Raw genomic sequence first — 72,089 nt, 5'->3', positions numbered from 1 at the left:
GGGAGCAAAATGCCAAACACACTCATGGGTCTGCATCATAATGCACGAGCTTGAGAGAAAAAGAGGTTAATGACCACTGCCCAAGTTTTCCCAAGAGCTGTCTATGAAAGTCACTCGACGAGGAAGTATCTTTATACTGTGTAAGACACCTATAGACTACACAAATCATAGAAGCCTGCAATACAAATATTTATACTATTATAAATGATAATGAGTTGGCTGGATATTGAGTCATGGACATAGAAAAGGAAATATTTGAAGACGAGGTAATATAGGACGAAGGTATGTTCATTTCTCTATGAACTATGGACACTTTCGTAAGCTTTTGAAAGTTAATATGCAGCTGAGAGTATATACAACAAAGGCAGCAATAATAACATAAGAAATAAAATAACTCTGCTACGTGACATCAATCACACTGTGTCATTAGCTATCTGTCTCATTACTTGGGGATCATGAGCAGTAACTTTTTTTGAAGTAGACTATGTATAACACAAGCAGCATAGGGTCTTATCCACTCAGGTAATTGTCTAAATTTTCCATCACAGAGATCTCACCTCTCCCAAACACAGTGAAATATTGGCAAATGTTTAGTACATGTTTATCCAGGAAATATCCCTGATTTCTTTAGTTTTAAAAGTGCCAGCATGATAAACTTCAATTTACCAGCCTAACATTGCTGACCACTGCGTTGCAACGAGATGCACACAATCAGCACTTGGAAGCCAAGGCAGATCTATTGAACAACTGCCTGCATAGCACCATTACTTCAATAGAGCGGCTAAAATAGCAGCAGCTTTACATTGGATGCTTTGTGTCTCTGTTGGAATCCATATATAATGAAAATATAGCTGCTTCTCCTGCCATAGAGCTTCAGCAAGTACTACACTCTTAAGATGAATAGGAAGAACACTTGTTCTGATGTGGATCTTCCCAAATAGCATATAGAATATGTTACGCTCTCCAAAACAGAAAGGTGTCTTTGGTAGCATGATCATGAGCTGACTACCATACCACACAGAAGCTGCTATATAGAGGGTCAATTAAGGACACTTTTTTGGGGGGAGAGGCAGTACGATTTCATTCACTTTCTAGCCCTGATATAATCTGAAACTGGCTGTGTAGACCAAAATACTTTTGAACTCACAGGTATCCACCAGCGTCTGCATTCTGTGTGCTAAAATTAAGGCTGTATACAAACCATAACAGGTCATATGTACATTCATGATGGTATCAGCTTAGAAAGGATGAGGTGTACACCATCTGGCTCAGAACATTGTCCAGATAAATAATAGTTGTGTTTTCTTAATAAGCTGAATATATGGCACTAAAATTTTTGATGAAAAAAAAAATAATGCTTTCAAGTAATTGACATTCCTTTTTGGGGAATTTAGGGCTGCTGATTCTTGCAATTTTAGACTCTGCGTTTAGATGATTTTATTTTCATATAAAGTGAACATTTTTAAAGGGGATACTCAGCAGTAACAACTGAAATGCTAGATCTCATTTCCTATTTACAAAAACTATAGCCCACGGAGAAGTTATGGCCAGATTAACCTATGAAGATGGATGTCTTCTCCCTATGAGTTTCCTGCAGGAAATATCTTGAGCACCTTACTTCAATACATCTAAGACCCATCCTACTTCTGGAGACCCACTCATGTTGGACAACCCACTTGAGTCAGACGAGGCCTTTGGCAATGGTGTCCCAGTTTAGGTAATCCCTTTCTCTAAACATGGACCCTCATAAATCTTCAACCCCAGAGCTCTTCTTCCTAAACTTGCTTATGAATGTCCATTTTGGAATCAACATCTGAGTAAACACAGAGATGGCGAGCCAACCATCTCAAATTCATCTTCAGAAACTTGCTTCAAAGAAATCTTTGACCCTGCATTTGTTTTCTTGCTTCAAACCAAAGTTTAAGATTTTATTTTCTGTCCTTACTTGCTCTTACATTTATTAATGCTGGAAGCGATGTTCATGCAATCTGATTTCAATTTTTAGAACGCACTTGTTATATGTGCAGAAAAATGACCAATTCACAAAGGGCAAATATCCTACTCTGAATTAAATTACCCCATTCCCTTGCCATCTTGTTATCTACAAACTTCAGTCTGCCTTTTCCATAAACCTGTTACAAAAAGTGAAGTTTTTAGAAGCAAAATAACCATGAAACTACCATTCAATTTTAAACAAAAGTCATGTTTCCTAGCTAAGTTTTTGATGCCTTTTCTTGGTAGTTAATTGCATCACTAAAATAAAGTAGTTTGCTTTTTTCTCTACAGCTACCTTCAAGACTGATGCATAGGTTTTCTTATAATCTTAGCGATGGAGAGGTGGTGAGAATTTCTTCCCTTCCCAGCTTCAGAGACCCCCTGGTGATTACTTGGATTCCTAGCAGAAAGACATCTAGATGTGGCCAACATTCTGTTAAATCTTTACATACTTTTGGAACTTTCTGAAAAACTCTACTGAGTTTTTTTAATCCATTCAGGGTAAGTGGTGCTAAGATAAATAGGGTGTTAAGATAAGAGTTCTAACTAAAACATTGCATAGGTGAGATAAACATTTCTGCCAGGAGAAGTCTGTCTTTTAAATGGTATCCTTTATTTTTCAAGCCTCTTGCTTTTCGTTATTAGAGGTGTCTAGTAATGTGGATTTTCACAGATCACAGTTGCCAGGTTAGATTTCCCTTCCATTTTCTTACTACTTAAAAAATGCTTCCATGAAGGAAAGGAAATAGAACCTAGTAGCACAGACACTGAGAGAAACAATTAATAAATGGGACCTCCTGAAACTAAGAAGCTTCTGTAAAACACAGGACACAGTCAACAAGACAAAATGGCAGCCTACAGAATTTGAAAAGATCTTCACCAACCCCACATTGGACAGAGGGCTAATCTCCAAAATATACAAAGAACTCAAGAAACTGGTTATCAAAAGAACAAATAATCCAATAAAAAATGGGGCACAGACCTAAACAGAGAACTCTCAACAGACAACTCTAAAATGGCTGAAAGACACTTAAGGAAATGCTCAGCATCCTTAACCATCAGAGAAATGCAATTCAAAACAACTCTGAGATTCCATCTTACACCTGTCAGAATGACCAAAATCAAAAACACTGATGACAGCTTATGCTGGTGAGGATGTGAGGTAAAGAAACCACTCCTCCATTTCTGGTGGAAGTGTAAACTGAAATAGGCACTTAGAAATCAGTATGGGGATTTCTCAGAAAATTAGGAAAACAACCTACCTCAAGACCCAGCAATACCACTTTTGGGTATATACTCAAAGGATGCTCAATTGTACCACAAGGCATGTGCTCAACTAAGTTCATAGCATCATTATTTGTCATAGCCAGAACCTGAAAACAACATAAGTGCCCCTCAGTCAATGAATGGATAAAGAAAATGTGGTCCATTTACACAATGGAGCACACACAGTGAAAAAAAAATAATGATATCTTGAAATCTGCAGGCAAATGGATGGATCTAGAAAAAAATCAGACTCAGAAAGGAAATATAATATATCCTCACTCATATGTGATTTTTTTTAAACACAAATCAAAGAAAAATATCCTACAATTCACAATCCCAGAGAATCTAGACAGCAAAGAGGATCCTAAGAGAGACATACATGGATCTAAAGTACATGAGAAGTATAAAAATACAAGATCTCCTGAGTAAATTGGAAACATGGCAATTATTGAAGAGGGTAGAAGGGGAGGGGGAGGAAAGGAGATGAATGGAGAAAAATACATAGCTCAATAAAACAATAAAAAAATTCTTCCAGAGGAATAGAGTAATGTATGACTTCAAAATAGTGTGTTGTAATTTGGAAAGCTGTGAGTGATTAATAAGTCTGTTACTATATATGTTGGATTCTGAAAAATAAAAGGATATTTTCTTTGGCAAACTAACCTGTAATGCATGAACAAAGAGTACAAAATAACAGTATCAATTTCATTCCAAATGGTGCATTTCAATATCAATGTCTTAAATCAGCATCTATCCATGTTTAACCTTATCATTTTAAGGGCTTATTTGTTGTTTTAAATTTTGTGATTTTTGTGTCCATCTGCGTGTGGGTATGTGCACATGAGTATATATGCCCATTGGGTCCAAAAAAGAGTATTGGATCCATTGGAACTGGATACAGTTAGTTGTGACACACACAACATAGGTGGTAGGAATCCACTTGGTCCCTCTGGAATGGTGGTGGTCAGTATTTAACTACTAACCCACCTCTCCAGCCTCTCAGCTTATTTTTAAGTACTTCAACACTAAGACTAAACAAACTCCTACATCAAAAGAATCACAGAATTCATCTTCTATTACTTCTCCCAACAGTTTAAATAGTAGTCCTACCACCTTTGTGATTGGTACGTCACTTTAAAAATATAAAAATTACTTTAGCATATAGTGCCTAAATCATATTCTCATTTCTCATGGTATAAAATAAATATTCAAAACATAATTAAATATAGGGAATGCTTATTTTAAATTATTGAGAGAACCTGGGAACCTGGGCCCGAAGAGATGGCCCGGTGCTTAAGAGCATGTGTGTGTTATTCTTGCAAAGGGCCTGAGCAGGGTTCCTAGAACCTATGTCCGAAGGCATACAGCTACCTGCAGCTTCAGATCTGAGTGATCTGGCATCCTCTTCTGGTGTTTACATGCAATACATTAATATACACAATCTCCAGACATATTAGAAATAAAATATAAAATACAAAAAAGTTAAAGAACCTATAGTAGATTAGAATTTACAATTCATGATTCAAAATTAATCAGTTAGGTATGCTTATTAAAATTAACTGAGTAATATGTAGCTTGCTTGACTGTTTTTACGGTCTTTGTTCCTCTCTCTCTGCAGATTTGGTATTTCCTTTAGGATAGTAAAATATAGCACTTCAAAATTCTTGTAGAAGTCTTTCAACAAGAAATCAATGATTGATTGAATTTAAAATGGGTTATAGAAATATGTCTGCATCAGCATACAAAGGCCTATTTCACAAACAAAATCAAATAAGTCCATCTACTGTCTTGTGTGACTGTCGCACAAATGGACTATTTCAGGGCTCACAGACTAAAACATGCTCTACATCTAAATTTTCAAGAATTCTTTAGAAACTAAAGCATATACATCACCAACATAAGATGAGTTTGGGGAGAATTTTTGTCATTTTGTTCTTGTGATTAGAACCTTATAAAATAATAGTCCCATTCAAGTTAGATAAATAATGTGTATTTCTTATATAACAAAGAATCAATCTGGCACTCCCAAATATATAGTTCAAAATATACAGGCCTTGACTTTGAAACGGGCAATCTCAGGAAACTCAGAGTATCTATCGTACAGAAATCACTGCGGCACAGTCCCTGAATCCCAGTGTGGATTGAGTAGAACTGGTAAAGTGGCAGGAAAACAACTCCAGCATTGAAAAGCAAAAGCTTCAAGTCACACCACGCTGAGCTCTGTAATAGTTTTCTCACGGTGCATGACCACGGGGGAGGGTCCTGGGCTCAAGATCCAGGATGGTTGCTGTTGACAAGGCATTTAAAGGTTGGGTGTTGTGTTACAAGACCAAGGAATTCACTGTTATATTCTGTTCACTAAGTAAGAAAACCATATTTATGCTGAACTTGAGTCATATTATTTATAATCTAGTGATAGCTTCAACCTGCTGATCATAAGAGGGATACATTTTTTAAAAGTTGGAGACTATCTATAGTAGCTATAAGATGCTGTCATTCTTTACAATGTCAAGGATACTAGTAGTCCTTGCAACAACCTTGCAGCATTTTCTATAACCAGGGCTGCTGTTATAATAGTTTCTTTTCTGCCTTTTTAAAAATTTCATACTTAACATAAATTCTGAGAGTTAAGTAATAAATTAGTTTATTTTCGAGGACTCACAGATGTTAATGGTGAAAAAACTCATGAATGGTGTCTAAACCTCTCTTCCTCTTTGAACTGTACTCATACTAACCTCAAGTTCAGGACCAAAAATAGTATGCCTTTTGCATATAAACTATTGAATCAAAAGATTATCTAAGAAATCTGGTACACCATCTGCATTTGTCCTTAGTAAATTAACCCACATATTTATCTTAGCCAGTAACAATCTTAAACATCCTCAATTACCTACCATTCAGACGTCATTTTCTACACATTTCTCAAACACAGAGTTATGTAAATTCTGGCTTAGAGATAACTCCTGTCACAGCTACTTCTGGTTTCTCTGATCCATCCTCTTTGTGAGCAATTAAATCATCTACCAAAGCACAAGTGCAAACATGTTTAATTTGTGTGTTATTAGAAAGATTTCCTCAGCTTTTGGAGTGAAATTCAATCATTAAGATGAAATGCACGTAGACCTGTGGACCAGTGCTGACAGACGCCATCTCCAGATACTACATCTGCCTAAGATGCTTTTACAAGCTGTCCATTCCCTAAATCTATCAGACTAGACTACTGGATTGTCTTCACAGTTTAATTGTTTTTTCTTTTGAGTTTCTGCTGTGAAAACTCCCCACCTCCTTGTGGCCCTTCTCATTTTCCCATACAGTGCTTATTTGTCTATTTGTCTATTCCTGATCAATTTCTCATAGGAATATGAATACACTAAATAGCCCTTGAGAAGCTATACTTTTGCTTCCTGCCTCTCAGCACTAGCAAATTTCAACTACTAACGGTCCCGTTCATTGTTTAATGTTTGCTGTTCCAAGGGTTTTGGGTATATTATGCACAGTTAATTCCCATAGAGCCTCAAGTTTTCCCTTTGTTTTGGATTATATTTGGGACAGGATCTCATTACATGGCCCAGGCTTGCTTTGAACTCAGAATCCCACCTCAGTTTCTCAGGCGCTAAAAATACAGATGGCTGAAAAGGCTTGTTATGTTTAAATTCACAAATATGATCTACTAATATTCAACGTTATAAGCAAAATCATATGTTTAAAGAACAATACTACATGATCTCACTTATATGTGCACTCAAAAAGAAGAATTAAATACATAGATTTTAACTGGTGGTGGGAAAGGGGAGCAAATACAGAAATGTAGGTTCAAGAGCACACTTGCCATTATATAGGGTGAGTAAGTTTACAGCTTGAATGTATAGTAGAACAGCAATAGTTAATACTATAGTGCATTATTAGAATTTGCTAAGAAGGTAAAATTTTGAAGCCCTTACCACAAATAAGAGAAAAAAAGTAAGTCTATGAAACAATGTATGTGTTACTCTTCTTAACATAAGATATTTGTTCCACTGAATGAGAGCATCATATTTAAGTCCTTAGGTATCTGCAATAAAAAATAGGTTGTCTTCAAAAGCTTAGTAGAATCACCAAAGGCCAAATACAAGTTAAGAGACCACCTATTTTTCTAGCACCTAAAATCCTGATTCTCAATTCTACAGTCTACTTCTGAATGAGGTATAACTCTTTCCACTCTTAATACTTAAGTGGTCCCTTATTAGTGGCAAAGCTGAGACTTTAGGTTTCCATTCTGGGAGAGTTTCCAGGTTTTTAACAATGGGAAATGATCAGTAATTTAATGTATGAGTCTAAAAAGTTCACATTATATTGTGTGCAGAAGAGAAAGTACTAAGAGTTTGCTCCATCTGTGGGAGCTGCTGGATTATTTCACATCAAGAGAAGAGGTAAGTAGCGATAATATTTGCTATATCTTCACCAACAGAATATAATGTATTTACAACTACCCTTAAATTTATTGTAAACATGTGTTTTAATTTTGATTCTTTCTATTGGGTATATCTAGGGCTTACACCAAAGAATTCTTTATAATGTACTTGACATTTGCCCAATCATGCAGGTCCTCTGGCAGTAAACATGAAATGCAATAACCAATTTTACCTCATATTGCTCTGATAAGTATTTAGCAAAGGCAAATATATGATTGATTCATAAATGTCAAATATCACTAGCAAATTAGGATAGAATTCTCCTTGAACTCAAAAATACATCATCTGGGTTTTCCTCAAACAATTCATCTACCTCTTTTCAAGTTCATTCAAAGATACTGCTATTTTTAAGAACAACTTTAATAATATTTATTTATTTATTTATTTATTTGGGATTTTGACTAGGTAATTTTAGAGTTTATCATTGTTTAGCAAATATTTTTGCTCTTTCCTTCGCTCATTAGTTTAGGGGTTGTGACTTGCTGTAACCATAGCAATGTAAGCAGAAGTTGTGTCCCTCCTAGACAGAAGGTGACAGGGACAATTCATGTGTCACCATCTTCTCATTACCATAATGGCTCTGTCTCATATTAAAGTTCCTTTCGAATGCTGTGCTGAGACAAGTGTAAAGCCAATAAAAACAAGGCAAGCAAATCTTCATTATTGTGGAATGGTGATGTTGGAGAGGCTATCAAATTTCTATCCTGAATGATCTTATATTTTTATTCTATTTTGGTCTCTGTAATCTTGCTTTATGACTGCTACCCATGTACTCACTTTTATTTTATTTTTAATATTTATTTATTTATTTATTTATTTTACATACCAATTGCAATTTCCCCTCCCTCCTGTCTTTCCAGTCCTCCCACCTCCCCTCTGCCCACTCCCAAGCACTCCTCCTCCAACTCTGTTCAGAAAATGGCAGGCCCCCAGGGACATCCAGACAACACTTAAAAGACTAAGTGTATCCCCTTGTATTAAGGATGGGCAACACAATCCAGTATTAGAAATCAGGTTCAAAAAGCCAGCAAGAGTCAGAGACAGCCCCTGCTCTCTCTGGTAGGAGTCTCACAACAAGACCAGGCAACACAATTGTCGGATATATGCAGAGATCCTAAGTCAGTCTCATACCAGCTCCTTCGTTGTTGATTCAGTCTCTGTGTACTCCTATGACCCAGGTTAGTTGATTCTGTTGATTTTCTTGTAATGTCCTTGACCCCTCTGGCTCCTACATTCCTTCCTCTCTCTCTCTCTCTCTCTCTCTCTCTCTCTCTCTCTCTCTCTCTCTCTCTCTCTCTCTCTCTCTCTCTCTCTCTCTCTTCTGCACGATTCCCCAAACTCGGCCTAATGTTTGACTGTGGGACTCTGCGTGTGTTTCCTTCAGTGGTTGGATGAAGCCTCTCTGGGGACAACTGGACGATGTGCAGGCAAATAGACAGAACCAGAAAAATAAACAAAACATCCTGAGTGAGATAACCCAGTCCCAGTAGACAAACATGATACATACTCACTTACAAGTGAATATTAGCTACAAAGGAAAGGATACCCATACTACAATCCATAGATACAGAGAGACTAGGTAATAAGGGGGGCTCAAGGAGGATACGTAGATCTCCCTGTGAAGGGGAAATACAAGAGATTTTTCGGGTGTACTGAGGGCAAACAGGGAGGGGAACATGATGGATTTGATGTGGGGAATGGGGAAGGCGATGGCTGAAAGAGATTACTGAAAACAGGCCGGCGAGGGAGCATTTCAGGGACAGGTAGAAACCTGGTGCAAGGTCATCTCCCAGGAATCTACAAGGATGTCCCCGGATAAGACTAATGACAAGAGGGGATGGGTAGCCTAAACTGGCCATTTCCTATGACCAGGCAAGACTTCCAGTAGAGGAGTGGGACACCAACCCAGTTACGTAATCCTCAACCTACAGTCGGTCCTGCCTTTGGGATGTGCTGGGGGTTAGAGTAGTGCAGATTGTGGAAGAGGCCAGCCAATGAGTGGTCCAGCTTCAGGCCCATGCCAGGAGAGTGAGCCCACCTCGACATTACCTGGAGCTCCAGGATCCAGAGGGTGGATGAACCAGAGACCCAGAATAGACCCAAAGGCAAATGAAGAAAAATTATATTAATGTAATATGCCTAAAGATATTCTGCTATATTCATAGATGGATGCCTATGTGTTATCCTTTAATCTCTTCTAGAACTGTTTGTTTTATTTTATGTGCATGAGTATTTTTCCACCATACATGTTGTGTCTGGGTCCTTTGAGGTCAGAGCAAGACATTGGATTCTCTAGAATTGAAGCTACAGTTTGTCGTGAGTCACCATGTAAGTGCTGAAATTGGAGCTGGGTATTATGCAAGAACAAACGTACTCATAGTCACTGAGACATCTCTTCAACCCCTTTTATAATATTTTAATGAACTGTAAAATTCGAGAAATATGTAGAGCTCGGTAAACATCAATAAAAGCCTTGTGTTGCTATGGTAAATGGCCCAGATCCCTACCCCTTACCCTGGGAACATATATTTGACAACAAGAGGTGACTCTTGGGACTTTTTCTCTGTTTCAAGGCTCTGGGAGAAGGGCTTGCAAGCTAGAATAAGAGCGAGGAGGAAGTAGAAGACTTCGAATTGAGAGGGCACAGCAAGGAAACTGATTCGGAAAAGCACATGGTCACAATAGGTGACCGAGTCTATTCACCCTCAGATACCCAAAGAACAAGTCCTTTTCACTTCTTGTAGCTTCCAATCTGAACCCGGAAGACAGTCTTGGCACTGGACAGCAAAGGCTCTTGTTATTTCCTGACATAAATCTACACATGCATAAACATAAATATTCATACATAATGACACACATGTGTTCCTACAATATGCCTAACACACACCCACACACAAAGAAAAAGAAAAAGAAAGATAGCTGGTTGAGGGAATGTCTTTCTTATTAAGCTAGATACCACATTGCTTCAAAACATCATGTTTATTTAATAAATGTTTATACCTGTCTGAACACCTAAGTAAACAAATTTGAAGAAAAAATACTTTTGTTTCATCATAAAAATGGTTACAAAGCAAAATTTTAGTTGCATCAAAAGGACAATTTGCATATTGGATGTAGGTATTAGATGGAATTTAGACAGGGAAGCCAATCTGCAGGCAGAAGGTAGAGCTTGGAGATGTACCTTAGAAATTCCTCTGACCAACGTGGCTCAAGCACGCTGAAGGCTGATGGAGACTATAAAGGACAGAAGGATTTTCTCTGCACGAGAGTCCGAAGAATTAGAGATAGTGTTTAAGGTTGCTGCAGAGAAACTATTAATAAAAGCAGTTGTACTAAAAGAGACAGTCATCCGGGACACTGAAGTGTCAGAAAGAAATGAAATAACATGCATGCCAGTCCCTTTTCTAGGGAATGACATGGAGAAATATTGGAGAAAAGTCTGAGTTTGGTTATGAGGAGTTTGAAATGAAAGATGGAGTGAGAAGTGGAAAATTCCTAGAGATGATAAAATATTGGTATGAAATGGACAGAAAACCACAGCTGACCTTTTACAAATCGCATATATTGATTTCTGAAGCAAACCGACCAACCAAAAGCTATAAAATTGTTCCCAGGGGCACAAGGCAGAGAACTGCACACCAAATCTTCCAACCTGATTTCAAAATAGCATTTTAATATGATTTTAGCAAATATCCTTGACAAAAACATCAGACCAAATAAAATTAATTTCATGTCTTTGAAAAGAGTGAATGTCATATAGCAGCACCCCTCGATAATGAGCTGGATAACGTATAAGCCATGCAAATGTGTAAGTCCTGCAAAGGAGTCACGGTGAATCCTTGAGGGGAAGAAACAGGGATGGAGAGACAAGGTAACGAGGAGCAGGGAGATACAGGGAGGGGAGAAAGAATAGAACATGAAAGAGCCTTTTAAAACTGGAAGGTAAAGGATATTCTTTTCTTGTTCTGACCACCCATTCCTTTGAAATTAATTTTCCTTTTGCTATATTTTCTTAACGATATTGGGAAAATATCTTTACCTTTTATGACTATTTTAATATTAATTATAGGTGGATTACAATGCAAATGGGAATCTCAGCAAAAGTCCTTTTTTATATATATACAGTGAATCTGTATAAAGACACAAGCAGGAAAAAAAAAGCTGCAATAAATTGCTTTGATGGGATGTTGCTTCAACGAGCTCAGCATCATTTCTAATTAAACTACCTCTTCTAACAACAAGTTTTAAAGGTAGCTTAATTGGAAATGATGCTGAGTTCTAAATCTGGAATCCGTAAGGTAGAAGGAGAGAAGCCATTCCCGCAAGTTGTTCTCTGACCTTCATGTGCACGGCATGGAGATTTCCTTTGCCCATGAAAAGTGCAGCGCTGTTAGAGACGGTGGGAGTGATCACACATTCATTACAGGTATTTCAGGTTGGTGGAACATAACATCTTTAAAATACTTCATTTTATTGAATGTTCCTAAGCCATTTTGACTTCATTCTATGAGGAACATAATAAAAATAAATGTAAATGGCCACACAGGCTATTCATTTTCCTGAAATGGTATCTATTTGTAATACTAAAGCCATTGATAGATCTATGTACAAAGGATTTCCACAATAAGGCACAGGGCATTCTGAGAACATTTTGTTTGCCTTTTTAACTCACCCATTTAAATAAGAAAAGCACCGTGTGTCACTGACATAAGGAGAACAACACTAAACATAAAAACTTACTGTGCGTCCTCAACACTTCAAGCATTGCCAAAAGATAGTGCCTCGGATGCTTCAACTTCAAGCATTTGCAGGCTTGCTTTTACCTTTGTGGTAAAAACACATCACTTGAATTTATCCTAGGTATTCGGATTAGAAATGGACCCATTTGGGACTTGTAGAAATTATCCATGCAATTAACAGCTGACAGCCAGGGGCAACACTTGTGCATAGCTCTCAGGTGGGCTGTATGAGTCGCATCAATGGCCTAGATCTTGAATGGGGAGTAACAGGCACATGAAGAAAATACACCCTTATAATAGAAGCTAACCAGTTATGGAGAATTAACCTGAACAGAAACTTCTGTGCATCATCTTCTCTTGCTTTGGCTTGAATTTTCTTTGTATCTCTAGTTATACCTCCAGAACTATGAACTTTTATCCCTTTTTAAAAAAAAATGCTAATTAGCATGGACAGAAAAAAATGGACCATTTCAAAAGCACCATGTTGACAATTAGCTCAAACCAAGGAGAACATATCAAAATCAGAAAACGGTTTTTGGAGACTTAATTAACTGGGAGAAATATATACTTGAGGAAGAGTTATCTTCTAGTATAAGGAAATAAACAGAATGGGTCGGACAGTCACCCCAGGTGCACAACAAGCTGACAAAATAGTGCGGGAACCGAGTTCTGAAACTTCAGCTTCACTTTATATTTTCATGCTCAATTAAGAGGTAATCATGATACATGGCAGAGGCACCCTGAAAGGCAAATATTCTGTAACCTATAGTGATGTTTCTTAGCCACTTATAGTTGGGGATGAGGAAACACCTGAGTCTGGACAGCAGATGACAGAAAAACACAACATTATGACCTGGGAGATTAGAAAACAGAACCTGAGCAATTCATTAAAAATAGGAAAAACATATATGCAATTAACATTACATAGACTGAGCAGATTGTATTTATATATTTATGAATACACACACACACACACACACACACACACATATGTGATAACAATTAAAGAAAAAAAGACCATGAAGTTGCAAAAGAGCAAACAGGGATATATGGGAGGGTTTGGAGTGTAGGGAAGAGAAAGTGACATAATATAATTATAATCTCAAAAGATGGAAGAAATATTTTAAATGGGTAAAAATGATTTTCTTCACAGATGACTATCAAGTCAAAATCGATGCTTAAATTATTTAAGCAAGTATAATATTTCAATATATTTTGCATTGTTAAATGTAAATGTTTGTACGTGCATGCATTTGTGATGTGTTGTGCACATATTGCGTTCATGCGTGTGAGAGCTGGCATGAGCATCCACAGCTGGCATGTAGAATCCAGAGACCAACCTTGGCTGCTGATCCACATGTTCTCCTAGTTTAAGATAGTATCTCCTCTTGTTCACTCATGCACAGGCCACAGGATCTGACCAGCCAGGTTCCAAGGATTATTCTGTCTGCGTCTCCAATCTCCTACTAAGAGTGCAGAGGTTGAACAGGCATGCGGCTGTGCCAACCTTCTACCTGTGCTCTTGGGAGCCAAACTCAGTTTGTCAAGCCTGAACAGCAAGTGCTTAACTCACTGACCCATGTCTACAGCTCATAAGTAATATTGGTTATAATGCTTTAAATTCATATGGCCTCTTAATTTTGACCTTCTTAGAGGGATTCTCTGTTTAAATAATATTTCTTTCCAATGAGACTACACTAATCTTTTGGTTTGTTTTCTTCATTATTGTTTCTTTGTTGAATTGGGTTGTGTGCCTTCAGTGATGGAAACTTAATGCAGACAGACACCACCTGCTCACCTTATCCACCCAAACAACACAGCCCATAAAAGAAGATCTGACACATAGGTGATACCCGAGTCTTTGTGTAGTAACAAAAGGCTACTTTTGAGTAAGTTTAACAAAGTTCAGACAAAAGTGTCAAATGTATATTTTCATTTTCATTGAAAAAACTATTTTAACTTTTCTCAAAATATGTCATAATAATAATCAAAAGAAAAATTAAAAGTACCTTATTTCAACACCAGAGTAAAGTATTCCTCTCTGCCCAGTCCTAAACCTAGGTTGGTGACAAAGATCAAACCCAGGCCTACAGTCATGGTGGAAATCACTCTACTTCTGATCTACCTGGATGCCCTCTGCCCAATACCACACTTGATTGAATCTACCATTTGCTTGGGGTACAGGGCAAAAAGGGTCTACTTTGTGCAGAATAAGGCAATACTGTTGTATGTTACTAGAAACATTGGAAATTAATATTCTCTAATACTTAATAGTACCTACATCTATAGAGGGGATATTCATCATAATTATTTTCACTAAACACTGACATGGAACTTATTAATAGGATGGAAATGAAATAGTAAAACAGGTTAAACTTCAATCTGATATTTTCATAAACTCATGATGTCATAAGTTTCAAAATTTGTGCTAATGATTTCACCTAGAATTTCTCATAAAGATTTTCATACGCTTAAATAATTAACTCAGCAAAAGAAATCTCTTCAATGATTTGTATTTTTTGTGTATATATGTATTATATATGACTACAAACTTAAAACGTGCAGTGCACACATGAAGGTCATATGTATTGTATATGCACACACATGTTCAAGCATTCATACTGCAGTACACATATAAAGATCAGAGGAAAACTTACAGGGTCAATACCTTCCTTTTACTATATGGGCTCCCTACCCACAAAGCCAACTTGAAAGTCAAAAAATATTTTAAATTTTGTCAAATTTACATCTGATTTGTACGTGCATTAATGTTTAGTGATTATGATGCCTTTATGTCAATGTAATGATGAAATTATAAAATAATAGAGCAGGAAAGATGGCTCAGTGAGTGTGTGAAGGACTTGCCGTGTGAATATAAAGATCTGGATATGATACCGTTCTACTCCAGAGAACGGTAGATCTAGCAAGCTTCCTGGCCAGACAGCCTAACCAAAGCTATGTTTCATATTCACTGCAGAAACACTATCTCTAATAATATTTATTATTAATAATTATTTTCATTACTGTTAATATTATTATTAGGAGTGCCATTGGTGAAGTCACTTGATAATGCCTATTGGCCTCCACATGTACCCACAAGTGCATGCACCTGCTCACACACACATGCACAAACATAAATACATGTGCTTACACACAACCCCACACCCTACAAACACATATACAAATTCCCCAACACAATCAGAATTTATCTGCAAAGACCTCCCTTTTTTCTACTCACCTGCTCACCTTTGTAGCAAAAGAAATAAAAATTATAATGGAGAAAGGAAGGTAGAGAAAGATAGCAGATTTACTAAGCTGTTATAGAACCAGTCACAAAGCACATAGGAGTAGAAGTGACCATGGACTGAGGGGGGAGATTTCATGGAAGGCCATGATATAGAAAGTCCCCATACCTGTGTCCTCACCTGAATATTGATACTAGCATTTCCATTCCTAGGAAATAGTTCTATATTATAATAATAAATACACACATAGAATTTATTATTTGACATAGCAACTTATTTGAGCAGGAAGAAAGAATGAATGAGAGAAACTTAGAAGAAGCAAGTGTGGGCTGAGGAGATGGCTCAGGAGGTAGAGTGTTTGGCATGCAAACATAAGGACCTGAGTCTGGATCCCCAGCACCCAAGTGAAGACAACACAGTAAGTAAACGCAATGTTCGACCGTAAGACTCCAGATGAGCACACTGACTCATAAATAGATCAGCACAGATGTCCTGTCCCAAAGTTCTCAAAGTGGACCGTGAGTACCAATACCCAAGGCTGATCCTTGACCTCTATATGTGTGCTGTGTTATTAAACAGTTGTCAAACTCAAAAATATGCAACACAGACATTATACATACACACAGTGTGTGGGGGGAGAGAGAAAGAGAAGGAGGGAAAAGGAGAGGGAGAGGAAGGGAGAGAGAAAGAGAGAGAGAGAGAGAGAGAGAGAGAGAGAGAGAGAGAGAGAGAGAGAGAGAGAGAGAGAAAGAGAAAGGATTATATTTCTGGGCTTTGGTGGTAGCCTTCAAAGGTTTCTAATGCTTGTCCTATTTCTTTTCCTTTGTCCTCAAGTTAATGCTCTGGAGCAGAAGCAACCGAAGAGATCATTTAATTTCATAATTCATCTTCTAAGGAAGCATTAGAAGACCATAGAATATATTTGGTAGATATTATCAAACCACTTTATGTAAGTTTCCACTGTGAACTTTCAAGGTAAGTGTCCATGTTCCCATCACAGAGGACGAAGCTCTGGAGTCACTTCTGAGAACGCTGCTTCTAAGTAATAGTTATGCACTCAGAAACTGTTTTATTATTGCTATTGATCTGTCTTGTTTTGATTTTCAGCTTTAAAACCTGTCTTTTTCAAAGTAAGAAGAGGACCTATTTGAAAACTGAGAGAAGGGAATTGAACAAAAATAACAGAAGTAACAGAAGCCATGTATACAGCGTGAGTTCTTTATTACATGCTTGTATGGAAATGCCATAATGATCCCCTTAATTCTGATAACCAGTATACACTGATGAAAGGGGAATGAGAAAAAAATGAAACCCGTGTCTTCTCAGCACACTTTCCCCCCCTCTCCTGAAAGTTGTACAGCAATTGTATTGAATTAACTAGCTCCACCTTGGCCTGGATAATACGAACTTAGTATAGTCTCTTCTAGGGGAGTGCGCAAGTATACACAGGGGACGGTCCTAACCAACCAAGGATTTCTGAAGTATATGGGATAAGCACTTTTCTGGCAGAGTGACTTTGAGGCTGAATGCCCTGTTGCCTTGATTTTGTGGTTCATGGTTCTCAAACAATCAAACTTATTTAATCCAGGCAAACAGCTAAGGGTGTGCAACCGAGTATTTTCCGTGATTCCTACTGGGAGATTTTAAGTCAGTTGTGACCACATGTTGGAACTCTGCTTCCTGGAAGAATTTGGCTTGGTTCTTAACAAGTTCATTTATGATGCTCTATTCCTGTTTGTGCACTCTTTAAATGCTGTTGCTTGTAAGGTCTAAACCAAGATGAAGGAAGTTTGAAATTATTGTCCCTCTTGTTTCCTATGGGATTTCTCTAGGAAGAAACTAGCATTAGTTTCTAGCATAATAGACAGTTGCAATTGAAATAATTTAGTTGCATGACATAAAATAATACAGTAACCTAGCACTGTGAGTTAACGTTCTAATCCGCAAATGGTATCAATCCCAACTTCACATAAACTCTATGGTGTCTGAATGCTGTAGACAGTTTCCTTGAGCTTGGATAGCCTTCTGTTAACTTGGAGTTTTCTGAACCAGACTAACTCATCAACTTCTCTCTCTTGGGTTTTATTTGTATACGTAAGGTGCAAATACAGAGCACAACTCATTTCCTTTAAAATGAAATGAGGAATACATAGGAAATATATAAAGCGGTACCTGCTGATATATTGGCTTAACTGTATGTGACATCTTTGTAATTCACTCAACAGTTTGAAACGTGATGTTATTGTGTTGTATCAAATATAGCATGGAAGAATTCATTGTCCTGTTTTTAATTTTTGAGAAATTGGAACCCATGCTTGATGAATAAAATGGACATGTCTTTGACACTGTATTTTATTCCTGGATGACAAAGGAGTGAGTGTTCACCATCTGCTAATGCCTGAGAAAAGAGAAGCTTGAGCCACAGCCACGGAGGCAGCATGACAAGTTTAAATCCATGAAAGCTAGGAAAGAAAATGAACTTTTTTTTCTCTTTTTTTTTTTTTTTTTTTTGAGACAGGGTTTCTCTGTAGCTTTTTTAGAGCCTGTCCTGGAACTAGCTCTTGTAGACCAGGCTGGCCTCGAACTCACAGAGATCCGCCTGCCTCTGCCTCCCGAGTGCTGGGATTAAAGGCGTGCGCCACCACCGCCCGGCTAAGAAAATGAACTTTTAAAAATGCTCAAAAACAATTAGAAACGGTGGATCATGATGGCAAGTAAAAAAATCTAGAAAAATCTTAAAAACAAAAGTGACAAAGGCAAAGGCTGGAGATTATTGCAGATAAAATGGAGCATGTGACCACATAGGCATTGCTGCTTCGTGTCAGATAAACCATGCGTTATAATAATGGCTGTAAATTTTTAAGTCCCAAACTAACCTTTAGTGGTGATCATCAGCTCTTTAGGTGTGTTGAGACATGATCAATAGAATCAGTAATGATTCTTTTTTCCACTGAGGATAAATTCATACGCAGGAGCTAGAAAAGAAAGTCTAAATATTAAAAAAAAAAAAACAGTGGGAGAACATATGGGGCAGGTTCAGATACAAGTTCATTTATACACATGAAAGTATTTTTGTTTGTTCTACCCAAAATCCACCTGACACAAATCCCTAGAGCCACTGTGTGGCTGCTACTTCAAAACACTCCAATATGAATGTTAATGACATGATGCTTTTAACTCATAGCTGCATTTTAAAATAAAATTAGACAAGGAAAGTTAAAAATCAGGAACACAAGGCCAGGTGGCTGTGGGGAGAGGTCCCCATTCCAAGACAAACTACATGTTTACCCTCAGCCCTAAAAGCATTTTCCCAGATGAATTCCACAGATTAATATAGTCTGTTATATCATCTGAATATTTGCACTTACAAATTAATTTGAAATATTAAACATCTCCTCCTAAAATTGGAAATGCCTCAGGGAGTATAAAGAAATTTGCCTTCTAAACATTTAGCAAAGATAAACTGTGGTCTTTTTCAGATTGGGGTTTTATTAAAGTACAGTATTGGAAAAAAACTGGGAAGTAAGAAAAATTTTAAGAAGCAGGTCAGACTTCAAAGTGGGTGGCCGTAGGGACAAAAGACATCATGAGTAGAGGTCTGGGGACCTAAAATAACAGAAGCAGAAGGGAAATAGGTAAGTTTCATGACTTAATTTTGTCTTAAATGTAATTTTTAGCTGCTACATTACTGTCCTAAGACAGTATTCCTGAAAGAACTGCGGACTACCTAAAAAAAAAAAAAAAATCCCAGTGCCAAGGATGGATCATTTACAGTTGTCAGAATATTCCAGATGACTCCAAAAAATATAGGTTATTATCAATCCCTTAGCTGTCTCCCAGATACTGAAGGTTAAGACTTTATTGCTGAAGATATCACAAATTTTGGACATAGGCCTTGAAGCATCTGAGTTAAAATTGGCCTGGGAGGCTCTTTCTGAGAGCTAGTTCTCACAGTAACAGAGGAGCTATGTAAGCTGCCAAGGGAGGAAAACCACCAATAGTTAACCCAGTTGTGGCATGAAAACAATGACCAGAATGGCAAGGTGTCCTGAAAGATGCGATGATGCCATTAATGTCCTGGGAGCAACCAAAAACTATTGAATTAGACTTAACACCTGGACAGTAGGTAAAAATTCATGCTTAGTCTTTAAACCTGGTCTACTGCTCAGGAGACTACTGATGGAGATACAGCACGCTAGAAGATAATCTACGACCACGGTTCACTTAACCCAGATAACTCCTAACTGTAAACTGTATTCTCAGCACCTTCTCTTAGACTCAAAGGTAAGCATAGCTCTCATTCCGCATCAGAGCACCTTTTTTTTCTTTTTTCTTTTGAATAAAGACCATCACAGTAAGCCACAGCTGGCCAATGCTTCCTAAGTTTATAGAATCATAATTACCAATTTATTGTACTATTTCCCTGCCATTAAAGTGCTGTGCAGAAGACTGATGTTTATGTCTTACACTGAATTTCTTTTCCTCTGCTTCCTTAGAGTATTTTTAGAGTTTTTGCTCTACTAAATTCATTCTACGTGCTGTTGTTACCCAGATATAATACTGGATAAGGGCAAAAAAAATTGAAGAGACTATATATTAATGTTCCTGATGAACACAGTTTCTCACATATATTCTTAATAAAAAAGCTTGTAAAGTATATCAGGAATACATTAAGGAGATCATATATCATGGTCAAGAGTCTTTCATTCCAAGGATAAAAGGATTGTTCAAGATCTACAAATCAGTAAATGGAGTACAACACATAAACATGGGGTCAGAATTTTCTTGATAATTTCAATAGATGTAGAAAACACCTGGATAACGTTAGACACAATTTCATAATAAAAGTCTTGAAGCTTCTAGGAACAGAAGTAGCAAGTACAGCACAATAAAGCAACATACAAAAACACTAACTCTAACATTATACTTAATGAGGGTAAAATAAAAAACATTTCAGAAATAAAAATGTTTTCCTTCATGTTAGTCTTATTTGTCAGGTGCTTGTAGTCTTAACAAGAACAATAAGACAAGAAAATGAAATTGAAGTATACAAACAGGAGAACAAAATTTCTAATTATCTCTGTTTGCAAGCAACATGATCTTATACATAAAAGAAGGAATCTACTAGAAATTATTAGATCAATTAATACTTTCATGAAAGTTTCAGGATATTGAAATAAGCACCAAAATTCAGCAGCCTTTTCATAGACCACTGAAGAGATTGTTTAGGAGGAGGTCAGAGAAAATGTCCATAGTTTCAAAAAGTAAAATGCATTTAGGAATAAAGAAAAGTAAATAAGTGAAAAATCTTTATAATGGAACATTATATTTTATAATTTATAATTTAATTTATATAATTATATTATATTTTGAACAACTGAAGAAGCTGAAGGAAATAGCAGAAGGTGGAAAGAACTTCTATGATCATGGATTGGCAGAAACAATATTGTAAAACTGTGACTGTATTACCACAAGTAATCTATAGACTCAAAGCAGCCACCATCGAATAACCATGAAGATTCCAATTAAATTATTTGATAAACTAGTAAAATCAATATTAAATTTCATATGCAAGAAGAAAAACCATCCAGAATAGTTCACTAAAATCAGAAAGAACAAAGGTCGAGTTGTCAAAATACTTTGATAATATTTCAGTCATAGGAGCAAAAAATGGTATGGATACAAACAGGCACAAAATATAATAGAGGACCCAGAAGAAAACTCACACAACTAAAGGGACCAAAAGGCTAGAAAGACTTTAGTGAAAGTTAAGAGTGGATGAAACCCTTAGTGAATGTTTACTGGTGACATGGGCACAGCCATGACAAGGACAGGTAGGTGACTTAGACCCCTGAGAAATTTGCAAAGCCTTCCCCACATGAATAAGGCTTGGAATTTTCAAACTTTCCTCTGGTATGAGTGTGAATGTTCAGAGTTTCCAGATACAAAAATGTACATCAAATGCACATGAATTTCTATTAGATACAACCTATCTCTAAATACTGAAAGCAGATTGATAGTTCCTAAGTTTGGTTGGGGCAAAAAAAGAATAGAGAGATATAAAGAAACTTTGGAAAATAATGCAATTGAATGATTTGGTTATTATAATATATATATATATAGGTACATATATGTATGAAATTCATCAAATCTATACTTATTATGGACAGCCCACTGTTTATAGTATTCACGTCACTCAGGTTAATATTAAAGAGTAATTGGTACTATAGCTCAGAGGAGTGGGTCAAACACGCTTTGTCACATGCTTTCCTTTCAGTGATGCTCAATGTAGCCCAGCTCACTTTCCGAAACAGTAAACAGCAATATTTATTACTAGAAAGAATAGCTGTAGTTCTCTCTAGTTGTTTGGTGTGTGAACAGCTCTTGCTTTCTTTATTTCTTCCTCTTGTCCCATTCCTTGTCCACCTCCCTCCCATTCCGACTTTATCGATATTCATCATGTATAGGATTGTGTATCTTTTTCTGCTGCTGTAATAAAGCACCATGTCCTAAAGTGGCCTATGGAAGACGGTGTTCATTTTGTTTTATTGCCCCAGAAGAGTCCATCACGGTGGGGAAACATGACAAGAGGCAGTCATGGCAGCACCACAAGCTGAAGAGTAGAGAGCAAACCGGAAGTAGGTCACAACTACAAGGTCTCAGATTCCCTGTCAATGACATACTTCTTCCAGCAAGGAAACAGCACCTCCTGTACACTGCCACCAACCTAGAACAAGTGTCCAAATGTGTGAGCCTAAGAGGTCTTACTTAACCTGTCACACCTAAGAGACAAAACTCTGGGCATATCTGTAGCAGACTGTCTAGATTAGGTTAATTATGCTGGGGTGACCCATTAGAAAGGTAGGTGGGACCCTTCCAGTAACATTCAAAATGAAAATGAGAAAGGGAACTGAACACATGTGTATTCCTGTATGCAGATATAATGAGACCAGCAATACCACTCTTGGGCACATTCCCAAAGGACACTCAATCATACTACAAGAATATTTGTTCAGTTATGTTCATAGCAGTAGTATTTGTAATAGCCAGAACCTGGAAAAAACCTAGATGTTTTTCAACCGAAGAATGGATAAAGAAAATGTGTCCATCTACACAATAAACTAAAAAAAAATGACATATAAAAATTTGCGTGCAAATTGATAGAACTAGAAAAAGAATCCTAATTGACGTAATCCCAACTCAGAAAGACAAGCACAATATGTATTCACTCATACATGGATATTAGATGTAAAGCAAAGGATAACCAGCCTACAGTCCATGATCCCAGAGAAGTCAGGTAACAAGGAAAACCCTAAGAGAAACCTATATAGATCCTCCTGAAAAGTGAAATAGAAATGATTTCCTGAGAAAGTCAGGAGCATGGGGTGGGGGGAGAAGGAAGGGTGGAAGGGGAGAAGGAAGGTAGAAAGGAATGGGGAAAGAGAACAGGAGGGAACTGGACTGTCGAGATGGAGGAAGGGCAGAGATGGGGGGCAAGGAAAGAAATATCTTAATTGAGGGAGCCATTATGGAGCTAGCAAGAAACCTGGTACTAGAGAATTTTCCAGGAATCCACAAGGATGACCCCAGCTAAGATCCTAAGCAACAGTAGAGAATGTGCCTGAACTGCCTTTCCCCTGTAATCAGATGGATGACTACCTTAATTGTCATCATAAAACCTTCATCTAGCAACTGATGGAAGCAGAAGCAGAGATCCACAGAGACTGGACTGGGCTTCCAAAGTCCAGTTGAAGAGGGGGAGGAGCAGTAATATGAGCAAAGAGGTCAAGACCATGATGGAGATACCCGCTGTGAGCTAATGGGAGTTCACCAATTCCGGACTGATAGCCGGGCAACCAGCATAGGACCAAACTTGGCCCTCTAAACGTGGATGACAGTTGTATAGCTTGGAAAGTCTGTGGGTCCAGTGGCACTGGTGCCAAGATTTATCCTTACTACTTGAACTGGCTTTTTGGAGCCCATTCTTTTTGGAGGGATACCTTGCTTATCTTAGATATATTGGGGAGGGCCTTGGTCTTGCCCCAAAGCAATATGCTAGACTTTGTTGACTCTCCACGTGAAGCCTTGCCCTTGCTTAGAAGAGGATGGGGAGTAGGGAGGGAAGGTATAGGGAGCAGGTAGGGGGGAGAGTGGGAACTGGGCATTGTATGTAAAATTTCAATTAAGTAGTAATAAAAAATCATCTACTGGGCCTACATTGGGCCTACAGTCTGCATTCTCTCAGGTGAATTTCCCCCTCTCAGATGGTGTGTGTCAAGGTAGCATAAAACTAGCTAGCACACCCCTCAGAGATCAGGAGCAGAGAGTTCTGCAGTAATATTAATCGGCACCTGAGTACCAGTCAGTCTGGCATTAGTGGCTTCTGTATCCCCACAGAAAAGGAGGCAAAAAAAGTGTACGAGTCAAAGGAGAAAGAGGGCACCAAGAAAGTAGAGCCCTCCCAATCAACAAGATCAACTCATACAGGAACTCGCAGACACTGTGGCAGCATGCACAGGGCCTGCATGGTTCTGCACCAGATGTGGTCCTAGAGCCGAAAGGCAAAATGGACACATGTTCCCAACCCTAACCCAGAAGCATCTCCAATTCATACCACTTGCAAATGAGTGAGACTCAAAAGGAGTCTCACTGGGGGAAAGAAGCTACTTTTGAAGGTAGGCTGCATGTCCAGCGGTGGACAGTCAGCAGAAAAGAAACTAACTCAGTGGAGGTTTGGAGATTCCCTATCTCACAATGTTATGTCAGGACCTTTCCTGTAACATTGTGTGTGTATGCACACATGTGTGTGCACATGTATGTGTATGTATGTCTTTTTATATTTTGTTCTAATTTTTATCTTATCTACACATTTTTCTTTTCACTTTTTAATTCTACAATAATTTCTCACAACCTGTGGGTTGTAACCCTTTGGGGGCAGTTGAAAGATTCTTTCATGTGTGTCACATAGCAGATATCCTGGATATCAGATATTTACATTACAATTCATAACAGTAGCAAAATTACAGTCATGAAGTAGCAATGGTTTTATGGTTGAGGGTCTCCACAATATGAAGAACTGTATTAAAGGCTTGCAGCACTAGGAAGGTTGAGAACCCTTCTTTGCATCTGATTTATGGCCTCCAGTTAAATGTTTTAGTGGGATTCCTGAGTGTGTGAGCATGTGGGTCTGTTTCTTGCGCTCTTTTCCTTCTGTTTGTTTATTTGTTTTGTCCATTCTGATGAGCTAGTCTTTGTTTTATCTTATTATACCTTGTTCTGCTATTTTTCTTGTTCTTTTCTAATGAGAGACAGAAAGGGGGTGAATGGGAAGGGAAGTGGGGAGGTGGGGAGGAACTGGGAGTAGTGGAGGGAGGAGAAATCATAATCAGAATGCATTACCTGAGAAAAATCTATTTTCAACTTAAAAAGCATAAAGGATAAGATATTTGAGCTCCTTTCTTCATTAAGGTCTGGTTGTACCTTCACTAGTTATGACTCTCATTCAGATGACCAACATAAACATTTTTACCTCCTTTAGTGGATGCAAAATAAACTTTTTCTAGGTTAAGGAAACACATAAATAGGAATATTTGTATAAAGTCCCAAGGATTTTCAAATGGATGCAATACAATGCAAAGTCCCTTCAGTTAGCTCTGCACCTGATTTCCCCATTTGCTTTAGGGAACAAAAAGGAATGCTGGGAGCAACATGATCCAGGAGCATAAATCCTGACTTAACTGGTGTGCACGTCAATTGCTTGTGATGGTAGGCTCTGGGAAGAGACCTGTGGGCTGTTGCTGTTCAGTCATAAAATAATTCTTTGCACAGCGTTCGCTGTACACACATGCCAGGTTCACAGAGTATCACCTGTAAACACGGGCATATCTAACATACCTAACTGGCAAGTGTTCATCCTGCTTTCACATGCGCTCTGTAAATGTCAGCCTTCTGTGAGCACTCTTACCCATTAACATGCACTAGTACTCTCTGCCTCCTTTCTTTGCATCTGTTATCTTGGATAGATTGAACCTACAGGGCGTAATGAGAATGGGGAGACATAGGCAAAGGCTCCCAAATGTCACTGCTCCGAAAAGCTTGCAAATCTGCACTGTTCCCTCTGTATAAACATACTTGTTTGGGAGGAAAATCATATTCAAGTGAAAAGAGACTCAATTATTATTAAAATCATCAACTGTTTTATTCAAAAGGTTAAAATCCTAGCCTGTAAAGGCACTCAATCCTGGTTATATATTTTTTTCTTTTCTTTTTTGTTTTGCACAACAAATAAAAAAAGCATTCTGAATCCTTTCTGTGAACTAGTGCCTGTTCAAACTGCTCATCCTTCTGTCCCCACATCAGTAATGATGACATTTAACTTTCTTTAGTGGAATGTGTAGTGATGCTATATATCTAGCGAATAGTAAGTGTACATGGCAAGGACTTGAAAATTTGGATAAAAATATGAATAAGGAAGTTTTGTCAAAAACATGGAATGTGCCGGGCGGTGGTGGCGCACGCCTTTAATCCCAGCACTCGGGAGGCAGAGGCAGGCGGATCTCTGAGTTCGAGGCCAGCCTGGTCTACAAGAGCTAGTTCCAGGACAGGCTCTAGAAACTACAGGGAAACCCTGTCTCAAAAAACCAAAAAAAAAAAAAAAAAAAACATGGAATGTTAGGGATTTAAATTTTTCATTACATTTAATATTACTTACAAAAGAGAGTACTTTATAAAGCATGTCATTTATACTATGATTTTAAAGGCAAATAGTACCAGAGGACCTTCCACCATGCATGCCTGCAATCCAGCAAACCTCAACATTTACAAAGAAATCACTACAAAATGAATTATTTTATTCAACCTGTTTCATGTATAAATATTACTTTCTACATTTATCCATAAAAATTGAAGTCATAAAAATATCACAGAACAATTTTATAGTGATAATAATTTTAGTTTTAAATGAATAGTTTATTCATGACTTGACTTTGAGAATTATAATCATTTTTCTTCATCTGTTGATTTCTAACATCTTCCCGACCATTTAAACTCAAACCGCATAACCTACTACCACCATACTGCTAAATGGGCATAGTATCAAGCTGACTTCTTATGACTTATTGTCATACCCATAGACAATTGTCTCTCTCATCCCACAGCTGAGGAGCTTCTGTGTGTAATAGATAGTGATTCACACAGAGATCCACAGTTTGCCAAGGCACGGAATGCTCATCCCTGAAGGGACAATGAATCACAACACCACCGCCAAGGTGCAGTGATTACTACAGAATAGTGGCGGGAGAAGAGGGTGAGAGCCAGAGGTTGGCAATGGATATAAGGAAGTATTATCTTCTGGACACAGCTGGGCAGCTGTGCGTATAAATCCACAGCAATTGTGAAATCAAAAACAAAACCCATGAAAACACAGGCTGGACCAATTCTCACGAAGGAGAAAGGAATTGGGCACACAGTCTCACCCCAAACCATGTGGATATTAGCAAGCAATAGTTGCATTTGTAGGAGAATTCCAGGAGGAGATTTTGTAAATACAGTGCTCCTATATGAAATTGTCAAAAAGTAAAAAATAATATAGAAAATATATGAAATACAAAACAGAAACCAATTGATACATTTGTCACTATATATTATTTTTATTTAAATTTAGAATTGTTCTATCATTGTACCTTAAGTTAATGCCACAATCATAAAAAAACAAATTATCACATACTACTTTAAAACAGAAATTCCATATATTCCAAATGAGCTATGTGATGAGCCAAAAAATGTAGAAGATGGTCACAACATTTTCTCATCTTTGTGTGCCGTTGAATAGAGTTTTTCGGGGAATAGTTAAAATATTTCATATTCTTTGACATCTAAGATTGTATGCATTAAATATGGAGATGAGTTGGTGAGGTAAGTAAAACTCTAGACTTAGAGTGCATTGAATTTTAGTGTATCAGTTTAGTAAAATAGAAGTCATTATCACTTTTCTTTTTTAGACTAGTAATATTTGGTTTTACCATAGGTCTCAGGCTAACTTGTCTCTGATTCTTGGTCACCAAACGCTGTCATTATGGGCTCCATTGCATGGAGTGGGCCTTAAGTCAAATCAGACTTTGCTTGGCTACTCCTACAAGCTTTGTGCCACCATTTCCCTAGAACATTTTTCATGCAGGACAGCATTGTAGATCAAAGGTTTTGTGCCTGTATTTGGTATTACAGTTCGCTTTTGGTAGCCTTACAGATTACCTTCCTGTACCAAAGACACTAGGATATGCCTTATTTAGCCATCATCAAAGCTTTCTCCTACAGCAGATGGGAACAAATACAGAGACCCACAGCAGAGAGAGAGAGAGAGAGAGAGAGAGAGAGAGAGAGAGAGAGAGAGAGAGAGAGCGCACACTCTTGGAACACACAGCTCTAAATGGGATGTTTCCATCAAATCCTTCCTTTGAGAGATAGTGGAGCACTGAGGAAGAGGAGGCAGAAAGATTCTAAGAGCCAGAAAGTATGGAAGACACCAGGAGAACTCAAGGCCCACTGAATCAGAGGAGCAAGGTGCGTGTGAGCTCACAGAGACTTAGCAGCAAGCACAGGGCCAGCATGGGACCAGTACCAGGTCCTCCCCATATATATTATAGCTTTCTATTTGTTATTTCTATGGGACTTTTGAGTATGTGAATGAGTAGGTCACTGTTTCTTGGGCCTTCTCTTAGGCTGTTTTCCTCCTGTTAATTTGCCTTGTCCAACTTTGATGTGATGGTTTTTGTTTTATATTACCATATTTTATTTTGTTATGTTTTATTATCTTTTGAGAAGCCTGCCCTTTTCTAATGAGAGACAGAAAGGGAGTGGATTGGGATGGAAGGGAAGGTGGGGCAAACTTGAAGGAGTAGAGGGAGAGGAAACTACAATCAGAATATCATATGAGAAAAGAATCTATATTCAATAAAAAGAATTTTTTTCATTGTTATCATAAATTTATAAGGCTGGTCTTTACAAACAACATTTCTCAGATCAGAAAGGCCTAGAAACAATGGCCACCAGCAGTGAAGCCCGTCTCCAGCACCTGGCTGAAAAAAATTTCCTGCTAAATAACAACTGCTCTTCTAGAAAGCAAGACTGATTCACAGGAAATGGGAAAATTTTTCCCTGGAAACACTTATCGTGGTAGACAGCAAAAGCTAGCAGGGGCTACAAGAACTTGACAATTGGACCAACCAGGAGGCAGCAGAAAGGACCCCCATCACACATGGACAGAACAAAATGAGCATCATTAAGATTGAGAACTAGAGCAAATTAAAACCTAAGTGTATTTAAATATGTGAACCCCTGAGAACTACTGGAGGGATGACCAGGATTGACAGATGCTACTATTAAAGCTAGTCAATAATTAAAAATGTATAAAGCCTTCATCTCTTCTTTGGGGGTAACCACATATTGATGAAAGTGAATGAACTTCCTTTTTATCAAAATATCCTAACCATTAAAGTAAAAAACGGAATTAAAATACCTTCATTTTGCAACCACAAAGGAAATAATGGATCTATGTGATTATCTTAATGACTACTAAAGTTATATAAAATGGTAAAAAGGCATAATGTGCCTGCAAAATAATTCTGTTACACACATGTATGAAATATGTTTGCTGAAATATGCAAGCCAAATTGCATTGTGTTCTAGCATGCATGTGCGCGCGCACACACACACACACACACACACACACACACACACACATTCCCAAATGTATACATGTGGGTAATGTATACAGTTCTTAGAAGGCTGTCCAGTATAAGAATATTCATAAAACTTATTCTATGCACATCACACTATGGTTTCCATTTTTAAACCAGAGTCTTTGTATACAAACCGTGACAGAGAGAAATGGCCAAGAATAATGGTACACGCTGCTGGTTGCAAGGGGAAGAATAAAATTTATTTTTACCTGAAACTTTTAAAGACAAGAACCAGTCCTTATCAAACATGTTGTTAAAGTTTAGAGTTTGAATGTCTTCAAAGATGTACTTGTTAATGAGTTAGTCACTGGCCTGTTATCAGAGAGTGGAAAACCTTTAAAGGGTATAGCCTAAGGAGAAAACTTCAGTTCATTGAGACATGCCCTTGAAGGTGTTAGTGTGTTCTTGCCCCCTTTCTCTCTCTTTGGTCTCTGGCTTCCATAAATTGAGCCTTGCTCTAAAACCTGTTCCTACTATATAGTTGTATTACACAGAGGCCCCAGTTAGTTGAACCCATTGACCAAGAACAATAACCTCCAAAACAAAGAACCAAAGAAACGAGCTGGTCGGTTTTGCAGGTGTCTCTCAAAGCAAATCATGATGACTATGTCAACATGACCTGCGACTTTGTCTATAAGTTGGTAGACTGTGAGTCTGGAATGTGCTCAATGATGCTGCTAGGCAGGGAATAGTTTGTAGACTTTTAGTCTACAAAGCACTAGGATTTCTATGCAGAATCATATCAAGTGCATACTCTCTAATAAGGGCTGTATGATACATAAACATGCTTCATGTAGTTGCCCCTCACTAATGTAGAACAAGAAATTAGAAGGGCCAATACAAAGGACTTTCATGTCACTGCATTGTAACTTGAAGTCAGGTGGTCATGTGTACAATTACGCTTCTATATTCCTTATACTGAAAGGTTTGCTTATTTAGTATTTAGTAACAGGAAAGAAGAACTTTGTATACACTGAGAAATACATTTCAGCAGTCCAAAAAGATGGCTCAGAGGTTAAGAGTTCTTTCTGCTTCCATAAGACCCAAGTTTGGTTCCCAGCATCCATACCAGATGGCTCACCCTAGCCTGTCACAACAGTTTCTGGAAATCTGACTTCCCCTTCTGGCCTCTTCAGGAACCTACATGCATGGCATATACTCACACAGACAAACACGCATATTCACAGAGAAACACAAAGCCTATTATCCCAAAACCCAATTTAAAAAAAAAAAACTAACTGGTGAGACAGTAGAGCACTTGTGAACTAGAAGACAGATGGGAATACAACGAGATTCTGAGTCTGATGCAGATACTGGGATGAAGATGCGCACAGGGAGAGAAAACAGGTCTTGGGAGGGTTGATCCAGACTAAAAAAATTTTAAAAAAACTATTATAAAAACCCACTAGTTAGTAGGATATCTTAAAAATACATCTTGAAAAGGAGAGAGAGAGAGAGAGTGGGGAGATGGAACAGAATCACCCCACAATAACTCTCCCAGATGACATGGATTATTAGGGATACCTTCCTACAAGTTAATGGTCAGCAAGTTCCTTGGGGTCTTCAAAGTAACACAGAAAATGTTTAGCCCACCAGAACTACATATGAATACCCTGTCACTCAACTTGCTACATTCTTTGACAACAGGACATAGAGAATTAAATCTAAAACTGATCCAGAAACTTCCATACTGCTGGATAATTTTCATAGTACTGGAGGGTACTATGCAGGCTGCTGGGGGAGAAAAGACATCAAGGGGCTTACCCAGCCCTAGAGTCTACGTGTTGCAGCTTGCAGCTGCCAGGAAAGACAGTATCAACTGGTACAAACGTGGCATGACTCTAATGGAATAATTAACCACTGAATTTTAGGTCTGCTCCACAGGAGGTGATTTCATGCACTGCATAGCTGGGACACCATAGGCCCAGAGTAGAATTGGCTAAAGTGTTGCCCTCTTAAAGTCATTCTTAATATTTATGTTTATTTCCATAGACTTTAGCAGCTCTCATCTTTGTTCAGAGAAGCTTCTTTTTGCAGTGGACAGCAGTCAAGGGAGAAATGTAGAACCAAGCCAAGTGCTAAGAATAAGAGACACAGTGGATACCTGGATTGTGCCTTGTATCACCAAGGCTCAGGGAGCATCATGGAAGAAGATGTGGAAAGAATTTAAAAATTTAAGACTGAGCAAAAGTGCTACAAAACATTCTCATTTGATTAAAGAGCTACACAATCATCTGATTAAAGAGCTCAAAGCTACACAAGAAAATCCTGTCTCAAAAACAAAACAAACAAACAAACAAAATCTTTTAAATCACAGTGAGGCTCTACACTCCTGAATTTTAGGATATCTGGTTATCGAAGCCAGATCAAGCAAGCCAACATCCTACCATAGGCTGGGTTGATGCTCTCCAGGTCTCGGGCTTTTCACAGGAGCAATTTTTAGTTGATGTCTTCTGGGAATGGGGATCCTCTTTTCTGGGTGTGTTGCCACTACTGGTAGGTTTCCCATGCTCCAGTTACTGGCATCACACCTATATTTACATGTGAGCAGCACTAACTAGATTTAGTAGGACATGAAAAAATAGTAATGAAATTGAAAGGGGGCATACTTGAGATTTATAGGGAATATGAGGGAAGGTATATAATATTTCATTATATACTCTATAAAATCCTCAAAAACAAAAAAAAATATTAAGTCTATTTTTAAAGAAGAAACTGAACGGGTGATGGCGGTGCACGCCTTTAAACCCAGCAGTTGGATGGCAGAGGCAGGTGGATCTCTGTGAGTTTGAGGCCAGCCTGGTCTACAGAGTGAGTTTCAAGACAGGCTCCAAAGCTACACAAGAAAACCCTGTCTCAAAAACAAAACAAACAAACAAACAAAATCTTTTAAATCACAGAAACTAGCTTGTTGTTCCGAAGCCGAGAATTCAAATCTACAAGGACTTCAAAGTTATTACTTACCAAAGAAGAATCTTATATAATTATATATGTACCAATATATGCTCAATTTGTTGATATTTTATTATGATTTTGAAATAAACAAGGGGAGGGGGAACCCATAGAAGAATATTTTCTGCCAAGTTTTTATATTTTTTGCCTCAGGTTAAGAGTTTCACAGAGAAGGGAGTAAAAGAGAAAAGGGAGGAAGGGAAGAAGAATGAAGAAAATAAACGGAACCTTAGAGAACTCCTTAGAAAACAACAAACTTTAATTCCACTTTGAGTAATTTTTTCATAAAAAGGAAACCTATGTCTTAATTATGCTCATCCAACCAGAAGTCCCTAACACTACAAGAGGCAACAGGGCAGAGGCAATAACAAGCTTCTGTGAAGGAGTTTAGGGTTCACAATGGTTCCCACTTTTTATTCATATGTAATTTGAAAATCACAAATGCTAGCTGCCTGTTGCTTTGGGATTCAAATATTTCAAGTGGTCCATTTGTGTGCATTGTTTATGTGGTGCATGCGTTATTCTACCTCGATGAGGCCAAAACTCTCTCCATCAATACAAATGTGATTATCATAGTTTTCATATGACTTATGGTCAGTAGCAAAGCAATCTGTAAGGATTAACCCAAGGTTCTAACAAAGAGATCAGCTCTAGAGCAAGCTTGGCCCTCGTCTGGTACTGCCGGACACTGATTATGTCTTTGGAGTATTAATTACTTTATCACTGTGCAATGATACAAACCCAGAATGAGGCAATAATTATATCATCAGATCTGGTTTAGGTACAGCTAGTCAATGAACGAAGTTGATCAATGTACCATTCACTAGGAGAGACAAAATAGACAAGCTCCATATTAAACATAGAGGCTGGGCCGGGCGGTGGTGGCGCACGCCTTTAATCCCAGCACTCGGGAGGCAGAGGCAGGCGGATCTCTGTGAGTTCGAGACCAGCCTGGTCTACAAGAGCTAGTTCCAGGACAGGCTCCAAAGCCACAGAGAAACTCTGTCTCGAAAAACCAAAAAAAAAAAAAAAAAAAAAAAAAAAAAAAAAAAAAAAAATAAACATAGAGGCTGCCTAAATTTAACCTTACATTTACGTTACATTGAAAAACAAACCTTGCACTATTTACTCTTAGCAGCCTGTTCTCAATATTAACTCATCCCACAGTGGTAAATCTGAAGTTAATGTGGCAAGCTTGACAAGAACAAGAAAATCCAGCATATCTCCTGTTAGTGTATCTAACAACACAATAACAACCAGCTGGTAGATTAGACAAGTCAATCCGTTCTAAGAGTTTGCTGACAAAATATCATTAGGGCTCATCATTTTCTGCTATGATGATGGACCATGTTGTGATGGATTTATTCTATGTTAGTAGCAGAAAAAATATGCAAAAAAGAAATTAGAGTGACATTTTAAATTATTTTTTAAACTCTAAGTTAGGAGTTAATTATACGAAAATGTGACTGTTCGTGTGCTTTCACTGCAATGCAATCAGAGAAATAATTTAGGATATATGTCCATGTAATATCATTCCATAGCATATGTCCGTTGGAATAAGTGGGAAGAAGAACAGAGTCCACTAAAGCTTCTGAGCTTTAATGTCAGACTAAAGCCAAGCTGCTCTGAGTAAGAGTTGACTGAAGGTTTCTGGGGTTCAGCTTTTGGACGCTGCCAGTGAACCCGGTGCAGTTCTGCCACCTAGTGGTTGCTTTCTCACACGTGACTTGGCGGGTTTCTAGTGCCATTGCATCTGCAAAGAAAATGAAGCTGGGGCTGGCCAGTAGCTGCTCAGCAAAAAAGCTGTCTATCTCCTGAATAAAGAAATTATATCTTAAGTGTATTAACATTTAACATTCAAGAAGTTGGTGACCTTTGCATCCTGGTCCATTTCTGCTTCACTGTCTAACCTGCCATCCAGCACACAGTCCATAGACAACTTCCTGTTACTCTAACAAACCTACGCTGAGAGACTCTTCTCTGGATACATAATTCCTCATTCACTGGACTACCCAAGCTCTCTTGCTTTAGATTCACAATTACATCCCTACAAATGCTGCGTGGGTTCTGAATCAACTGTCCTCCCTCAGTACTTCGTCCTACGTGTCCTTCAATAACGCAACTCTACCTTGTAAAAAAGAGAGGCCCTTGGATGGCAAGAAATTTGCCATTACATCTTGCATTGCTTCAGCACTTAACACTGTGCCTTTGACCCATAATTATACGATGTGCCTGTAGAGGTATGTGACCCTTTAAAGGGAGTATTTAATTGTCAATTGAGCAAAATAATCCTTCTATCAAAATAAGACAAACAATTATTGAAAGTCACTGTTTTCAAGGCTTGGTCTCAAATGTTTACCAAACCAAAGTTCCCGGTATTTTCACATGATTTATGGATGCTTTGCTTTAAAGGAAAATAAAATCATAAGCATCGCTTCACACATCTTTCTGTCTGAATAGTCATTAAGAAATTTTAAGCTAAAATATGTGTATTTTATTTGGAAACTTACATGTCTTTGAACATTTTGCAACCTGTAAAAAAAACATTTAATATAAGGTATACTAGAAAAAGTTATGCTATTTAGAAAAGTTATTATGTAAAGACACATTTTACTTAACTTGGCTCATCCTAGCTTATCTTCAGGCTGTACCTGCTTGCTGCACTGACCAAAATAAACATGAACTCAATTTGATATTATGTAACTGAAATAGTTTACAGAAGATCCAGGCTTGATTTTTTTCTTTCATTATCTCTAAGCAAATAGCTAATCCTGGCTTAGAATTTATCGTCATGAATCGTATTATAAAGGATACTTGTGTGCCGAATGCGAAATTCACAAAACTACTGACTACAAAGGGAAATCAACTTTGTATGGAGACAAACATTGAATGCAAGGGAGTGCACACACCAAAGGTTCACATGACTGTGACCAATGCCTAGAAAAGGCACTCCGCAGCAAGCATTTGACTGTAACCCATCATCAGAAGGTTAGGTGAGCATCCCCTGCCATTTCTCATATCTTAGATGTCTAGTTTGCAGATAACGTTGATAAATTTAAAATAAAAGAACCACTTCACTATGATGATTTTGCCCAAGTTTTTTTTTAAATGGTAGATAACAAAACCATAATAGCTATTTCCACTCCTATGTGAAATCGTAGCAGTGATTTTCACTAGTTCTTAAAGACATATAAAACCCAAAACAATGTTATCATTTTTTTAGAAGGGAATGGGTAAATACAAGTGCCATATTTTTTTTCAACTAATCCAAATCAAATGAACCCTTATTTTCCCAAGAGCCAGATCTATTTACTGTGTTCTTCTTCATGTCATGGAGCTGCTTTATTGTCTAATTTATTCTGAGTTTTCAAGCCTAGGGGAAAAAAAAACTATGACTCATGTAAATAGAATAAAACATTTACTCTGAGGGAAAAGGTGTCATATTATCATGTGTGAAAAAAGAGCCACCTTCACCACAACTGAGATGGGACAAAGGAGCAGCATCCCCAGTGCAAGGCCTGGGATCTGTCTTTGTCAAGAGTTGTCCCCGGAGTTCCTACAGGACCTCATTTTGCACCAAGGAAGATGTTGTTGTCTGGTTCTCTAAGTGAAGTCTGCTGTCTGCTTCCCTCAGAACAGTGGTGGAAGAGCACCTGCTTGTGGACCATTAACAATGAAGACTTCACAGTCTACTCCAGGTGATGTAAGAGGGGCCTCCTTCTTAATATGGTGGGAATGGATGTTAAGACCCTTCATGTAATAATGACACATGATAGTCAAGAAACTTAATCTTTTATTCTCTGTATTTTTCATTTCTGCTGACTTTGGGTGATCCAGCATTGCGTGCTTCACAAGCCAGGAGGAGATGCTGAGTCATTTGGAAGGCACAGGGATGAAACATCAGCTGACAGGTGAGATTCGGTCAAATGCTCATTGCTTTTGAGAAAATATATAAGCAAGACCCAAGACTTTTGCACAGGACAATATACTAATGCCGTGATGTCTTTCCTGGGATTCGCCTAGAGAAGTAAACAAGCTGTAACTTGTTCTTTCCACTTACGACAATTATTTCCTTCAGATAACCATTGCAAACTTTCTATGCACTATGCAATAGCTACTGAGAAAGCATTATCTCTCTGATGAATAGGTCTCTGGAAGTTTTTCATGAAATTTAGAGCTCTGAACTTAGGTAAAAATTTTAGAGCTACAGTTCCTACGACGGGTAATATTTTTTTCTAAAGCAAATAAATTATGCTTGGAAAATAAAACAGAATATCTTCACATGATAAAACAAGAATTTTTTATTCACAAAGATTTTCTGGATAGTTACGTACTATAACATTAATATAGGAAAGGGTTTTATGGTACAGTCATATAAAACTACTCAGTAAGTGCCAATCTTCTCATTTTTGTTAGACTAATACTTTCTATCCTTTATCTATCTATCTGTCTGTCTGTCTGTCTGTCTCTGTCTGCCTCTCTATCTATCATATATATATATATATATATATATATATATATATATATTCCTACCTAAAACTATTTCTAGATAGATATCCTACCATGACTAGTATAAGTGTATATGGGTATGTAAAAACTATAATAGTTCATTGCATATGCACACACTACATACACTATCCACATAGAATATGGTGTGTGTGTGTGTGTGTGTGTGTGTGTGTGTGTGTTCCATATAAAGATAGACATTTCTTAGGTAAGGAAAAAGTATTGATTGACTTTGCTATTGTGTTCATTTTCATTGCAAGAAGAGATCTTAAAAGGTAGCACATGGAATTTCCAACTATGATCATAAAATTGGAAAACCAATAGATTTGTACTGAGGACATTGATTTATGGAGGTATACAAATTAAGTAGAATTGCAATGGATTCAGTATAGTGCATGGACAATATCCAGGGTTAATTGTTTTCTGCCACCAGAAAACTTGAATTCACTATTCCTTGAACCATAAAATAAATTACTGCTACCAGAATCTCAAGGGCTCATGTTTTTAAATACGCTATCAACATTTAAAATGAGCCATTTATTTTTTTAGACATCTGATTTCGGCTAAACTATTGATTGCTATGAATATTTTCTGTGTAATAAGTACAAATTGCTCTACAACAGTCTGAATGCCAGATATCTCATGTTTCTTTATTATTTTCAATCAAATTAAAATCAGGTTTCTGGCTGCCAATAATTATAGTTGACAAAGCCAGTATCAATTCAGTTTAAATCCACATCCTGATGTTTATACAAGTCATAGAAATGAGGATCCTATTTACTCTATGGTTTGGGTTGACTATTGGAGCCAGTAGCCTTAATTAGCCAAGGTCTAAAGAACACTGGTCCCAGTTAAAGGCATGGAAACAAGACTTCTAAATACAGTTTTCCAGAGACCTGCCAGTTCATAACACAGAGACTGACTCACTCCAGGTAGCTCACATTGGGGCTCAGTGGGTAAGACCTCTAGTTGTGCAAGTGGAAGTGCACACACAGAATACACATGCACATGCACAGTCTTATCAACTGCTACCACCCTTGTCACAAGGTCCCAGATTTAGAGTCTAGCATTTTTACTGCTTGGGACACAAGTACCTGTGAGTCTCCCTTTTCCTCTTGCTTAACACACAACCAAGATGAGTAATGCATACAACCTTTTAAATAAGGAAACAATCATAGAAATAAAAGACCCAGGATGTTCTGGGTTCTCTCTCTTCTATAACATAGAAAGCGTTTCTCTTTCCTTCCAATTTCAAAAGCTGGTGCTAACAAAAGAGGGCCATGGTTCAGAGCACTGTCCATCAGTGGGACCAAGTCCTGTTCTCATGACTCACATCAGCAGTGCACAACCACCTGGAACCCCAGCTCCAGGGCACGTGACACTCTTTCTAGCCTCTAAAAGCACACCCATATCAAAAGAAAACTCTTGAAAACTTTTCAAAAACCATTTACTTGTTCAGGAGCACACACAGTTTTAATTATGTGCCTCTGGCCCCTTTGGAGCATCTATAGCATCTATAGTAACTGCTCATCCATCAGTTAAACATGAAAAGTCATATATAACACTTCAATATATCAATACCTCACATATGTCATTTAATTTCTCAAAAGCAATTTCTAGGTCTTAAAGCACAAATATAGCTAAGAAAAATAATTGGATTACTCCCTCACCAAACTTAAGGCCATCACAACTGCTCATAGAGAAACTCACAGAAAAACAAGTTGGAATTAGAAGTGGCATATTTATCCTTAGGAGAAGACACTTTTTTGAATAAAGTTCAAGAATGTTTGCATGTATCCGCCATACCCAGCCTCATTCATTAACACGAACACATAAGGTTACCGGCCCTCTAAGTTGGTATTGAGGACAGAAGTCATTCTGGTCTAGAAACAAAAATCTACCAAAACTGCCTGTGTATTAATAAAGAAGATACCTGCACTTCCAAGCTGATTGGATGTGAGGAATGATGAGGACAGGGGACAAATCAGGAACAATTGAAGTGTTTGACTGTGTGGATGTGTTGGAGTGGGGGAACCTACTGAATTTGGCTGTACAAATGAAGCATCACAGTTCTTTGGAAACACAGCTCAGAGGGCTTCAAGGGAGTATCTTTAGCTTTGGATCTCAGTGGAGACACTGGCCATTAAAACTTTGAGTATGAATAAAAATTTTCAGCTTTCGGCATCCAAAATTTTAAATTGTACCTTTATTTCATTATATTAACTAATAATACATTATATAAATATATATATATATTATATATATTTATATAATGTATTCATTATATTAACTAATAATAATAAGTTCAATTTACTTAGCAAAAGCCTTAGATTTGAATGGTGATTATTTCAGAGGACATGAAAAGGAAAAGCTCTGAACAGCCTAATTAGTTGAGATACCTGAGATTCTCCCAGAATAATTAGCAAGAAGTAGGATCAAAAATGCCCAAAGAAGAGACACACAATGTACACGTGAGTTTCCGTGAAGCAAGTTCTACATAAGATGGCTCCGAGTTCTATTGTGTAAAGAAATCTAAAAGTAACTTGACACCTGCAAACCTCCTGGGGGCCACTTGCAGCTGCTTATTAAGCACATACGTGTTCTTGGAAAATCTTGGGAGAATTTTGCATGAACGTCTCCCATCAGCTTCTGAGATGTAAAAATGTTTGGCCAAACTTTATAAACAACAAATATCTCGCTAAGGTGTAATTCCTTGTTCAGGTTGTACTGGTTTGGTATTTTATAAGGCCCTAAATACTCTTTACGGCCTTGAATTTATGTAAGCAATATATACAGCAGATCGGCTTATTTAGGCATAAATAGGATACGGCTGAAAATTTATCACGCATACAATAGAAACTGATTAATAAGTTAAAATAAATAAGAGATTTCTTATTAAAATGTATACTCCAAGGAAATTCTTGCAATATTTAGTCTGGTCTAGAACATTCTAATCGCTAGAAGCGTGTAGTCACCGAGAAACTATTGGCAGAAAGTATGCGCTTGTTGTGCATGGGCGCCAGAAAATCCCAGACCTAACCATTGAGGTCAGATTCTTCCATTATTTTCTGCAGGTTCATGCTCTCGATGAATCAATCCATTAGAAGAACAGACCACAAATGTCCTTCGAAAAAACAAAATGCTGGCAGGAATCCCTGAAACAGCACTATCCCAGAATTGAAATTATTGACGGAACTACCTCTCCCCTCCCCACTCTGTGTGTGTTAGCAGAAAGGAGATCATAATATGCCCAATCTTAAGGTGTGCATGAAGTATCCCTGAGTTCCATCAATTCCTCTTAATAGTCACATAGATTGTTAATTATATATGCTTTATTTTCCTTCACCAATTGGGAGACTATAAATAGATATAAATCCTAACCTCTTTCTTTAGGACACTGAAGAATGCACAGGTCTGAAAACTAGGTAGAACCAAAAGGCAGAAAATTGTAAGCACATGAAAGTCAAATGCTTTGGAACGTTAAGCGGTTGCAAGACCTTACCTAATGAGTTAAATTCCCAAAAGGAGACTTTTGCTGACTCATACCCTGAATGTTGTTCTTTATTTAAGGGGAGATTCACAGACAGACAGAAACTTCCTCTCGATGACTCAGAAGGAGCCAAGCCCGGGATTTACTTAGGGATTAAAAGGATGAGAATGACCAGTGCGATAACCAGATGACAAAATTACCCCCATAATCACCCATCCCTAATATACATGCCACCATGTCTAATTTCTCATGTATCCCAGGATAATCCTGGCACCTTTGTTCTAATAATTACAATAAGGCAAAAATGCTGATTATAATTTCCATGATTAGATCATAGAGGATTTATGTCTATCTTGCTACACTTTTTCTTTTGCTTTTTTAATAACAAAACTTTGAATAAACAGCTGCTACCTTGGACAGTTCATGTGCCGGAAAACTGTGGACAGAGTCTAGTCAGCTGCAAGTGAGAAATTGAGGTTCTCTTTACAGCGACCCAAGAATAACTACATTCTGTCATGAGCAACTGTGATTGAACTTGGAAGCAAGTCTTTCCCAAAGTGAGAAATACAAATGGTAATACCAAGAGCAACCTGCTGGAAGCCCGTGGAACTGATGTCATTAGCCTCATTCATGCTTTTTGAAATAAGAAACTGAAAATCCTTGTTTTAAGTTTTCAGTACCGGGTCAGGTAGTGCACAGGTATGGGTGACTCTTAACAGTCCAAATGGCTAGGTGCAATAATTGTTTACATGTTGTTTTGCTATTTAAAAGGACTGTCTCACACAGTGTTATTTGGTTTGTTCTCAAGCTTGAGGGGTAGACATGCAGGTCAAACTCTTACCCTGTAGATCAGACATTGATGAGATTTTATGGTGTATGCTGAGTATCAAACCGCTAGCAGCTGCTTTATCTTCAGGTCTGTGTTCCCTTTATTCCAACACCCAGGGGAATGGAAACAGAAAGTCTGAAAGATTTAGCATATACAAGGATTAATAGTTCCTTGAATGTGGACGAGCAGAAATGGCAAGTGATTGTGCACAAGGGGACAGGTTTCCTATTTATCTTTACTTTTTAAAGTCTCTGAATCTAAATGTTTTATAAATAAATCTTCTACTGAATTTTATAGCTTTGTTTGGGTGTCTTTTTACTTCTCCCTAAGTATGTCACCAAAATGTCAAAGCATGTTGACATTTCAGATGTTTTCAAATGGTCTTTGATTTAAAAAGAGAAGAAGAAGATGTCTGATGTGCAAACCGGTATTTCATATGGTATATAACATACACACATACCATACTGTGTCTTGTTCATTGAGTCATGGTTCATCTCCCAAGTACTCTGACAATCAGTGCATCTTCCTGTCAGCATGAATGCACATTGATAACACTGTCATAGAGCTACGGATATGTATCTTTTCTCATGGATGAAATAAATAGAACAAAATCTTTTTAAATGAGTTAATATGATCTGATGGTTTCTACTTAAATATTGTAATACTCTCAATACTACTAAATATTTTAGGAATAAGTAGCATTTTTAATTCCAGAAATGCCTTAGATATTCATGACTCTTAAATATGGAATAGCTTTATTAATTTTTTATTCTTAGTTCTTAGCATCAACTTGCCAAACATAAGTTCATTGCCATTGATGGTTTATTTAATTGGCTCCTTTCATTTCTAATAATTGCTTTTCCTATGGGGGAAAAACAAGAAAATGATCAGCAAATTGTAATGGTGGTGTTTAAAATCACACTAAACAGGCCTTACGTGGGAATTTAAATAAATATTGCTGGTTAGAGCAATATTTAGAGTGGACAGTATGCATGCATTTGAAGAACTTGGTGGTTAGGAACCGTTAGAAAAAGCTGATGCTTAATTCTTTAAACATTTGTACATCTGATGGTGGCTCCCAGCTTACATAGTTAACAACTAGGTTTTTTTGTTGTTGTTGTTTGGTACAGGTTCTCTTGTAGTATTTCCTTAAACCCCAGCTCCTTCTGCTTTCCAGTTGCTGAGTGATGGGATTATGGGAATGCACTAGCGTGTCTAACTTGTAAGGTAATGTTTTCAAGGTAAAAGTATGAAATCCTCCAGGTGAAGATAGATGCCTAAGCGATTCACATACACAGTTCGTCTTCAAAATTCAGTCATCACACAGATTCCACATTTGAAACAAATCTTAGAAAAGCTGAGGTTTGAGTCCTCATGTGTAAGAAAACTTCCATAGGATATGGGTTTGGTTCTAGTTCCCAGAACCAATTTTCAGTGACTTAAAACTGCCTGTAACTTCAAGATCTTTGACACTCTCTTCTGATCTCTGGGGTAATTCACATACATATATACACAGACACAGACACACAGGCAGGCACACATTAAACAAATAGTAAATCTTAAAACAACCTCAAAAAACAGCTGAGGCTTAGGCCCTGTGCTAAGATCTTACTTTTCCTGTTTTCAAATGCTGCTGAAAATAACAGTTCACATTTTACATTCTCAAGGTCAGAAGTCCAAGTCCATCTCAGGTAATTAGTATCAAGTGCCAGGGAGTCTATGTGCTTAGCAAAGATTCTAGAAGGATTTTGCTTCTTGCCGGTTCTTGTGTCCAGCCTCCACCTGCAGTCCTTCACTGTTGGTTCCTTCTTGGCTGCTTTCAAAGCCAGGAGAGGTGAGCTCATCGAAGTTCACAAGTATTAAAGCTTCCTGGTTACTCTAAATGCCCAGGCTCCAAACAATACTTGATTGCTCTTAGAACAGATGTGGTTCAAAAAGTGTCTGGTGACTCCTAGCATCTGACCTCATTTGGAAACAACTGATGTCAATATTATATTCCCTATGAAATTTTCAATAATGGTCCAAGTAGGCACAGTGGGCATTTAATTCAAATCATTAGATATTAAAGAAAGTACTAAGCTCACTGACAAAGAAACAGATTCAATTCTATTTAACTAGGCTTTCAAACTATTCCAGTGATAGTTATTAAAGGCCCAAGGCATTATTTCTCTGCATAAAGCATTAAGATTCTTGAAAGAAAGCATTCTGAGCTCAATGGTTCATATTTTGTTTGTTCATTGAAATACCCAAAAATATTTTATTATCAAAGGAAGTGTTGAATTGGAGTACTTCAAACTATTCAAATACAAAATGGAGACATTTTGCTATTGCATGCTAATTAGAACAATACTATTAATCTGCTATAAACCTTATGTGAGGAGAAAGAGAAAGAAAGTAAAGATGAGGAAGAATTCTCTAATAAAATCCTCTGATCTAAAGGAGCAAGCAGGCTGCTTGTAAGAATAGCCTCGATTCAGGGAAACTGAAGGAAATGGCCATTTCTGCTCCTGGGTTATATTAATCCCACAGTGGAACTGTGCCCAAGAGCAAGTGGGTTTATAGCACAAGACAGAGGTGCCAGGAGTAGAGATGAGAGGCTTAAACAATACAACTGTGGCGTTTAAGCTACAGACACTGAGCAAGGAAATGTTCAGCTATTGCCCTATTTCCTGTTGAAAAGAATGCTCTCAGAGACTTTCTGCCTTCCAGGTGGCAGACGGTTCTGAAGCCTAGCCACTTGTGTTCAGAATCCTGCCACCACTTTCCTTAGATGCCCAGAGCCTCACAAGCAAACCTGCAGAACATTAGCTCTTTCTTCAGTTCATTCCGTTTGTGTTTAGTGCAAAGTAATACAATTAAGTGAGGGTTAAACAATCTACGTAAAATTCAATTTTGTATTAGCGTTATTGAAATTGCATTTGTAACTTATAAGAGAAGGAAATGAACTAAGAAAGATTTACTGTGAAGTGGTAAGACATACCTAAGTTCCCACTGATTGACGCCGCTGGTTTTTAATTCATTTACATGTTTTTATTGTTCTTTCATACAATGCATCCTGACCACAGTTTCCATTCCCACCACTCCTTCCAGCCCCCCCCACCACACACACTTTCTCTCTCCCTCAGATACACTCCTCCTTTCATTGCCCTTCAGAAGAAAAAAAAAGGCAGACCTCCCAGAGTATCATCTGAACAAGGCCTAACAAGATACAGTAAGATAGGCACAAATCCTCATATCAACCTGGGCAAGGCAACCCAGTAGAAGAAAAGAGTCCCTCACCAAGGTAACCCAGTAGAAGAAAAAGAGTTCCAGGAACAGGCAAAAGAGTCAGAGACACCCCTACTTTAACAAGCTAACAACCATAATGTATGTGTAGAAGACCTAGCTCAGACCCATGAAGGCTCTGTACTTATTGCTCCAGTCTCTATGAGACTGCATAGTTGATCCTCTGTGCCATGTTCTCCTAGTATCCTCAACCCTCTGCCCTCTACAATTCTTCCTTTTCCTCTTACACAAGGTTTCCTGAGCATCCAGGGTGGGATCCAATGGAGATCTCTAATTTGGGTTCTCTCTTTGCCTAATGTTGGCTGTGGGTCTCTGCATCTGCTCCAATCACTCACGTCAATGCCTCATGAAGCCTGTCTGATGACAATTAAGCTAGGCTGTGATCTATGAGAACAGCAGACTATCATTAGGAATCATTTTATTGATTTTTTTGCTATCCTGGGTCTCTGGGCTATTGAGTCTCCAACTCCTGGTCATCCACACAGTATTGGGCTTGAGCTCTTTTTCATGACAGAGGTCTCAGATTAGAACAGTCATTGGTTGGCCACTCCCACAAGTTCTGTGCCTCCACTGTCTCCTGACATCTGCAGGCTGGATAAATTTTAGGTTGAAGGCTTTGTGGCTGTGTTGGTGCCTCTGTCCCACTGCTAGAAGTTGCATGGTTACCACTTCTATGTAGTTGTTTGTTCAGGCTCCACATCCTCCATTGCTGAGAGTCCTCACACTCGTAGAATATTGGGAGTTTCTACTGCACTAGGTTTCCATATCACCCCCCAAATGCCCTCCAATTCCAGTTATCTCTTCGTGTATTCTCTCCCTCCTCCCATCCACCTTCAGTTCATCCAAAAAAAATCTATTCTATTTTCCCCTTCCCAGGGAGATCCATGCTTCTCCTTAACTGTCCTTTTTACTTAGCCTTTCTGGATCTGAGGGTTATAGTGTGATTAACATTTACTTTAGGTCTATATCTACTTATAAGTGAGTACATATCATGTTTGTCTTTCTGGGTCTGTGTTACCTCAATCAGGGTGTTTTTTTTTCTAGTTCTATCCATTAGCCTAGAAATTTCAAGATGTCATTTTTTAACTGCTGAGTAGTGCTCCATTGTGTAAATGCACCACGTATTCTTTACCCATTCTTCAGCTGAAGGACATTTTGGCTGTTTCCAGTTTCTGACTGTTAGGAATAAAGATGTTATGAACACAGATGAGCAAGTGTGTTTGTGGTAGGATGGAGCATCCTTTGAGTATATTATTGAGAGTGGTACAGCTAAGTGTTGAGGTAGATTGATTCCCAGTTTTCTGAGAAACCACCATATTGATTTCCAAAGTGACTGTACAAGTTTGCACTCCCACCAGCAATAGGATGAGTGTTCCCCTTACCCCACATCCTCTCCAGCATAGCTCTCACTTGTGTTTTTGATCTTAGCCATTCTGACAAGTGTAAGACGGAATCTCAGAGTCATTTTGATTTGCATTTCCCTAATGGTTAAAGATGTGGAACATTTCTGCAAGTGCTTCTCAGCCGTTTGAGATTCCTCTGATGAGAATGCTGTTAAAATCTATACCCCATTTTTAAATTGAATTATTTGGTTTGTTGCTATCTAGTTTCTTGTGTGCTTTATTCATTTTATTCATTTATTCATATTCTGTTGGGTGTGGGGTTGGTAAAGATCTTTCCTCATTCTGTGATATCTATAGATAGTTTTGTCCTTTTGACAGTGTGATTTACCTTACAGAAGCTTCTGTTTCATGGCGCCATCAGTATTCTCTTCGGAAAGTATTTTCCTGTGTCAATTTGTTCAAGATCAGTCCACAATTTCTCTGCTATCAAGCTTGGTGTATCTGGTTTTACAATGAGGTCTTTGATTCACTTGGATTTGAGTTTTGTGCAGGGTGATAGATAAGGTTCTATTTGGATTATTTCCATGGTGACATCCAGTTATACCAGCATCATTTGTTGAAGATGGTTCCTTCTTCCATTGCAAATTTCTGGCTTCTTTAAAAAAAATTAGATGTCCATAGGTGTGTGGATTTATATCTAGGTCTTCAATATGATCCTATTAATCGATGTGTCTCTTTTTGCCACTACCATGCAATTTTATCATTTCTCTTGAAATATTTCAGCTTGAAATAAGGGATGTGACACCTCCAGAAGTTTTTTTTTATTATTAAAGATTGTATTACCTATCCTGGGTTTTTTGTTTTCCATATAAGGTTCAGTGGTATACTTTCAAAGTAGTATACTTTTCAAAGAATTGAGTTGGAGTTTTGATGGATATAGCATTAAATTTGTAAATTGCTTTTGGTAGAATGAAAGCCACTGGTTTTTAAACATAGTGACACTTATAAACTCAATTTTATAATAATATATACAAAGATTGAGTCTGAAAGAAACTGACTCTCACATTTCCAAACTATCTAAAATTAAAGTGACAAAAGACAAATTTACAAACATTTATTTAAGAATTTCTATAGAAGGGGGAGGGAAATAGGAGGTGGGGAGCAGGCAGAAATTTTTAATAATAATAATAATAATAATAATAATAAAAGAATTTCTATAGATAAATTTATATGTAAGTTATAAAAACTGAAATTCTTGAAATTTTTGTACTTACGTGTCTCCAAAGGATTTATGTAAAAAATACACAGATTATTATCATGTGCTAATAATGATCTTGGACCAATCCAAGTGCCAAATAAGGAGAATGAACAGCAAAAACGTACATAAAATAATCACAGTGCAGGTTTTATGAGAGCACTAGAATGGAGAGGGTCTTTTAGTTCCTATGCTACTAAATGACTGATTGGGTTATCAGCTTTTAGAACATGGTTAAGTGCTTTCTTCATGACCCCTCAGTCAGCAAATGGCACAGCTAAGTTCTGTGTCCTCCCAGTTTGTCCCCCCAGAAAGTACTAACCCTTATCACAAGAGATTTTATTTATTATTTTTTTAGCTTCTTTTTTTTTTTTATTAAAGATTTCCATCTCCTCCCCTCCACCTCCCCCTTCCCTCCCCTCCCTTCCACTCATACCCCCACTCCACCCTTCTCCAAAGACAAAGAGCCATCAGGGTTCCCTTCACTATGTTAAGTCCAAGGTCCTCCCAGCTCCCCCTAAGTCCAGGAAGGTGAGCAACCAAACTGACAAGGCTCACAGTGAGCCCGTCCAAGCTGTAGAGTTCATGTTCATTGCCGTTGTCCTTGGTTTCTCAGTCCTCCTCCACCGTCAGCCACATTCAGAGAGTCCGGTTTGGTCCTCTGTTCCATCAGTCCCATTCCAACTGGACTTGGTGGTCACCCGTTAGATATATAGAAATATTTATTATTTTTTTAAGCCAAACATTTATTTGGAAAACAAGGGAAGAAATCTAAGTACATCATTCAGAGATGCTGAATTTGTACCTTGTAGAAGGCAGAGTTAGACATATTTTTAGTGTGACCTTTAAAAATTAAACTTGAGAAGACTAGTGTTTAAAACACATCATCAACGAAATATGTATTTAAATATTCTGTGACAAAAGATTTTAAGGCCTGAGGGAAATAAAGTGACCCAGTCTCTGTGATGTGCAAGAAGATAATTATAGCCTTTAAGTTTTTTCTAGCATTTATTACAATCAAAATTAAAATAGTCCAAGTTCTACTCCTAACCACAAATCTATTTGCAATTGATAGTTGTTGTGGAAAAAAAATCAGCTTTCTGCAAAGGTGACACTGATCAACCTCATGCATGGCAGGCCTCACACTCAGGAGTGGTTGGCCAACACAGAATAAGCTCCATGTTTTCAGTGTGTTCTATTGTTGTTGCTATGGTTTTGTGGTTTATGTTTTTTTGTGTTTTGTTTTGTTTTCTTAGGTTTCTTGTAGGTTTTGGGTGGTTTTTGTTTTTGTTTTTGAGAACAAAATAACAAGAAGTTAGGTGGGAGGGCAGATGGAAAGGATCCGGGAGGATTTAGGAAGGGTAAATATATGATTAAATATATTGTATGAAAAAATTTAAACAATTTAAGTATAATAAATATAATAAGAAAGAAGTTCTACCAGGGAATTATATTTTAAAAGTCTGTTTCGCCGGGTGGTGGTGGCGCACACCTTTAATCCCAGCACTCGGGAGGCAGAGGCAGGCGGATCTCTGAGTTCGAGGCCAGCCTGGTCTACAAGAGCTAGTTCCAGGACAGGCTCTAGAAACTACAGGGAAACCCTGTCTCGAAAAACAAACAAACAAACAAACAAACAAATAAATAAATAAAATAAAAGTCTTTGTTTCAAAAGCAGATATTTGTGTTTGAAACATCTACTAGCCATGAGTTTGTCATGGCAGACAATTCTGGCTGCTACAGCAGTTAGAACAGAAACTTCTACTACCCATGAGATGTCATGACAGAGACAGTCCTGGCTGCTATAGCTGTAAGAACAGAAAAGGAATGCTTCTCTTTTTACTTTTCCCACAGTGTAATTCAAATCTCGGATTAAATTGCCCTTGGGTTCTTGATCTGATTTTTTTTTGTGACCTGTGTTGCCTCATCCTGGTGGAGAATTGTCTGTCCACTCTGCTCTACTGGGCTGTCGTCGTCCGAGGCTGGTACTATCCCCTGCTTCTCTGTCATTCTCACTACTGTCAGTGAGTTCACATCGTCAGGCACTGTTGTTCTTACAATACTTCAAAAGAAAGTCTGAACATCTAAATATTAGGTTGGAGTATAACTTTCCCGGCATGCAAATTGGCCTTGTAATTATTCAACCGCTGCATATATTCGGGAGGGGCTCCTACCCTCTATTTCGCATATTTAACAGTGGCCTATCATCTGTTCTGTTGTCTCATTATTACTCCTTTGCAGTATTGTCGTGATTTTTTATTTACTCTTCTTGAATTCTTTCTTGCCTATATACTGTTGTCAGAAAATCTTAAATCTCAGCCCAGTTTTATAATTCCCAAACACACACACAAAAAATCAAACCTCTCCCATCCACCACATTAAAAGGGCAAGAAATCCCTGGAGATGTATCTCAGTGGTTGAGCATTAGTGTATCTTACACAAAGCCGAGGGGTTGGTCCCCAACCCTGAGTAAGCCAGGCATGTTGCCAAATGTGTGCGATGCCAACGATTAGGATACTGAGGCAGGACGATGAACATTTCAAGAACATCCTCAGACACACAGGGAGTTGATGGCCAGTCCGGACTACATAATACATGAGACCTTGTCTCAAAAAAAAATGTATTTAAAGGTCAAAATTTCAATTGGGCTGGCATTCTGAATAACAGCGATGCTTACCAAAGGAAATTTCCCAGGTTTGAGGCTGTGCAGTGGCTGTATAAGATGTCAGCTGCTGGTGACGCCGGGTGACAGATATGGGGAAGGCTTTGAACTGGGATCCTGTGAGACTAATGCTACAAGCTCCCCAAAAATAACAAAGTGGAAAAACAAAGAAAATGCAGAAGCAGTAAACCGTGCTCTTCAGATTGACGAACTATAAAGCGCTCTTTTATTTGCATCTTGTTGTAAGTCCTGTGCTGTGTAGGAGGGCAGTTTCTGTGCTTAGTAGGGTGCTTCCTGTGTTTAGCAGGGTGGTTTGACCTTGACATCACATACCTCAGTCCCTCTTTTTGGCTTGTCAAATGCTCCTTCATGACAAAGTTATAGCCTGCTGCTCCCTTTAGTAATTGCCAGACCACCTTTCAGCTAAATAAAACTTGCTGTTCCCTTAAACTTTGTATTATCATCATTTCTGTTAGTAATACTATTTTTTGTTCTCTGATCCACTAAGCTTAAATCTATGGCATAGAGGTCAAGGTTTGTGTCTCATATTTTAGCCTCCACAGATTCCACTAAGTTTTATTCTTACTATTTATTGACATAAATTAAAATATTGTATTTATGCTTGTGGAATAATCCTCTATACACCGTGAATATTTTTACTTGCATTGGTTATTAGAAAGCCGACCAGCTGGTAGCCAGGCAGGAAGTACTGGTGGGAAAATCAGTAACAGAGGACTCTGGAAAGAAGGCAGAGTCAGAAAGATGCCAAATAGCCCCAAAGGAAGCAGGACATATAGAAAACGAGGTAGCAAGCCACGAGCCACATGGCAAATACATACTAAAGAAACATGGGTTAACTTACAGAAGCGTTAGCTAGTAACAAGCTTGAGCCGGCAGTCAAGTATTTATACGTAATATTAAGCCTCGGACTGGTTATTGGATATCTGGCAGGCAGGAGAGAAATGTATGACTACATACGTCACCCAAACGTTCAGTAAGAATTTCCATATAAACCTGAGAAAGCTTTAAAAGAAAAATTCTAAACGCACAGCAGCAGAGACAAACGCAGCTTCCTACTCTCCCAGTCTCACACCAGCTGCAGTGCAGAGATGCATCTCCAAACAGCTGCCTTCAGGATGGAGATGCTTCCACCTGCCACGAGCTCAGTGGCCTGAAGGGTCCCTGTGCTCTCTTCCACATGTCGCAGTATCGAGAGGTATCTCTCAATCACTGCTTGTGGGCTTAAGATACACGCTGCGTGGCGGGTTTAGGGTTTTTGCTCATGCCGACAGAAAAGGTTACAGATGTGCAGTATAGACAGACTCAGACCAAAACAAAGCAGATATAATAGGGCTGTAGTCCAGAGTTGGATGTCCCAACATTACAGAGGTACTTTGGATAACTATCCAGGCAGCCTGATGTCCCTGTCATTAGGTAACATTTCATCCTTCTGGGATGTTTGAAGGAAATAAAGACTTAATAGTTAAACTTGTAGTTTTCCTTAGTTATGACAGTGCAAATTATGTGTAAATCTTAGACTCACTTAGAAAATAGATTATTTTCTCTATTTCTAATTGTTACTTGATAACTGTTCTTGTTGTATGTAATTTTACTATGTTAAAGCTAAAGCCTTCCTTTTTTAACTAAACAGGAAGGAAGAGGGCTGTGGCATTATCTTTATGTACACTGTGCATATGTATTACTCTCATTGGTTAATAAGAAGCTGACAGACCAGCACCAGACAGGAAGTACACAGCCAGAAACTCTGGGAAGAAGAAGGCAGAGTCAGAGAGATGCTAGACAGCCTCCAAGGAAGCAGGATCTATAGAAAAAGAGATAACAAGCCATGAGCTATATGGCAAATACATAAATAAGAAACATGGGTTAATTTACAGAAGAGAGTTAGCTAGCAACAAGCTTGAGCTATCGGCCAAGCATTTATAAGTAATTTTAAGCCTCAGGGTGTTTATCAGGGAACTGACAGACAAGAGAAAAGTGTCTGACTACATATTTGCCCTTCCTACACAAGGCTACTGTCCTCTCAAAAGGGATGTGGAAGTCCATTCTAATCAATCAATCAAACAGACAATTTAAAGACTCTAAGGAGCAAAATAATACTTAATGTTTATCCTGTTGTTACCTTTCATGTCACAAGATACATTTTTTTGTAAATGTTTGTTGTTAAAAGCAATGGAAAATAATGATGGTCAGGTACAGCTGGCACATGCTATGCTAAACAATAGATTCAGCAAGTTAAAAAGCGAGACGAGTGTTTTGCTAGGCACAGTACCGAAACGTCAAATACAATAGAGGATTACAAACCACATGTCTAAAACCATTCTTATATTCCGTTCTTCCATAAGATTTTCTTTCCAGCATGAATAATTTTTAATTTTCTTTATTTCTCCAAGTCTACCTCCCACTGAAAAATAGAGGATCTAACAAATTCTGCTAGGGCCAATTTATCAAGCTTTTTCATTGGCCACCAGTTCTTAATATTAACACACAGAAACTTAATATTAATTATTATAGCTTGGTTTTTAGCTTAGGTATGCCTCAACTAGCTCTTATAGCTTAAATTAACCCATTTACATTAATCTACATTCTGTCGTGTGGCATTACCTCTCTCCCACCATTCACCTTCCATGTTTGACTGGTGACTCTGCCTTTTTTTCTTTCCAGAGTTATCTCTATTTCTCCAGAAGTCTCGCCTATATCCCCCGCCTAGCTATTGGCCATTCAGCATTTTATTACACCAGTCACATTGATACATCTTCACACAGTGTACAAATACCCTACAACATTTCCCCCTTATTTTCTAAATAAAAAGGGAAGATTTTTAACTCGTATACAGTAAAACTACATACAATAAGAACAATTGCCATGTAAAAAGTATATGTACAATGTCCAGTCCATTTGTAATTGGCCATTTTGGAGAAATTACTTCATTATCTCTCCTATCTTGATCATTCTAAAGTTTTACATCTAAAACTTATTTTACCATTCCAAAAATATCCCTTTAGAACTGAGAACATTTTCTTAGATAAACAACTTAAGCTTTTATTCTGTCAACCTTATACATTACATATCTTTCATGAATTTCTTTTCTGAAGTTAGTAATAGGGAAAAATTGTAACTATAACTATCTAGTCTTCAACCCCATCAAAGACCCAAGAAGGATCTATTATTACCTGAGTAAACAGGAAGTGCAGAACAAACGACTTCCAAAACTATAGAAATGACAGAGACAGCTGGCTGCCTGGACTGTCACCCAAGTTTCTCCTGCCATATGAGGGCACCATCTTCCACCTACAGGCCTAGAATATCTGACAAACTTTTCTGTGAAGAAGGAGTATTTGAAGACATGTTTATGTAGTCTTGGTAGAGTTTGGCAGTGACCTTCTTTGTGTTTTGTGTGACCAACTTGGACATCATACTGTTAGCAGTTGAGGCAAGGGCACTTTCTTGCCCAGTGGCCAACTTTGCCACAATAAAAGCAAAGTCCATATGGAGGTTCTTCAATGTCCATTGTCTTTTTTGAAGTAAATTGGTACTGACAGGAGCAGACATGTCTCGCTGTCATGAAAAACTTTATGTTATTTAAAACATCTTAAATGCCATATTCTCTGAAGTATGTGAAGAGCATTTTGTCTCTCTAAACCTCCAACGTGAAAGCATACCTACCATGGCCACAAATTTGATTGTTGTAAATGACTGATTACTAACCTACATTTCTTATTTAATTTAAACAGTTTGTAATAATATCCTTTAAGGACTAGAACTTTACATTTTAAAATGAACTGCATAGGTACAATACCTTAAACAAAAGTAGAAACATATATACACTATATTAAAACAGAAATAATCTTAAATTTGTATCAATATACTAATATACCTTAAATAAGAGTGAAAACATATCTACTTTATAAAAAATCTTAAATCGTTATCAACATACAAAAATCTATACCAATTATAAAATGTTTAAGACTTTCCTTTTTTTAGTTTATAAGTGCATTCAATAATCTACCCTTTTATCCTATCATTTCTATACCTACCCTTTTTTCAGAACAAGATATGTTAATATAAGCCACTATGTTGAGCTTTTTTCTTTGACCATGACCAGTAACAACTAGAAAACAACCCCCTAGATAAAAACAACATCCATAATCTGCCAAATGATTAAAAAGACAAAAAAAACCACCTCACTGTGTTTGGGAATGTGGGCATCTCTATATTCTCTATACTGCTTCCTGTTGTCTGTGGTTTGCAGCATCTTTAGGGGATCCTGGAAAAAAACTAGGATAATGGTCAAGTTTATGGAGAGATAGCTAGCTATATTCTTTTATGTTTGGTTTCTGTGTGATGGGAAGTGTAGGGCTTATCTGAAATCAGGCTGGAGTAGTCTGTGAGCCTGGACCATATTAGCTAGCAGCTTCAAAGTTGTTATGGATATAAAATTTTGAGGATACAAAACAGAGGAATTAAGAGAGAAGAGGCTGGATCACCTGGGTTACTTGTCTTTACTGGTGTCTGGTCTTTGTTAGACTATTTTTTCTATGAATATATATATATATATATATATATATATATCCATTTTTATTTCTTTCTTTTTTATTTTTCTTCAACACCTAAGAATACCTTTAATCATATTGTGCCTTTTTAGAAATTGTCTATGTCTGGACCTGGATTTTTGCACATCTGCAGCAGGACTCTCTGACCACAAGAGACAAATCTTAAACTGCTAGGCTCCCACAATGGAGAGGCACTGGCAGATGCCTCTGCCCACCTCTGCTCAATGACAGCCTAGCCTCATGCTGGTGGGTAACCAGCCCCAGAGCTTCATTTCCTGCCCCAACTCTGGTAATTTTGGGGGGTCTGCCTGCAGCAGGAGATTGTACCATGTCTGCTGCTCAAATACTTGGCTGTACAACAGGGCTTCTTAAAAGACCCATGCCTCTACATGCTAAACTTACCAAGATTCTGCTTTCTCAGGGCTTATATGGATATTTGAGCCCCATGTTGGGCACCATGTGTATTGAGCTTCTTTATCAGCCACCAGCATACAAATAGCCACACAGAAACTTATTAATTATGAAAGCTTGGCCTTTACTGTAGGCTTATTTCAACTAGCTCCTATAACAACCCATTTATATTAATCTATGTTCTGTCACGTGGTGTTACCTCTTCCATTTTGACCATCCTGTTTCCTCTCCATGCCAGATTGGTGACTCTGCCATTCTTCTTTCCAGAGTTCTTGCTTTCTGTCTGGAAGGCCTGTCTGTATCTGCTGCCAAGTTATTGGCCATTTGACTTTTTAATTACACTAATTACAGCAATACCTCTTCTCACAGTGTACCAATACCCCAAAATGGATGTTACGATACTCCATGTAATGACACATGATAGTCATGAAACTTAATCTTTTATTCTTTGTATTTTTCATTTCTGCTGACTTTGGAATCTTTGGGTGATCTTCACAAGCCAGGAGGAGATGCTGAGTCATTTGGAAGGCACAGGGAGGAAACATCAGCTGACAAGTGAGATTCTGTCAAATGCTCATTGCTTTTGAGAAAATATATAAGCAAGACCCGAGACTTTTGCACAGGACAATATACTAATTCCATGATGTCTTTCCTGGGATTCGCCTAGAGAAGTAAACAAGCTGTAACTTGTTCTTTCCACTTACAACAATTATTTCCTTCAGATAACCATTGCAAACTTTCTATGCACTATGCAATAGCTACTGAGAAAGCATTATCTCTCTGATGAATAGGTCTCTGGAAGTTTTTCATGAAATTTAGAGCTCTGAACTTAGGTAAAAATTTTAGAGCTACAGTTCCTACGACGGGTAATATTTTTTTCTAAAGCAAATAAATTATGCTTGGAAAATAAAACAGAATATCTTCACATAGTAAATTAAGAATTTTTTTTATTCACAAAGTTTTCTGGATAGTAACATACTTTAACATAAATATAGGAAAGGGTTTTATGGTACAGTCATATAAAACTACTCAGTAAGTGCCAATCTTCTCATTTTTATGTTAGACTAATTCTTTCTGTCTGTCTGTCTGTCTCTCTGTCTGCCTGTCTATCTATCTATCTTATAGATATAATATCCTATCTAAAACTATTTCTAGATAGATATCCTACCGTGACTAGTGTAAGTGTATATGGGTATGTATAAACTATAATAGTTCATTGCATATGCACACACTACATACACTATCCATACATTCCACACATATATTTGGCTTATCTAGCTAGAGGCCTCCCTGATGCCACACAGCTTAGACAGGCAAAAGACACCCACGGGGCAGTCTGTGTCCTTTCAAGGCACTAGGCAGATGGGTCTCATTATGATGAACAAGTATATTGTGGAATAGTGGGAGAGGAAGAGAGGCAGAACGGTCCATGTGCTGTGTGGTAAGAGGCAGTTCCAGCAAAGCAAGAGCTATGAGAAATGGGCTGCTGTTGACGGCCTACTTGCCAGCCAGAACCAGGGTGACATCTGGGCCTGGGTTGCTGCCTAGCACCATGTCTGTGTCCATGGTCTTTCCACAACAGAGTCTGCATTGATGCCCTTGACCCATTGTGCCAAAAGTCTGGGGTCTAGGCTGCATCCCATGGCCATGGTGATATACTGCGGCTGTGCCACTGCCAGAAACATGCCACTGATTACATCCATATGTGCTTGTCATGTATGATACATTGTTCTAAGATCTTAGAAGACACTGTAAACAAAACAGTAACTGTGAAGCTTGCATATGCCGAAAGGGAGATAATATTAGTATAGTGATATTTATGAAATATATAAAGAATAAAATGTGATAAAGGAGAGTTTTATAACTTTTATAGGTTTATCAGGAACACAGACCATTCACCCATGATAACTAAGCACTTCTATGGATTATATCATTCCTGTTCTCTCTATAATAATTGAGTTACTGTATTATATGGATTAATAACAGAAAGTAAAATAACTTTCAAAAATGAATAGTATTTCCACAATGGAGATTATTTCTTCTGCTCTCAGCATTTTTTTAGTTGCTTGTAGCTCTTTGTGTAGGGCTGGGCTTCATGGCTTTTCCCCTGTCCATGTTAGTATGTCTATTGTTGTCTTTGTACAGCTTAATAATTGATTAAAACTTACATAGTAATTATATGTAGGTTATAGATCTAAGAATAAAATCCAGTTTGGATTGAGTCCAAAACTCATTCTATTGTCTGCTTCACATGATCCCTTCCTACTTTGGGAATTTAATATTTTATTTATCATATTAATACACTTTACTGTATTTTATTCATAGGTTTATATTACACAAAACTCCTGGATTTCCTGTTTCAATGTATGTCTAAATTCACACTTCTCAGATATTTCAACTGTAATTAAGTTACCTGGAACCCTAAGAAAATGATACCATGTTGAACATATGCAGCATATTAAAAAATACTGATATTAACAAAATATATATTCTATAAGAAAGTCATTAACAAGTTAACAAATATATGATGTGTGTGATTACTTCCCTTTTTACTTGTTTGTTTTGGCTTTTTGAGACAGGGTTTCTCTGTGTGTAGCCCTGGCTGTCCTGAATCCGGCTCTATAGACCAGGCTGACCTCAGACACACAAAGATGCACCTGTCTCTGTCTCCCGAGTGCTGGGATTAAAGGTGTGCACCACCATAGCCCTGCTACATTCTGTATTTGGCTTAGTCAGATACGTGCTGCTTTTTATTCCTATCAACAATCCATTGTGTAATTTTGTAGGTCATACATAATTGATCTTTTGTAGAAGAAGCGAGGGACTGTCTTTTGAAAGTGTCAGGAACACTATGGTCCCAGACTTCACCCTCCTTTCCACTTCTTTTTGCAGTACACTTTGCCCTTCTTTTACCTTGCCAACTGAAAGTTGGAGTAATTAAATTGGTGAAAATGAGCTGCCTTTTTCTAGTGCTTGCATATCTGTAACAGCTGCCAGATGGTGAGCTTCCCACCTGGTGGCCATAAAACATGAATGTATGTGTTCATTTGTATGGTAAAAAAAAAAAAATGTTTTCTTTGGTTTGATTTGGCCAGATTCAGTATTTAAGTCCATCATAGTATAGGAATATTCATATACTGAAATATCATGTCCATTAAACTATTATCTCCATTTGGTACCATCATTAAGTAATTGTTGTTTTCAAAAAAAAAAGACAATGGTTGAACACTTTGTATTCCAATGGACTGCTTTAGGTATTTAAGATATCAGGAGGGGAGGTATGGGTGGAGGGAAGGGGAGGGAAGGGGGAGAAGGAGGGGAGGGAAGGGGGAGGAGGAGCGGAGGGAGGGGGGAGGAGGAGGGAAGGAGATGGAAATTTTTAAATATAAAAAAAATAAACCATGAGAAAAAAAAGAAATTAAAAAAAAAAGATATCAGTACTTGTGCTAATGCTCAGAGGGACCAACAAGGAAAGCTGAGTAACTCAATGTGGCAAGTGTACATGGGCAATGTTCTGCTGTCTTCGGTATGTCTGTTCTGAGCACTTCTTGTTCAAGTCTTTCTCCTTCATCATGAGAAACTTACATACGTTCTCTGGCATACTCATATGTTAGATTGTTAACAGACGAAAACCCAGAACTGTAGTTGGACCATAGAACTTCAGAATTTGCCTCCTGTAATCTCACCAGCATCTTCTGGTCCTTCTTTGCTCATCAAGCTGTTCTCACTGGTCCATTCTTAACATTTAGGTTTTGATTAAAATGTTCTGTCCTTTAATATACACAGCATCTACCTATGCATCTAGAGACATCTCAACCATCATTCTCAATTGTATTATCTTTGCTTCCTATCTAGCATTTTAAAAACATTTAATCTTTTTGTTTATGTTTCTGTGGCTATTGTGCTTTAGCTGGTAGAAAATAGGTTTCCCTATGGGATCCACCTTATCCCTATTCATAGACTTTATGAATAGCTACAACTAGAACTCTGCCTTCAAACACAAGTAAGCTAAACACTGTTGGATAAGCAAAGGACAATGGCTCTGGGCTCTGATTGTTCTTCATGGTCGGGCTCTGTGGGAGCCTTCTCAGCTTGGTCGATCACCTTCCTGGACCTGGGGGGAGTTGGGAGGACCTTGGTCTTAGCATAGAGTGGGGAACCCTGATGGCTCCTTGGCCTTGAGAGGGAGGGAGGGGAGGTATGGGTGGAGGGGAGGGGAGGGAAGGGGGAGAAGGAGGGGAGAGAAAGGGGAGAAGGAGGGGAGGGAGGGGGGAGGAGGAGGGAAGGAGATGGAAATTTTTAAATATAAAAAAAAATAAACCATGAGGAAAAAAAAAAAGAAAAAAAAAAGAAAAAAAAAAAGAAAAAAAAATTTCAATAACATATGACAGATATCAACACATGAGACATTTTTTTTCAACAGTGTAGATAAAAAAGAAGAGGAAAGGAGAGAGATGTTTCTTTCTGTGTAAGTGTGTGGTAGTGTCTGCACTCAGTGAATTGCTTATGTGTGGGAGTGTGCTCAGATCCTTCATAAAAAGCACAGTTACATAATTTTAAGCTAAAATTTAATGTAGCTGTTTTATCCTTTCATAAAGTTTTGTTCCAGTCACTTATGTAATTTTTTAGTTAGTAGTCATATATTAACTTTGGGGAAGCATTTGTATTAGTTTATTGTGCTACAGTAGCCAACAACACAAAGCCACTCGTGGTTTCTAATATGTGCCAAGAAGCAACAAATATATTTTCAAAGCATTTATGTTTGCAAAGGAGGAAGGTCAATTAACAGCAGTTCAATCCTATTTGTAATTAAAGAATTTCAGATATGAGTGTTATGATCAGTGATACATTAGGAGATATTGTTACGAGCTGGTTGAAAGGAAATATGGGAAGCAGACTTTCAAGTTCTGGTTAAAGTTGGCGTCTGTTGTAAAAATTGTCAATGAGAGAAATTTGACATTTACAAAAACATCAGGAGTCCATGGAGGACATGATATTAAAAAGGTTATGTTTACTTCTCCAGCAACGGTGTGGATTTATCTTGAACAGCAACATACAAAGGAAAATTAAGAAGGCACATCAGCAGGTTGAATGACAGCTAAGAAAATTGCTCATTTTAAAGCACAAAGGCAGCTTTTGATCCTGGACTGTGGAACTCAGAACGGCTTTGATCATTCAGACACATCAGCAACACGGGAAGACACAAACTGGAGCTAGCGTGGATGATTTCGTGCATTTATATTTTCCCCTTCTTTAAGCACTTCTTATTTCCAGAGTACTTTGTCTGCAGGCTGAATGCAATCCTACGGCATGTGAAAATTTCTTTTAAAAATTGTATTATCTTTGCCTTTATAGATTATTTTCTCTCCTACACTCAGTCAAAATACTAATATTATTCAAGTGCTTCGAAGATATATTGCTTGCACTTTACAGACAATATTGGGTATTGCCTCTGGTTAAGCCATTATGAAAAAGCTTTTTTTTTTTATATAAGAGAAAAACTTGTACAGTTGAGCAACAAAAGGCTTCCCCACTGCTCTCTTAAGTCTGAATGAACCTGCTGTATTGATAAGAACAGCAAAGCCAGAATTAGCATATTGCTCATGCTGGGCCTCTCAAGGGTGCCTCTGAGCTGCATTCAGAATTCACTTTCTTCCATTCATTATTATTCTAAGATAAGAGAAAAAGAAAGAGAAACTCTTATGTACATATTAATACTGGAGTTTTGTGGAAGCAAATGCATCTTCTCTAGGAAGATGGATGGTGATGTGACTTTCCCAATGGAATTGGGACCCCAAATACAAACCTGGGCAACTGGACGGAGCTGTCTGAGAAAGAGAAGAGGAGGGGCAAGATCCTGGACCAGCCTCCCATTTTTTATTATAAATAACTGTTTTAATTCAGACTTTCAGATGTTGAAATCTAACTAGCAGAATCAGTCAAATGGATAATTAACTAAAAAGGAAATAGCACATACCAAAACAATTTTTAAAATACAAGAAAACCATTTTCTAATTATTTTTATTTTATGGAATGCTTTTGAGTTTCAAAATTATAGTTACAAAGACTATGAAATAATAATTAGTGTGACCATACCCTTTTCATCTTTTCCAGAAATTTTCTCTTCTGTCTTGAGCCACTCTATAATGAGAGTAGCCCATTCTGATCATTGCAATAAACTTTTCTACACCAAAATACTTCTCACATTTTTAATGTTTTACTTACAGATATGGTTTCCTTAAAAGCCAATAAAAGGGGAGAGCCCTTGTCCTGTCTCAGCTTAATGGACTAGGCTTTGTTTACTCCCCGTGGGAGGCCTTACCCTTCCCCTTTGGGAGGAGTAGATGGTATGAGCTGAGGGGAGGGGAGGGGGGACAGGAGGAGAAGTAGGAGGGAGAACTGGGGTTGGAGTGTAAAATGAAAGTTTTCATTCTAAGATCCAATTACCAAATGGTATAATTTTAAATATCTGTGACAGTATACCTAGTAATTATAGAAAACACCTTCCTGAACAATTAACTCCACAAAATTTACTGCCAATTTTCCTTTCATATAAGCTCATGCCTTTAATGCAATAGAACTAGCTATCATAGTGTCAGATGGTGCTATGTAAGCTTCCCAGGAAGAAGAATTATCAACAGTTCTACTCAAACTTAAATACTGCAGACTACAATAAGAACAAGATATGTGCAATGGCGTAATAATGGCACTATTATCTTGGGGGTAACCAACAGTTCTTCTATTGGCCTTAAGGCCTTCTCAATAGAAAGAAATTCATATCTGGTACTTCAAACCTAACAAAGAATCTATGGCTAGAGAGATTATAGACCCTAGAGAACCTACTACTACATTTTGCTTTTAAAATGTAGTATGCAACTGCCCTCTTAACTCTTATCTTTATATCCATAGGTAAGTAAAGCTCTCAACCCTCATGAAAGAAGCTTTTTTTGGCAGAGGCTTTACACAGAAATACAAGTAGTCTAAGTTTAGAAAGCATGTGGTTGTAGAATGTCCAGTTCCAAATGGGACATCTTAACACAACTCCTGCACCCAAGGATCATAAATATTACTGAAGAAAGGACAAAAGATTGCAAGAGACAGAGGATCAAGAGGATTGCTATGAAATAGTAGCTTCTGGACAGGGATAATGAACCAACTAACTCTGTGTTGCCTGCGAAAAAATTGCAGAAGGGCACATCAGTCAACATTTCACCATAGATGAGGGAAGGTTCACGAGGTTTCAACTCTACTTGAACAATGACAGGCAATCCACAGCTGCTAAAAGATGGAATCAGTTTTCCTGAGAAACAATCCCAGTCCTAGGTGGCCAGCCCTAAACCCAAGTACTAATGGGATTCAGAAGGCTGTGTATGCACACAAATACAATAATGGTAATTAAAAAAGAAGAAGTCATAAATTATGGGGAAGAAAGAAGGAATTGGGTGGGGAAGAGCAAGTGGTTGAAATGCTGGAAATATTTTTTTCATTTATGACTCTTCAAAATTTGTGCATGAACAACAACAAAATATAGATGTGTCAAAACTATAATGAAATAAAATAACAAAGATAATGGCCCTGAGATTTTAGCCCAAATCCAGAGTCTGAATTACCTAGAAAAAAATTTTAAGAATAGAAAAAAATTAAAGTAGCTTGCTTAGTGTTATCTTCAGAATTTCTGACCTCAAGAGATATGAAATGGGCCCAAATGATTTGCATTTTTAATTATATCCAGCTATGTTTGGTGGTGACCACACGTTGAAAATATTCATCATAGTTATTCTCTTGTGTATCAAAGTGAATAAAAGAACTTTAAAAACTATAGACGCTACTTGGAGATTCTTATGTAATATGCTGACACAGCCTGGAGTAGTTCAGATGTAGTTGGTCCCCATAATCACAAAAGGAGTGGCACTATTAAGATATGTGCGGCCTTGTTGGTGGAAGAGTGTCACTGTGGAGTGGGCTTTGAGGTCTCCTTTTTTGCTCAAACTTTATTCAATATTTACAGTCCACTTCCTGTTGCCTTCTGATCAAGATATAGCCAGCGCCATGTCTGCCTTCACACTGCGTGCTCCCCGCCATGATGATAATGGACTGAGCCTCTGAAACTGTAAGCTAGCCTCCCTAAAATAAATGTTTTTCTTTATGAGAGTTGCTGTGGCCATGATGCTTTTTCACAGCAATAGAAACCCTAAAATTATATCCCTCAAAAAATATTCAAGACAGCAATATGGCTTATGGATTAAAGGAAATGAGACCGAGTTGACTTGAGTTCAGCTCCTGAAAACTACATGGCAGAAGGAAAGAGGCAACTTCTGCATATTGACCTCTGACTACCAGATTTGTACTATAGTATATATGTGTGTATGTGTGCATGTGTGTGCATGTTTGCATGTACATACTCACACACACACACACACACACACACTACACACACATACACTAAGCTAATCAATCGATCAATAGATTAAAAAGTATAATTTTTAAAGCTTGGTGGCTCTAGTGGACAAGGCAGGTTTCAGTGTACTGACCAAAGTACTCTAACAACAATAATTTGAATAATACACAAATAATAATATTTATTGAAATTAATCTAACAATATTGAACATATATTAAGTAAATATCAGCTGTTTCTGCTACATGCTGGGAGTTCAGGACTTCTGCATAGCCCCACCATAGGAATCTCTCTGCTTTCCCTCGCCTGTTGAAGTTCCTAGCCCTGCTTGCCTATCACCATTCTTCTCTAGCCTCAATCAAGCATGTGCTCCAAGTTAAGACTTCGCACTCTCTTCCTTTTTCAGGATGACATTGCCCCTCTGCTTTTCCCACCCATTTTCTAGTTTTCAGGTCAGGTGTTACCACATCAAAAATCTTCTTAATCCCTTTATCTCCCCAATTTCCCTGTTAACCCCGCATCCTTCTTTATTTGTGCTGATATACATTTGTCTATTGTCTCATCTTTCCAATAAATGTGAACCACATAAAAGTAGAGTTTATGATTGTTCATTTCACCTAGATGTATAGCAACACATAATACACTAATAAACACTTGACTGTGTGGATAAAAAATTATGAGATGATAAAGGCTTACAGTTGACATGACTTACTTTTGAATAGGCATCATATATATTTTTTAAGATGGGCAATAACATTAGAATAGAGTACACATGGTTAGGAGAACACAAAAGAAACACACATACAATATGCAGTCTGATATAATGAGAAAAAAGAACCCTGAGTAAATAGTTTCTAAAGCAAAATCTAAAAATTGAGATCCACACACTAATATTATTTAAATATAATAATTGTAGTGTACCGATGAGTTAAAAGTCATCTAAAAGATACTTCAGTGTGGGTCTGCTATATTTGAACTAAGAATATATATCCATAATTGAGATATAAAAATATATATGATTCAAAATAAAATTAAAACACCAAGTGATTCTACAAAACAGGAATAAGATTGGTAGATCTGTGTTGGCATGCATCCTCTCCCAACCCTGTAGTATTAATGTAACAGAGATTGTACATGTAGTTAATAGATTAAGGGTATATTATTGAATCTACTTTTAAACCAAAAAACAACTATTAGTTTCAATATTTTACATTAATATGAATTTTTGTATACTGATACAAATTTAAGATTATTTTTTGTTAAAACATACTGTACGTACATTTCTAATCTTGTTCAAGGTATTGCACCTATAGAGCTAATTTAACAATGTAATGCAAATTTCTGGTCCTTGAAAGTTATTATTACCAACTATTTAGGACAATAAGGAGATGAAGTTAGTAATTAGTTACCTATTACAACTGAACTTGTCATATTAGGTGTGATTTCAAGGTCAAACAGAGAAACAGTTTAGAGAAGCAGGTCATCTTCAAGCACTTACTTCAGTGATATACAAAATAAGGCATTTAAGATGTTTTGATAATATGGGTTCTTTTATTATGACAGCAGATGAAACTCACAAAAGCTAAAGAATCCCGTTTACCGGAGCATAAACTCTACAGCATGGACGGGCTCACTGTGAGCCTTGTCAGTTTGGTTGCTCACCTTCCTGGACTTAGGGGGAGCTGGGAGGACCTTGGACTTAACATAGTGAAGGGAACCCTGATGGCTCTTTGTCTTGGAGAGGGGTGGAGTGGGGGTATGGGTGGAAGGGAGGGGAGGGAAGGGGAAGGAGGAGGGGAGGAGATGGAAATTTTTAATAAAAAAAAAATGAGGAAAAAAAAGAATCCCGTTTACAATTCCACAGTAAAGTTACATGCCCTACATGTAATAACACACATAGCAAGGACTCAAAAATTAATTATTGATCAATGAGTCCTTGTGATGAACGGTGTAAAACTATATGAGTCACCCTAAATTAATATTAATTAGATACTGTTTTATAAGTCAGCCTGAAACAATAATGATTGTCCATTACATTTTCTCTGCCATGAAATGTGACTATTTCCAGAATAGATGTGATGTTATGCTAAATCCTTTTTATAAAAATTATTCAATAATTTATTTGGTGCAAAATATATTTGTATTAACTAAAAGAGTCTTAGATTTATCTTTTTTAGCTTCTTGCCCTCACAGAACAAGCACAGCCAGGTTTTGTAATCTTCTTATTCTATTTTTAATCTTGAGATATCTTAACAAATTCTTACAGTCTTTCATGTGACAAAACTTCAAAATGACACCACAGAGAAAACTAGACAAAATATTTTTTCTGACACTCTAGGTTTAGAAGTAATTGTCAGACTCTGTAAACACTCATTCTCTTAACTCTGAGTCAGCTAGACAAGAGTCCTGATGACCTCAGAAATACAAATCAGGGAAACTGAACAATATTGATTAACTGCATCGTAATTGTGAATCTAAAGAGGAAAACTCTAAAATGTCCTGCACTGATCCCCAATTTCTGTTGTTGTTATTTTTCATGTGTGTAATCTCCAGTCCTTCATCATAGCAGGACTTAATACCTTCTAACAAATAAAATATGTAAGTATGTTGAAGGTCGCCTTCAACAATGATTTTAAAGACTGTGATATTTCAGTATGTTTGGTCATCAGTTGCCCTGCTATGGCAATATTGACATAGCCTCAATAAAGGCCCAATGGTAGTCATGGTAAGCAATACCTGTGAAACTGAGCTTGAGAATGAGCATTCCATGGCCCATGGTAGCTCAGGAATTGAACTTAGAAGGAGCTTTGACAGCCCCAGCTGAGTACAAGATAACCAATGTCATATTGGCTATAACATCATCTGAGACCCCAAGCTACAAATACCAAGCTATACTAAAAAAAATTACTAATCCACAGGATCTGTGAATAGTAAATATCTTTGCTTTAAGCTACCAAGCTTTGGAAGATATTAATAGCAATTTGTAACTAATGCAATAATTCAGCCCCAAAGCATAGAATTATTTGCTTTCTGCCTTTGTGTTGTTGCCTGTAAGGCTTTATCCTTTCCTCTGAGACAGGATAGCATAGTAGCTAAGAGAAGTAATATTGAAGACAATCATCTGTAAATTTTGTTAACTCTTGTAAAAACATATTAGCAGCCATCCCTCAAGGCTGGGGCATTGGTGAAATGAGAGGATAATTTAAGATACCTAGAGATACTTAGTGCTCTGTGACTATAGCTTCTTTTATTGCTCCTTTTTGCCTCCCTATAAATTTTCCTCTGTTGTTTTGCCTTGTCCATTTTTTGTTCTTAATTATTTTCTCTTGTCTTTAAGCACCTTCTCAAAACTATTCATAAGGCGCTACATTTATACAATTAAAATGTCTGTATTACATTTTAGTAGGCAATAAGTATATAAGGTGAATGAACAAGTGGAACTTAATCCTCTTCGGAAGCAATGCTTAATCTCCTATTGCCTTATCTGCTGTTTTTCTTTGCACCATTGCAACCAACAAACTGAAACATATATAATAAATATAAACATGCTTATAAGCCCTGAAACATATATAGCCACAAATAAAAAAGACAATAAATTGTATGTGTATGTGCATGCAGGTACATATATTGTTACATATATATATATATATATATATATATATATATATATATATATATATATATTGAGAAAGATAGTCTACAAATTTGAAGGAGGAATAAGAGGGGTTCAAATAAAATAGGAGGAGATGGAGGGAGGAAAGGGAGTGGAAAGATGTAATTCTAGCCCAACATATTAATAAATAAAGCCATAACTTGCTTGAAAGCCTCTTCCTCATTTAAAATCATTTCATTTACTCAAATATCCCACATGATTACATTGTAAAAAGTAAATTCCAGCCTATTAACAAGATTTAATTTCTTAAAACATCTGAAGAAATTCACAGGGTGAAATGTTTTACTAATCAGAGATTCTACCACTCAAAATTGGAATAATAGAAACCTAGAACACAATGGAAGTAGCATGGCTGAGTCGTAAAAGGACAAACCCTAGTAGTCCAGCTGATTGGAAACAAAATAAATTCTTAGTTCTTAATGATATCACTCTGGTCATTTATTGACCTTTTTACCTGGTTTTTGTCATCTCTAAAGCATGGATCACAAGAGGATCCCTGCAGTAAAGTGTTCATAAGAACTAGATACACCAGTATCTCTAAATTTCTCAGACTCTGATGCATAGCAAATATCATGTGTGTTTGTTAAACAAAAACGGACTTAGAGCTTCCTGAGGTCGATGTTTCCTAAGGAAATGAAATCATAAAAGTCAAAAAGCTCTTGTTAATCATTATGTGTTCTAATTCAGGGTCTTGATAATAATTTTAATTATTTTACTTTGTTACCAAAACTTTTTTCAAAATTATGTGCAACTGCAAAAATTATGTGCACTGCCCTCCCACCCCGCCAAAAAAAAGAAAGAGAAGTAGGGGTACCACACTAGAAAGAGAAAAGGCTTCAACAAACAATTCAACAGCTCATTTGAGTATTTGGAATGAAAACTTCTATTTTTTCCTTTTTTTATTAAATTATATAACTTTTACAAATTTCCACCTCCTCCCCTCCTCCCATTTCCCTTCTCCTCCCCCACTCCCCCTCCTCCTTACTCTCCAGTCCAAGGAGCAGTCTTAAATTTTAGTGTGTGCGTGTGAGCTTGTGTGTGGTGTTTGTGTGTGTGTGTGTGTGTGTGTGTGTGTGTGTGAGCCAGTGAAATCTTGAGATTGTGAAAAGGCAAGGTTCAGTTTAGCTCAAGATTTATAACCAAATCAGTTCAGCTGAAAACGGATCCACTAACTCTCTGATTTGGCATGCACCAAAGACCCGTTATGGAAAGATTAAGTAGTATTCATTGCCTTAAAAAAAAACTCTCAGGCTAGAGATTGAATTCTGTGTTTGTAAAAGCAGGCTACTGTATGATTATGCAAACCTCAATGTCATGAAAGGAGAAAGATAATACAAATATATGTATCTATCTATCTATCTATATCTATATATATATATATATATATATATATATATATATATATATATATATACATCCTACAAATACTTATGGGTGTGAACCAAGAATGATACTCAGGTGACATTCCAAGGAGAGCAGTCTTTGTAAAGCAAAGACAGACAGGTGATACAGTCTATCTCCAAAACATGGAAAAGTTCAGAATGGCCATGTGTAATTCATGGGAGAAAGTAGTCTTTAAAAGGCCCTGGAAGATGAGGCACTAGGGAACGTCGTTCACTCAAAGAAATTCAAATTTCCAGTTGAATAAACAATGTTTCACAAGCACACTGCATACAAAGACAAAGAAATCTCCTTTCTCAGAGATTTTTGTCAAACTCAAATGGATTTCCACTTTCTGGGAACAAATGCGCCCAGAAACAGTGCAGATAATGCTATCAACAGCAATAAACAGAAGTAAAGATACAATAGTGGCAAGCAAGTAACAAATCCTTAGGAGGGTAAAGATGTAGGAATTGGAAGGGACCACGTTAAAAAAAAAAAAAAAAACCCTGAGGCTTCATCATTTAAAAACCATGAAGCAAATAGCTATTGTTCGCCTTTTATGTGTGCAACACAAAAAGATTTGACAAAAATTCAGAGAGACACTGTCCTGAATGATCATATAGACAGCAGAGAATGCAAGGCTGAAAACGGGAAGAGAAATGTGCTGAATGTGCATGATTTCCTCAGCATTTCTAGACCTGGCTTATCTTTCTTATCACTGTGTTCTTTAAGACTGAGAATACAATGTTATAGAGTTACCATAATCAGAATTTAGTCATCATAAAATGATGACTAAGTGATTACTATAATGAAATATATGAACACAGCATTTCCTATTTGTGACAGGTCAGCTAAAATCTTATTTCACAAAAATCCATAATAAAATCTAATCTCACTAATGTTGGTTCTCCTGTTGTATACTAGATCTTTAAGGTTGTTCACCCTACATATATGCTGATTTCTGTCCTGTGATTTTCATGCTCCTGGTCCTCTGAACCCCAATGTCACCAGTGAGGTTTTCTTCTCTTTATAGCCTTGAAGGGTTTACTTCCTGTTGTTGCATATATATGTATATATATATACATGATAAATATGCAGTATATTTCTTGCTTTGTCTGACAAAATAACTTCAAGGCCCAATCACATAATGGAAATCTGAATAAACTCTCCCCCTTCGAGAATGAGTAATACGTGTTTTGTATATATGTACGAACATATATCCATCCAATGGGAATTTTATGAGGATTATGCTACATCTATTCTAACAGAATATGAAAATCATTGGAAGTTCTATGCACTGATAATGTTGTAGCTGAAAAAGAATTCTTATGCATAATAATACCAAATAAAACAGAATATGGAAATTACAAAGCAGATGGACAAGCCCTACACCAAGAACAGCAGAACCTTAGTGAAATAACACAAAAGGAGATTAAAGATATCATGAATTCCTTGATTGTCTGTTAGTTAAGAATCTGTGATAAAACACCATGCCCAAGATCTTGCAACATGGGGAGGGAAGGGCTTACTACCCTGGGAAGTCAAAGCAGACAATAAAGGTAGGAACCCTGTTGCAGGAGCTGATGCAGAGGCCATGGAGAAGTGCTGCTTGCTGGCTTGCATCTCATGGCTTGCTCAGTCTGCATTCTTAGAGCACCTAGGACAACCAGGCCAGGGATGGCTCCACCCACATTGAGCCGAGCTTCCTCATCAATCACTGATTCAGCAAAGGCATTATAGACCAACCCACAGGCCAATCTGACGGAAGCAGTTTTCTCAATTGAAAAATGACTTTAGCTTGTGTCAAGTTCACATAAAACTAAACAACTCAGATGGAAAGAATTAAAATTGTTCAAATGCCCAGAGTACTTCTGGAAATTTCTTCCGAATTCCTTGTTAGCATCGGATGTCAATACCCTTAGAGCCTTCCTCCTACTCCATTTCTCTTTCCAAAGATATTCCTTTTACTGCTACTTGAGCATGAATTTGAACAGATTATTTTATCTCAGATATTTCTAATTTAAGTTTTAATGTCTCTGTGTCTTAGATACTGTGAATACTGGGAGTGCAGCTATCTCTTCGGCGCCCTGTCCTGATTTAAATTCTTCTGGCTAAGTACCCAACAGTGGGATCTCTGGATCACATGGCAATACTCTCTTGAGTTTCCTGAGGAGCCATCCTACTGCTTCCACACTGACTACATTAATCAGTTCCCACTAACCATACCCAAGGATTCCCTTCTCTCCACATCCTTGCCAGTATTTTAATTGTCCATCACTTTGGTAATTATTCTAACAGGTGTGAGGTCTCACTGTGATCTTAATTTGCATTTTCCTGACAATTAGTAATGATGGCATTTTTTTCTTTTCATATATGTTTTAGCCTTTTCCGTCTTTTCTTGAAAAGGTCTATTTGCCATTTTGAGGGTCGGGGGAATTGGGACATCTGTTTTCTCGACATTGAAAGTACACTTCAAAATTGTTAAAAACGGCTAGTTTTAAATGCTTTCGCCACTTTGCAAATCAGTATTTGAGGGGATGACTTTATTAATTATCCTGATAGAAGCCTCCCGCTTTCTGAATATATCAAAACTTAACATGTAATACGTCTACATGATAATTACATCACTTAAAACATGAGAAAAAAATTAAAAATTCAATAGAACTGCAAATATGATTTAAGCTTGAAGCCTTTGGATAGAAAAAATATTATACTAGGGAAGAGATAAAAATGATTAGAAGGAAATTTAAAATGGATATCAGTTTAAACTCCAGGGCATAGGTGCTGCCCTACCTCTAGTGTAAGCTAGCTCGGGGCTACCAGTTTCCCTTGCAAGGACCTGGGAGCCAGACTACATCAAACCTCTTTCCAAAATACCCAGAATAAAGACAATAAACTTCACACTGTCTCAAGTGTGAGTCGTTGTCATACACCACAGAGCACACAAAGAAGCTTCTTTGGAGCATGCATAGATCTACATGCCACACCTAGAAACTTCTATGTTAGCCGTCCTAACTGGTTTCCTTTAAAGGCTCCTAAGGGACAATAATACATAAGAACTATTCACTAAATAAAGCCTACAGAATTGTGTTAGGTGAATGGTTTAATGCAGCTTAGACAGATAATGCCATATTAATCAAATATCTGGCCATCTTTGCTGGCAGTGTTAGGAAAAAACATTTCTTTCTCAACTTGGTTTAGATGAGTTAATTATAAAAATATACCCATATTTCTTGGAATGGATTTAAAATCAGTTTAGAACATCATTATAATCATGATTTAAGAAAGGATTTAGTTTAAATCAACCCAACAGTCAATAGATTTGATCAAATTTTATGCAAATAAAGGTTATGTATCAACCATTCTCTTGTTCACAAATTTGAAATAACAGAAATACTCTGGGCAAGATAAGAAATGTGATATCTAAAATAATTATTTGAAATATTTTTATAAGATCATCACAAAATGGTCAGCTTGTTTGTCATACATAAGATATTTGTAAGGGTTCTTAGCTCTATAATAAAAATAAAGGTTTCTTTATAAAAGCATAAACAGTAAATTTTTGAATCTTGCTTTTTCCCCTGTCAATAAAGGACAAATAACTACTAACTAGATATTGTATCCAAAAAGCTTAGAGGTCAAATTTACATTTTTCTAAAGATAAATATTCTGTTTTAACATAAATGTTGTATACATTTCTGTTCCAAACAAACAAGGAAATCATAAAAATACACTTTACCATTTTCTTTTGGCCTTCAATTTACTCATTCTGTTTATTCATTGATTAGGAAAAGAAAATGAGATTTTACTTCCATGAAATCCACTATGCAATTTATTATTCTTTAAAGCAACTCTTCATTTCCATGACAAAGTACAAGCGTCTCAGGGAATTGTTTACAGTATG

The sequence above is a fragment of the Arvicola amphibius genome, chromosome 18, assembly GCF_903992535.2.
Source record: "Arvicola amphibius chromosome 18, mArvAmp1.2, whole genome shotgun sequence".
Classification (NCBI taxonomy): Eukaryota; Metazoa; Chordata; class Mammalia; order Rodentia; family Cricetidae; genus Arvicola; species Arvicola amphibius.
The sequence above is the reverse complement of the archived record's forward strand: the minus strand, read 5'-3'. Positions refer to the sequence as shown.